The 72,089-nt window shown below is 32.2% G+C and overlaps 5 non-coding genes across 5 annotated transcripts; 3 read left to right on the top strand and 2 right to left on the bottom strand.

Moving 5' to 3' along the window:
- The first annotated feature begins 56,349 nt into the window (after positions 1 to 56,349).
- Positions 56,350 to 56,422, top strand: Trnaa-ugc (transfer RNA alanine (anticodon UGC)). Its single transcript has one exon. It is a non-coding gene; the product is annotated as a tRNA-Ala (tRNA).
- An 875-nt stretch (positions 56,423 to 57,297) lies between these two features.
- Positions 57,298 to 57,370, top strand: Trnaa-ugc (transfer RNA alanine (anticodon UGC)). Its single transcript has one exon. It is a non-coding gene; the product is annotated as a tRNA-Ala (tRNA).
- A 120-nt stretch (positions 57,371 to 57,490) lies between these two features.
- Positions 57,491 to 57,572, bottom strand: Trnal-uag (transfer RNA leucine (anticodon UAG)). The gene has a single exon. It is a non-coding gene; the product is annotated as a tRNA-Leu (tRNA).
- Positions 57,573 to 58,140: 568 nt separating this feature from the next.
- Positions 58,141 to 58,213, top strand: Trnaa-ugc (transfer RNA alanine (anticodon UGC)). Its single transcript has one exon. It is a non-coding gene; the product is annotated as a tRNA-Ala (tRNA).
- Positions 58,214 to 58,339: 126 nt separating this feature from the next.
- On the bottom strand, positions 58,340 to 58,421 carry Trnal-uag (transfer RNA leucine (anticodon UAG)). Its single transcript has one exon. It is a non-coding gene; the product is annotated as a tRNA-Leu (tRNA).
- Positions 58,422 to 72,089: the final 13,668 nt, after the last annotated feature.

The following is a 72,089-nucleotide window of genomic DNA, read 5'->3' as shown; positions in this document are numbered from 1 at the left end:
CTACGTCAAAGCTCTCCCCGCTTTTTTCGTTTATAAAGGACCCCACACCCACTAGAAGTACTTGTAGTACAGGGATGGCCAACCAGTGAGAGACCAAGACTGCATTTCGTAATTTAATACCACGAAGAGCCATATTATAAACCAGAACACACATGAACATCAGATATACCTTTATTCAGCTCTGCTAGAATGCTAGTTTATTGTAAATGTTACAAACCAACATGATTATGACAGAAATTTACAAGCCATTTATTATTATGCATGCTACTTAGTGGGACTTATGGTATGCCGTTGTGGCCAGTCGACGCAGTTCTTTCACATGGGTGTCAGTCAGAACAAACATTGACAATATCCTATGCGCAGCTCGTTTGACATTGACGTATTTTCCCATTGGCATGCTTTTCCATAACTCAACGGTGCCTTCCCTTAATTTAAAGCGCATTCCAGTTGGTCTTCCTACAGATCGATCATCTTTAACTAAGTTGCAGCCTGATTTGAGACTAGAGGGAATTTCAAACTATCCGTCTCAGAATTAAATGAGTCTTCGACGACGAAGGGCCAGTCTGTGACGTTTTATCTCCATTTCATTTACTTCACCCAAATGGTAATTTCTGGCAGAACTACGATTTCGACAGCCGTTTTAGTGCAATAAGTGCGTCTCACAGCAAAAAATTCAATTGTGACGTAATAATTACGATTGCATTGTAAAGTGAATGAAGTTGTATCTTCGACGTAAAAGAAGAATGCACGATGAATCAGAATATGTTTAATTGAAATTGATAAATCGTAGTTTGTAACTAATTTTTTCCCTAATTAAAATAACCAAGGCGAAAAGAGCGGTATGAAACGGGTTTAAGAGCCTCATGCAGCTCGCGAGCCGCGGGTTGGTAACTCGCTACTCGCTCGTTGTAGTACTACAATAGAATCACAGGTACGATAGCGTTATATAGTTCCAGCTTTGTCCAGGATATAGTTTTGGAGGAATTCTGGGTAAAATATTTAGTTTTTCGTGTCCATATATTTGAGCATTGATCCCTTGCATCACATGATTGTTCCAACCGCATGCAAATCATTTATTTCAATCTTTTAAATAAATAATTATTATACGATCCACCAACCAAAACCAACAAAAATTTTTACGCGTTCCATAAATTTATTAATTTTCCGAATACACTACCTCGATTTCAATTGATTGAAACTACAGTTCATAGCTTCCTATGCCTCGAGTCAATCAGCGAGTTAGGTCGCACTTGCGGTCAAGGCAAGTCTAAGTCTTTTAATTTAGTTGACCCGAGTCCTTTTAATAAATAAGCATTCGAGTTCATCTCCATACAGGTTTTCAGTGATTTTAGACGTTTTCTTTCTCGGTTTTGCCTGTCAAATACTCTATCCTCCTAATTACTGTTCGCTTTAACTCGATTCAGTTTATCTAAGTGATCCAACCTAAATTGATATTTATTTTCTCTCTCTCTTTCTCCTTCATCTCATGACTTTTCAACTAAATCTCTACTTCCACTATTACTCTTAGCCAGTAGAGATTTATTACAATCACCCTCCTTGTCTGTCTGTTTTCTAGTAATGTAACTCTATCTTATTTACTCAAATATATTGTCAGGCTATTATTTAATTCGTGAATTTAGTTCGGTCCCTCATTATGCAATTTGTTATTTAAATACTCCCTAATACACCCTAAAGAGTGTATTCTTCTTACGCATGGGCCTTAGATCAATCGACGATCATGAGGTTGTGGTGTTGTTTCTTATCGCACTTTATTTGCTCTAAAATATCATAGCATCGGGGTCACGCAGACTAACGTTTATTTTGCGTGACACAAAGGCATTTATGTAAGCATTTATATTGATTTTAATACCTGACTGAGCAAAACTTTTAAAATCTACGAGATATTGTAAATTCACGTACAGAAAGAACATTTATATCTCAATATATATAAATTTATATATATTTAAAAAAAAAAGTCTTTTACAATTTTCCGTTGAACTTCGTTATAAACATTCTTGTCTTTCATTCATCATTGGTTTATTTTCCGTATGTAAATTTGCTCAATTCCAAATGACAAATAAGAATGATATCCGAGTCTGGCGTTTGGTAAAAAGTAACTCGTGAAGATGTGATGTGTACAAGTGTCACGGTGTAGCCAATCGCGAGTTTAAAGAGAGTATATAAATATGTAACTGTCGTTCCATTTTCGTATTTTGGGCATGAGGAATTTACAAATGAGTTTTTTCATCTATAATACACTAGCGAAGGTTATCTCTCAGTCTCTTGAAACTGCTTACCAGCAAACTATTTTGTTAGCTAGATTTCAAATTCCATAATGATCAAACAATTCACGCACAAAAAAAATGAATTAATACACTGTGATCGCAAAAACCTATTCAGATAATGAAACTGCGGCCTGAACGGGGAATTCTATTTCAAAAGAAAAGTCTGCAAATGAAGTCGCTTTATGATCAATTATTATCCTTGTGTCGTGGCCCGCCTTAAACTGCTTCGTGCCCCCCTTAGGGAGCCACCGGCTGAGAACCACTGTTTCAAACTATTTATTTATAGTTAAATAGATTGTAAATAATCTCGGTGTTGAACTAAATCGAATTCAATATTGAAGAAAAAAAGCAAATATCTATTTCCGTCATTACTGCAGGCTTTTACTGTTTATATTTTCACAGCAATTTTTGAAACCAATTTTTACCAGTATCAGCATACGGCCAACACTTAATCCAGGGTTTAGTAAATTGAGTTTGAATTGAATTGGAAACGGGAAAATATTTAACAAATAAATACAGGTGAATGTAATAAAAATAATATTGCGCAATAACGTAGAACTATATCATACTTAGCATGTGTTGAAGAAGACAATTGTCTTTTTGCACCTTCGCACGCCACTCGAAGACGATTCAATGCTCTTTTTTTTCTGAAATAACTTCGCCGTATTTTTGTTTGAACTCGAAACGAAATGCCTCATGAGTTTATTATCGAAGTCTTTACCTGCACAGCGAGATGTGGGTTAAAATCAGTGCAAAATCTCAAAAACAGAGATTGGTCATAATAAAACATAATAAAGCGCTATATATTCATTATATATATGCTTAATAAGTTCAAAGTGTTTCAGGTAAAAATATACGCAAGGTTATACTATGAACGCATAAAATATATTTGTATCTTACCTCCCAAATGAGTGTCACCTCCCGTAGCCTTCACGTCAAATTTGCGACCTTTGTTTTTCACGATGTTTACGTCAAAAGTACCTCCTCCGAGATCAAATATGAGTACATTCCGCTATTTTTCGCTCTGTGTGATTAACTCTCAAAAATTACAGTGGACATACTGCATTGTTTGGAAGCAAGTTCATTTAAGCGTGAATGGAAGTTGTTCGTCTGGAACTATTGATTGCTTTAATTAAGAAAACAAAATGATATAGTTCCTGTTCATCTTACTTCCCTTTTTTCAATAAAAATTCGATGCTCTCGTGTTTTTACGTCAATTTTATAAGAGAGGAACATGACTGATTTGATATCTGTGTGTGTGTTTATTAATTCTATTGATCCCGGGATTAGCAGAAGTTGTATTACTTGAGGTCCACGAAAGTACGGATTCGAAATATTGAAAAGTTGATTTTTCTTAGTGAATCTTTGAAGGTTAGACACTTCTTTTTTGATCCGATGAATCTAACTTTTCGAATTATAGCTAGTGGCAAGTCTAAATTCATTTCTACAATTTCGTGCTGCCGAAATTGTGAATGACATGCATTCATAACTGCAAGTACATTTGTTGGTCTAACGTTCAATACTCCACCTTATATTTTGTCGATCTACTTTTGGGTGCTGATGCTGCTCTGATATCCTAGTTCTCTTTATAACTTTCACACCGATCTTAACAACAGTCGATTTACACTGAAATTTCTTAAAAAGTAGCGGAAGCACCAATGAATGGCATATGAAACCTGATTAGTTCGCTTACAATGTTCGTGCTTTCTGTAGATCAGTATGTCGTTTTCTCTTGAGGCCTGTGAAAACAGAAGCACCGTGTGAGCTACTTCTATTTGCAACTTGCTTATCTTCGCGGACAGCAAAGCCTTCGAAAAAAAAGATTGGAATTGTCTGCGAGCGGAAATAGATAATCGATGCGAGAGAATTCTTTGCGCGGAATCGAACTAACACATCAATTAAAAATGGTAAATGGTATCATGCCTTCGAGTTTGCATGCACATAATCGAGAATTCCATGATTATAAGTGGTATACATGGGTAGAAAGATTCCTAGGTGTCATTTTTCAATATATGAAAGTTTGAGGGTGTGTATGTAAATACGGTAATATCCGTAGATGGACGGGTGTGCAAAAGTGCAAATGTACGTGAGTGCAAAGGTAAGGTGTCGGAAATGTCCGCGGTTGCAAATGTCCGTGAGTGCAAATGTACATGTTGTGCAAATGTTCATAGGTGCTCGTGTACATGAATGAAATCTGTATGTGGGTTCTAAAATCAGCGGGTGCAATTGTCCTGAGTGCAATGTACGTGAGTGCAAAGATAATGGAATCGCTTTCAATTGTGTTCATCAATATCAAACAAATTTTACCGAACTTGTAATAGATTACAATTTCTCTTACAATTTATTTTTTTTGCTACCAACATTTAAGCTATTTATTAACAATTCTAATCCTATTGATTACACAGAACCTCAGAATACAATAAAAACAAACGAACGCTGCTTAAAAAATTACACCAACGGCAATTTTAGTGGTAAAGAAAACAATTACACTTCAAAGCGTGCTGATATGTAATGTAGAATACTTGCTACCAACATTTAAGCTCTTTGTTGAATCTTATTGACAATAAAAACAAACGAACTGCTTGAAAAATTTCACCAACGGCAATTTTTGTTAAAGCTGCATAACCGCCGAGCTTGAAGTATCTGTTTGCAGACAGACACTCGCTAATTTCTTTTACTTCACACTTTTGCATTTTCCTGACAGCCACTCTGGCTTCCCCACTCTTCCCTTTTTGCTGGCTATTTTTTTTTTTGTCAATTGAGTGTTTTCATGTCCCTGACACTTCTCACTTAACTTTTTCTCTCTACACTCTTTCATGTCCCAGTTTTTTCAAGCATATTCTTCTTTCCTTGGCGGATGACTGACTCTCTTTGCCATTTCTTATCCTGCTGGCTCTCCAGTTCTTTAACATCAACTTTTTTGCCATTTCTGGTTCTTCTTCCTCGCAGTCACTCGCTGCTGCCGGCTCCGTCTTTTTTGTTCCTTTCTTTTTACACTCTTCCATGTCCCAGTTCTTTCTTTCCTTGGCGGATGACTCTCTAACTTTGCCATTTCTTATCCTGCTGGCTCTCCAGTTCTGGTTCTTCTTCGCAGTCACTCGCTGCTGCCGGCTCCGTCTTTTTTGTTCCTTTCTTTTTACACTCTTCCATGTCCCAGTTTCTTCTTTCCTTGGCGGATGACTCTCTAACTTTGCCATTTCTTATCCTGCTGGCTCTCCAGTTCTTTAACATCAACTTTTTTTGCCATTTCCTTCCCCAATGGTTCTTCGCTGCTGCCGGCTCCGTCTTTTTTGTTCCTTTCTTTTTTCCCCCTCGCCCTTACTGATCCAGCACTACAACTCGGTTTGGTTCTACACTCTGCTGGCTCCCTAGGTCTTCTTCTTTCTTTCCCCCTTTTTTTCTTACCCTTTCTGATCCTGCACTACAACTTCTGATCCTGCCCTACAACTCGGTGGGATTCGAACCCCTAATACCTGGCCTAATGTTCGATCTGAAGTCTCCTCTTTTCCCCTGAGCCACGGCTACTGACGAGGATCGAGCGGATTAGAATCTTACTTAATTAAGAACGTCACGCATGGCAGCTCACGACAAGGCTAATTAACTTAATAAGATAATTTGAGAAGTGAATCGGCAAATCTAATTCTTTACGTTTAGTAAGCCTTTTCATACTCCACAAACAGATTCAAGTTAATATTTGAGAATTTTAATTCAACCGGCCAATATCGAGGTTCATGTCGTTTGACCGTTTCTAATCTGTGAACTGTTCTAAATATTGACAATTGAAAATCGTGTGTATAAATTTCTGTAGTACCCAGTTTCATTGGTGCCCTAAGCACCTGCTTACATTGCTCAATGCAGTGGTTCCCAACCTTTTACAGTGACCCGTCCCACTCGCCCCAGCCAGTACTGGACTATTCATAATTATATCTAAGTCATTGAGTATTATTTGACTGCTCTTAATTAAGTTCTTAAATTTGCAAATACACATTTGTCGCCTTTTGCTGCTTCATGATCACTGCTGGGGACATTGATTCTTGAACTTCTGTTCCGATCACGCTTGCACAATTGTGATGTCACAGAGCTGTGGGCCAATGATATCACAGAGAGAATTCAAATGATTTCATTGCAGGTTAACTAACCTGTAGCCAGAGAGGCACTGAGTTTTAGTTTTTAGCTGTTACATTTAGCCCTTGGCATACACTAACGGTAGGCCTATATTTTTACGTTATTAGTTTTGTAATATTATTTTCAAGATGTATCCTAAAATTAAAAATGATATAAGACGAATCATATGTAATGTTAGAGTTTATCGTGATAAACGCAGGTGGAAAAGAGTTGATTTTCACTAAACCGTACCGCGCATTTATTTTTTTGGTGTGATCTTTTAAGGTTTTATTATAGTGCCAAGGCCGCCAATCATTAAAAAAGGGGGTACGTCATAGAATTTTTTTGAAAAAGTTTGGGAATCACTGGTATAGGCAATAAAACAAACGTCGGTGAAAAAAGTCTTTCACGTTCATTATTATTCCGTTGATCACAAATAAAATCGCAAGCTGGTTCATATTTTTACGTGTTGCCATAAGTTTATAGAAACATGTTTATAGAGTACTTCCGTGGTATGTGATCCTGGTTAGGGTTGGGTCATAATTTCATTCAGATTTTCCTTATTTTAGTTCAATTACGAAATCGGGTACTGCCTGTGTTAGGCAAAGTAAATATATCCCTGACCGTAAGTTTCAGTCCTTTTATGTACAGAACTGCGTGACGAAACTAAGCATTGCCTCATATAAATCGTCAAATTATCAATTGCACAAGTTTACATGCAGAATGAGACATACTCATGGGGGCAGTGTGACTTGTCACCACACTATCTCTATTGTGAAATATAAATTTTACTGATTCTCCTCAAGTACGAAAACCAAATTCTCTCCTTTTGCGGTTGCTAACTACGTCATACTGCGTCATGTGGTCAGCAATTTCTTTTATGTACCTACGCTCACCGATGCATGATTTTACAAATTAAAACTGACTACAATGACCCTTGTGTGATGTTACAAAGTAGAACTCACTCTTGGTCGACTCACTACATTTATTTTGTTAGTATTTCGCGGCCCCTCATCAAGTGCGGAAACATTATATGATCGTTTATTATTATAATTGCCCAATTGTATCATTACTATATTTCATGCCCGACTAAATAAACATCTGGTTCTTGATGTATGAGGGCATAAAGGTTCAAGCGTCCAACCAATAAAAACCTCAACAGTTAAATATAACTGTCTAATACAGACAATTCTGCTGGTTAAAAGATAATATTCAATAGCCTGACTTGGGTTGTAATTCCGATACAGAATAGAACAATATATACTGTCAAATTCAAACGAAAGACTAATTTATTTTACAGATATATTTTTTATTCAATATATAAGTATGCAAAATACAACTAAAACATATTGCAAAGTAAACGAGGTATTTACCTATCAACACAATCAAAGTAGATTTATAAGTAATATATTTCATTGCATATAGTCACATTGAATATATAAACAATCAAAATAAAATAAATATTTATTTTCTAAATTGTTCAAAAGAACACCGAGCTTCCATGTGGACCCAAGTGGTGTCGGTTTACCCACTCGTTAGGACTTGGTGATGGGGTCCTATCGCGCTCCAGAAAATTCTGAAACGCCCTATGCCCATATTTGAGTGCCAAACGAAATAATTATTTTGTGCAATTTGGGGGGAAAGAGGACTATAGCAATGAGACCACAATGGACACTCGAAAAGGTTAAGCCAACAAACAGTGGCTTGTCAAACACACCCTACCAATTTTGTTATATTTAAATTTGTACACGAAAAAAGATATACAACTAGGAACAACAGAAAATTATTTATCAAATAAAAACTGGTCACGAATATTGGTCATTGAAGTACAAAGTGCAAAAAGTAAAGCAAAACCATTCTCAGAAATAAAATACATAAGGATGTAAAATTTTAAATATTTTGTTCAATATAAGTAAAAATATGAAACAATATGCATCATACGAACATATGTTTTAGGCATATTTAGATAGTAGAATAGGTATACTAGAATACGCCACAAACAAGTATTGCCCTATTATGATTGCGATGCTGTCGAGTGTATGAATTTGGTATTAGATTAAAAGAAGATTTATCTGCAGAACAGACAAAACCATGCCGGCCTGGTTTGCCTGTTCTGCAGTTGATTATACGAAGTATTAAATAAGTTTTGTTTATGTCAGCATCGACAATCATGAGACTTTACCTGGTTGGTACTGAATACAGGTCAAATAACTAATAACTTTTGTCAGAATGACAAATAGTATAAAAAATATACAGTAATGAGTTAAATCAATATTATATGTTGCCAAATCGTCAGGAAGTATGTCGATGGCGGTATTGGTATAAGTAAGTTTTATGACAAAATGGAATAGGGAATGGAATAAAATATTTTAAATCTAAATGAATATAGAACAATGATTTATCATTATAAATACAGAGCATTTATTCATTAGCATGAATATATCCACTAAAGAATTTGGTGTTATACTTGTATAAAAAACATTATTTCAAACGTTTAATAATAAAAAGCTAATTTATTAAGTTGCCTATTAGTCAAATTCTTTTTGAAGCTTTTGAAAACATATCATGTTACATTCATTCTCTTTTTATATTTAGTGCTTGATCTCATAAGTACGTTTTCAATGCATTTGTTTGTAAGCACACCCAAGCCATCTTCATTTTTGCATATATATTTTAGAGTGTTTGGTTTCATAAGTGCATCAATTCATTTGTTTGTGAGCACAATTCACAAATCATCTCCATAGTTGTAATAAGTGTGGAAAAGTCAAGTTCAGTAATTGAGAAAACCTGTAAATATAACAAAAATTAGTCATTGCTCCGACAAGGTGACATTCTCTTTTGCTTTCATACTATAGAATTACTTGTGATAAACAATTAATTAATGCCATTCGATCTAGTATTTGAGTTTCGAATGTTTGTATTAAACTAGGTTTTGAAGTTTGAAATTTTTTTGGAGCCAACTGAAAATATTCTTTTGCAGAGGCACAGCAAAAATAAGATTATACTTGAATATTCCGTTAATTCATTTTTTCCAAAAATATTTACAAATTTCAGTTACTTATTGTGTTTGCATATATCACAACAACAAAATAAGTTTAAAGTGGCTAACACCTATTTCAACAAATTCATTACATGGCTTCAAGCAATTATATATGTATACACACGTTAAACTTTGATTCTTTAAAATAATTTTAAAAACTCCATTTTAAAAACTTTTAAAGACTCCATATTTGTCAATCATATTTTACTTAAATGTGCGAGTCCGCAAACACAATCTTCTCTGTTCTTTCCCGATTTTATTTAAAAATATAAGCAACGTGGAAATAGAAATTGCAGTCTGCAATTGTGACATAATATATGTTTTAATATTTTTTTAGTGTTATATTTTAATTAAATCCGTGTTTCACCAAAATTACAAAATCCAGACATTGATGTATTATATTTTACCTTATCGTAGATGTAAACACGGATATTGTTCGGCTTCTTCTATCTCTCGGCAATTTTTCTAGTGAAAACAAATACTATTTAATAAAAATATTCAATACCACATTTTTTGCACTCAACTCATTAATAAAATTCTCTTAATTGAACTTCCTAACGATAAATATATCCAAGCCTAATAAAATTCGTTAAAATATTTACATGTAATGTAGATATTTTCCTCGATTCTGCTTTTTCTTCACTTCTTCAGTGCCTTCATAAGTCTGCGCCTGAGAAGCTACATTAACATTAAAAATATTTAGGCCTAATAAATTCGTAAGAATATTTAAATGTAATGTATATTTTCCTCGATTCTGTTTTTTCTTCACTTCTTCAGTATCTACATAATTCTATGCCTGAGAAGCTAGAATAACATTGAAAGTATCTAAGCCTAACAAAATTCGTAAAAATAGTTACATGTAATGTAAATTTTTCTTGATTGTGTCTTTTCTTCATTTCTCCGGTGTCTTCATAATTCTGCGCCTGGGAAGCTAGATTAACATTAAAAGTATTTAAGCCTGATAAAATTCGTTAAAATATTTACATGTAATGTAGCTTTTCCTTGATTGTGTCTTTTCTTCATTTTTCCATAATTCTGCGCCTGGGAAACTAGATTAACATTAAAAGTATCTATGCCTAATAAAATTTGTGAAAATATTTACGTGTAATGTTGATTTTCCTTGATTACGTCTTTTCCTCATTTCTTCCGTATCTTCATAGTTGTGCGCCTGAGAAGCTAGAATAACATTGAAGTCTCTAAGCCTAATAAAATTCGTAAAATATTTACATGTAACGTAGATTTTCCTTGATTGCGTCTTTTCTTCATTTCTACAGTGTCTTCATAATTCTGCGCCTGAGGAGCTAGAATATCAATAAAAGTATCTATGCCTAATGAAGATCGAGAAAATATTTACATGTAATGTAGCTTTTCCTTGATTGCGTCTTTTCTTCATTTCTTCAGTATCTTTATAATTCTGCGCCTGAGAAGCTAGAATAACATAAAAGTATCTAAGCCTGATAAAATTCGTTAAAATATTTACATGTAATGTAGCTTTTACTTGATTGCGTCTATTCTTCATTTTTTTCAGTATCTTCATAATTCTGTGCCTGAGAAGCTAGACTAACATTAAAGTATCTAAGCGTAATAAAATTCGTTAAAATATTTACATGTAAAGTGGATTTTCCTTGATTGTGTCTTTTCGTCAGTATCTTCATATATCTGCGCCTGAGAAGCTAGAATAACATTAAAAGTATCTAAGCCCAATTAAATCCCTATTATTCCTAATGGCGGGAATGGGTCTAAATTTATCTATAACAAACAAAACATTAAAAATAAAAAAGTCATGACAAGCCCTGTCTTTACTTTTCTTCTTTTGTTGCTCTCATGATATCCTATATCCTGTTGGAAATATATCAAAAACAAGAAGCCTTTGCCTTGTAAAAGTCGTAAATATATTTACATGAAATGTAGATTTTCCTTGACTGCGTCTTTCCTTCAGTATCTTCATAATTCTGCGCCTGAGAAGCTAGAATATATTAAAAGTATCTAAGCCTAATAAAATTCGTTAAAATATTTACATGTAATGTAGCTTTTCCTTGATTGTGTCTTTTCTTCAGTATCTTCATAATTCTGCACTTGAGAAGCTAGAATAACATTCAAGTATCTAAGCCTAATAAAGATTGTAAATATATTTACATGTAAAGTAGCTTTTCCTTGATTGTGTATTTTCTTCATTTCTTCAGCATCTTCATAATTCTGCGCCTGAGAAGCTATAATACCTTTGAAAGTATCTAAGCCTAATAAAATCCCTATTATTCCTAATGGCGGAATGGGTCTAAATTTATCTATAACAAACAAAACATTAAAAATAAAAAAAAGTCATGACAATCCTTGTTTTTACTTTTCTTCTTTTGTTGCTCTCACGATATCCTATATCCTGTTGAAAATATCTCAAAACATAGGAGGAAAAAATATTTATGACAAATGAAATCGCGAAATATAAAAACAGCATATTACAAAACATGGCTTTAAATATTCTATATCAGTAATAAATATTATTAAATATTCGTAAATATATTTACATGTAATGTTGATATTCCTTGATTGTGTCGTTTCTTCATTTCTTCGGGATCTTCACAATTCTGCGCCTGAGAAGCTAGAATAACATTAAAAGTATCTAAGCCTAATAGAATTAGTAAAAATATTTACATGAATGTAGATTTTTTTTCATTGCGTCTTCTCTTGTGTCTTCAGTATGTTATTAATTCTGCGCCTTTGCCTTGTAAAAGTCGTAAATATATTTACATGAAATGTAGATTTTCCTTGACTGCGTCTTTTCTTCAGTATCTTCATAATTCTGCGCCTGAGAAGCTAAAATACCATTAAAAGTATCTAAGACTAATAAAATTCGTTAAAATATTTACATGTAATGTAGCTTTTCCTTGATTGTGTCTTTTCTTCATTTCTTCAGCATCTTCATAAATCTGCGCCTGAAAAGCTAGAATAACATTAAAAGTGTCTAAGCCTTATAAAATCCCTATTATTCCTAATGGCGGAATGGGTCCAAATTTATCTATAGCAAACAAAACATTAAAAATAAAAGAAGTCATGACAAGCCCTGTTTTTACTTTTCTTCTTTTGTTGTTCTCACGATATCCTATATCTTGTTGAAGATATCTCAAAAAATAAGAGGAAAAATATTTATGACAAATAAGATCGCCAATGTAAAAACAACATATTACAAAACATGGCTTTAAATATTCTATATCAGTAATAGATATTAAATAAAATTCGTAAAAATATTTACATGTAATGTAGATTTTCCTTGATTGCGTCTTTTCTTCATTTCTTCAGTATGTTAATAATTCTGCGCCTATGCCTAATAAAATTTGTAATTATATTTACATGTAGATTTTCCTTAACTTCGTCTTTTCTTCAGTATCTTCATAATTCTGCGTCTGAGCAGCTAAAATAACATTAAAAGTATCTAAGCCTAAAAAAATTCGTAAAAATAATTACATGTAATGAAGATTTTCCTTGATTACGTCTTTTCTTCATTTCTTCCGTATCCTATCAATTCTGCGCCTGAAAAGCTAGAATAACATTAAAAGTATCTATGCCTAATAAAGTTCGTGAGAATATTTACATGTGGATTTTCTTTGACTGCGTCTTTTCCTCAGTATCTTCATAATTCTGCGCCTGAAAAGCTAGAATAACATTAAAGTATCCAAGCCTAATAAAATTCGCAAAATATTTACATGTAACGTAGATTTTCCTTGATTGTGTCTTTTATTTCTTCAGTATCTTCATAATTCTGCGCCTGAGATGCTAGAATGACATTAAAAGTATCTAAGCCTAATAAAATCCTTATCATAATGGCGGAATGGGTCTAAATTTATCTATAACAAACAAAACATTAAAAATAAAAAAGTCATGACAAGCCCTGCTTTTACTTTTCTTCTTTTGTTGTTCTCACGATATCCTATATCTTGTTGAAAACATCTCAAAAAATAAATAGAAAAAATATTTATGATAAATAAGATCTCCAAATATAAAAACAGCATATTACAAAACATGGCTTTAATTATTCTATATAGGTAATAAATATTAAATAAAATTCGTAAAAATATTTACATGTAATGTTGATATTCCTTGTTTGCGTCTTTTCTCCATTTCTTCAGTGTCCTCAGAATTCTGCACCTGAGAAGCTAGAATAACATTAAAAGTATCTAAGCCTGATAAAGATCGTAAATATATTTAAATGTAAAGTAGCTTTTTCTTGATTGTGTCTTTTTTTCATTTCTTCAGCATCTTCATAATTCTGGGCCTGAGAAGCTAGACTAACATTAAAAGTATCTAAGCCTAATAAAATCCCTGATATTCCTAATGGCGGGAATGGTTCTAAATTTATCTATAACAAACAAAGCATTAAAAAATAAAAAAAAGTCATGACAAGCCCTGTTTTTACTTTTCTTCTTTTGTTGCTCTCACGATATCCTATATCCTGTTAAAAATATTTCAAAAAATAGAAGAAAAATATATTTATGACAAATGAGATCGCCAAATATAAAAACAGCATATTACAAAAATGGCTTTAAATATTCTATATCAGTAATAAATATTATTAAATATTCGTAAATATATTTACATGTAATGTTGATATTCCTTGATTGCGTCTCTTCTTCAGTGTCAACATAATTCTGCCTCTGAGAAGCTAGAATAACATTAAAAGTATCTAAGCCTGATAAAGATCGTAAATATATTTACATGTAAAGTAGCTTTTCCTTGATTGTGTTTTTTCTTCAGCATCTTCATAATTCTGCGCCTGAGAAGCTAGACTAACATTATAAGTATCTAAGCCTAACAAAATCCCTATTATTCCTAATGGCGGGAATGGGTCTAAATTTATCTATAACAAACAAAAAATTGAAAATAAAAAAAGTCATGACAAGCCCTGTTTTTACTTTTCTTCTTTTGTTGCTCTCACGATATCCTATATCCTGTTGAAAATATCTCAAAAAATAGAAGGAAAAATTATTTATGACGAATGAGATCGCCAAATATAAAAACAGCATTTTACAAAAATGGCTTTAAATAATTTATATCAGTAATAAATATTAAATGAAATTTGTAAAAATATTTACCTGTAAAGTGGATTTTCTTTGAATGTGTCTTTTCTTCATTTCTTCAGTATCTCCATAGTTCTGCGCCTGAGAAGCTAGAATAACATTAAAAGTATCTAAGCCTAACAAAATCCCTGGTATTCCTAATGGCGGGAATGGGTCTAAATTTATCTATAACAAACAAAACATTAAAAAATAAAAAAAGTCATGACAAGCCCTGTTTTTACTTTTCTTCTTTTGTTGCTCACACGATATTCTATATCCTGTTGAAAACATCTCAAAAATAGAAGGAAAAAATATTTATGACAAATAAGATCGCCAAATATAAAAACAGCCTAACAGCATATTACAAAAATGGCTTCAATTATTCTATATCAGTAATAAATAATAATTAAAACTCGAAAAAATATTTACATGTAATGTTGATATTCCTTGACTGCGTCTTTTCTTCAGTATCTTCATAATTCTGCACATGAGAAGCTAGAATAACATTAAAAGTATCTAATCCTGATATAATCCCTATTATTCCTAATGGCGGGAATGGGTCTAAATTCATCTATAACAAACAAAACATTAAAAATAAAAAAGTCATGAAAAGCCGTGTTTTTACTATTCTCCTCTTGTTGTTCTCACGATATCCTATATCCTGTTGAAAATATCTCAAAAAATAGAAGGAAAAAATATTTATCAGAAATAAGATCACCAAATATAAAAACAGCATATTACAAATATGGCTTCAAATATTCTATATCAGTAATAAATATTAAATAAAATTCGTAAAAATATTTACAGTAATGGAGATTTTCCTTGATTGCGTCTTTTCTTCATTTTTTCCGTATCTTAATGATTCTGCGCCTGAGAAGCTAGAACAACATTAAAAGTATCTATGCCTAATATATTTTGTGAAATATTTACATGTGGATTTTCCTTGACTGCGTCTTTCCTTCAGTATCTTCATAATTCTTCGCCTGAGAAGCTAGCATAAATTAAAAGTATCTATGCCTAATAAAATTCGTTAAAATATTTACATGTAATGGAGATTTTCCTTGACTACATCTTTTCTTCATTTCTTCCGTATCTTATTAATTCTGCGCCTGAGAAGCTAGAATATCAATAAAAGTATCTATGCCTAATATATTTTGTGAAATATTTACATGTGGATTTTCCTTGACTGCGTCTTTCCTTCAGTATCTTCATAATTCTTCGCCTGAGAAGCTAGCATAAATTAAAAGTATCTATGCCTAATAAAATTCGTTAAAATATTTACATGTAATGTAGCTTTTCCTTGATTGTGTCTTTTCTTCATTTCTTCAGTATCTTCATAATTCTGCACCTGAGAAGCTAGAATAACATTAAAGTATCTAAGCCTAATAAAGATTGTAAATATGTTTACATGTAAAGTAGCTTTTCCTTGATTGTGTATTTTCTTCATTTCTTCAGTATCTTCATAGTTCTGCGCCTGAGAAGCTAGAATAACATTAAAAGTATCTAAGCCTAACAAAATCCCTGTTATTCCTAATGGCGGGAATGGGTCTAAATTTATCTATAACAAACAAAACATTAAAAAATAAAAAAAAGTCATGACAAGCCCTGTTTTTACTTTTCTTCTTTTGTTGCTCTCACGATATCCTATATCCTGTTGAAAATATCTCAAAACATAGGAGGAAAAAATATTTATGACAAATGAAATCGCGAAATATAAAAACAGCATATTACAAAAATGGCTTTAAATATCCTATATCAGTACTAAATATTATTAAATATTCGTAAATATATTTACATGTAATGTTGATATTCCTTGATTGTGTCGTTTCTTCATTTCTTCGGGATCTTCACAATTCTGCGCCTGAGAAGCTAGAATTACATTAAAATTATCTAAGCCTAATAGAATTAGTAAAAATATTTACATGAATGTAGATTTTTTTTCATTGCGTCTTTTCTTGTGTCTTCAGTATGTTATTAATTCTGCGCCTATGCCTTGTAAAAGTCGTAAATATATTTACATGAAATGTAGATTTTCCTTGACTGCGTCTTTTCTTCAGTATCTTCATAATTCTGCGCCTGAGAAGCTAAAATACCATTAGAGGTATCTAAGCCTAATAAAATTCGTTAAAATATTTACATGTAATGTAGCTTTTCCTTGATTGTGTCTTTTCTTCATTTCTTCAGCATCTTCATAAATCTGCGCCTGAGAAGCTAGAATAACATTAAAAGTATCTAATCCTAATAAAATTCCTATTATTCCTAATGGCGGAATGGGTCCAAATTTATCTATAGCAAACAAAACATTAAAAATAAAAAAAGTCATGACAAGCCCTGTTTTTAATTTTCTTCTTTTGTTGTTCTCACGATATCCTATATCTTGTTGAAGATATCTCAAAAAATAAGAGGAAAAAATATTTATGACAAATAAGATCGCCAAATATAAAAACAGCATATTAAAAAACATGGCTTTAAATATTCTATATCAGTAATAAATATTAAATAAAATTCGTAAAAATATTTACATGTAATGTAGATTTTCTTTGATTGCGTCTTTTCTTCATTTCTTCAGTATGTTAATAATTCTTTAAATATGCTATATCAGTAATAAATATTATTAAATATTCGTAAATATATTTACATGTAATGTTGATATTCCTTGATTGTGTCGTTTCTTCTTCAGGATCTTCGCAATTCTGCGCCTGACAAGCTAGAATAACATTAAAAGTATCTAAGCTTGATAGAATTAGTAAAAATATTTACATGAATGTAGATTTTTTTTCATTGCGTCTTTTCTTCGTGTCTTCAGTATGTTATTAATTCTGCGCCTATGCCTAGTAAAATTCGTAAATATATTTACATGTAATGTAGATTTTCCTTGACTGCGTCTTTTCTTCAGTATCTTCATAATTCTGCGCCTGAGAAGCTAAAATACCATTAAAAGTATCTAAGTTTAATAAAATTCGTTAAAATAGTTACATGTAATGTAGCTTTCCTTGATTGTGTCTTTTCTTCATTTCTTCAGCTACTTCATAAATCTGCGCCTGAGAAGCTAGAATAACATTAAAAGTATCTAAGTCTAATAAAATCCCCATTATTCCTAATGGCGGAATGGGTCTATATTTATCTATAGCAAACAGAACATTAAAAATAAAAAAAGTTATGACAAGCCCTGTTTTTACTTTTCTTCTTTTGTTGTTCTCACGATAACCTATATCTTGTTGAAAATATCTCAAAAAATAAGAGGAAAAAATATTTATGACAAAAAAGATCGCCAAATATAAAAACAGCATATTACAAAACATGGCTTTAAATATTCTATATCGGTAATAAATATTAAATAAAATTCGTAAAAATATTTACATGTAATGTTGATATTCCTTGATTGCGTCTTTACTTCATTTCTTCAGTGTCCTCATAATTCTGCACCTGAGAAGCTAGAATAACATTAAAAGTATCTAAGCCTAATAAAGATCGTAAATATATTTACATGTAAAGTAGCTTTTCCTTGATTGTGTCTTTTCTTCATTTCTTCAGCATCTTCATTATTCTGCGCCTGAGAAGCTAGAATAATATTAAAAGTAAATAAGCCTAATAAAATCCCTATTATTCCTAATGGCGGGAATGGGTCTAAATTTATCTAAAACAAACAAAACATTAAAAATAAAAAAAGTCACGACAAGCCCTGTTTTTACTTTTCTGTTTTTGTTGCTCTCACGATATCCTATATCCTGTTGAAAATATCTCAAAAAATAGAAGGAAAAAATATTTATGACAAATGAGATCGCCAAATATAAAAACAGCATATTACAAAAATGGCTTTAAATATCCTATATCAGTAATAAATATTATTAAATATTCGTAAATATATTTACATGTAATGTAGATTTTCCTTGATTGCGTGTTCTCTTCATTTCTTCAGTATATTAATAATTCTGCGATTATGCCTAAGAAAATTCGTAAATATATTTACATGTAGATTTTCCTTAACTTCGTCTTTTCTTCAGTATCTTCTTAATTCTGCGTCTGAGCAGCTAACATAACATTAAAATTATCTAAGCCTAATAAAATTCGTAAAAATATTTACATGTAATGAAGATTTTCCTTGATTACGTCTTTTCTTCATTTCTTCCGTATCCTATTAATTCTGCGCCTGAAAAGCTAGAATAACATTAAAGTATCCAAGCCTAATAAAATTCGCAAATTATTTACATGTAACGTAGATTTTCCTTGATTGTGTCTTTTATTTCTTCAGTAACTTCATAATTCTGCGCCTGAGATGCTAGAATGACATTGAAAGTATCTAAGCCTAATAAAATCCTTATCATAATGGCGGGAATGGGTCTAAATTTATCTATAACAAACAAAACATTAAAAATAAAAAAGTCATGACAAGCCCTGCTTTTACTTTTTTTCTTTTGTTGTTCTCACGATATCCTATATCTTGTTGAAAACATCTCAAAAAATGAGAGGGAAAAATATTTATGACAAATAAGATCGCCAAATATAAAAACAGCATATTACAAAACATGGCTTTAAATATTCTATATAGGTAATAAATATTAAATAAAATTCGTAAAAATATTTACATGTAATGTTGATATTCCTTGATTGCGTATTTTCTCCATTTCTTCAGTGTCCTCATAATTCTGCACCTGAGAAGCTAGAATAACATTAAAAGTATCTAAGCCTGATGAAGATCGTGAATATATTTACATGTAAAGTAGCATTTCCTTGATTGTGTCTTTTCTTCAGTTCTTCTGCATCTTCATAATTCTGCGCCTGAGAAGCTAGACTAACATTAAAAGTATCTAAGCCTAATAAAATCCCTATTATTCCTAATGGCGGGAATGGGTCTAAATTTATGTATAACAAACAAAGCAATAAAAATAAAAAAGTCATGACAAGCCCTGTTTTTACTTTTCTTCTTTTTGTTGCTCTCACGATATCCTATATCCTGTTAAAAATATCTCAAAAAATAGAAGAAAAAAATATTTATGACAAATGAGATCGCCAAATATAAAAACAGCATATTACAAAACATGGCTTTAAATATTCTATATAGGTAATAAATATTATTAAATATTCGTAAATATATTTACATGTAATGTAGATTTTCCTTGATTGCGTGTTCTCTTCATTTCTTCAGTATATTAATAATTCTGCGATTATGCCTAAGAAAATTCGTAAATATATTTACATGTAGATTTTCCTTAACTTCGTCTTTTCTTCAGTATCTTCTTAATTCTGCGTCTGAGCAGCTAACATAACATTAAAATTATCTAAGCCTAATAAAATTCGTAAAAATATTTACATGTAATGAAGATTTTCCTTGATTACGTCTTTTCTTCATTTCTTCCGTATCCTATTAATTCTGCGCCTGAAAAGCTAGAATAACATTAAAGTATCCAAGCCTAATAAAATTCGCAAATTATTTACATGTAACGTAGATTTTCCTTGATTGTGTCTTTTATTTCTTCAGTAACTTCATAATTCTGCGCCTGAGATGCTAGAATGACATTGAAAGTATCTAAGCCTAATAAAATCCTTATCATAATGGCGGGAATGGGTCTAAATTTATCTATAACAAACAAAACATTAAAAATAAAAAAGTCATGACAAGCCCTGCTTTTACTTTTTTTCTTTTGTTGTTCTCACGATATCCTATATCTTGTTGAAAACATCTCAAAAAATGAGAGGGAAAAATATTTATGACAAATAAGATCGCCAAATATAAAAACAGCATATTACAAAACATGGCTTTAAATATTCTATATAGGTAATAAATATTAAATAAAATTCGTAAAAATATTTACATGTAATGTTGATATTCCTTGATTGCGTATTTTCTCCATTTCTTCAGTGTCCTCATAATTCTGCACCTGAGAAGCTAGAATAACATTAAAAGTATCTAAGCCTGATGAAGATCGTGAATATATTTACATGTAAAGTAGCATTTCCTTGATTGTGTCTTTTCTTCAGTTCTTCTGCATCTTCATAATTCTGCGCCTGAGAAGCTAGACTAACATTAAAAGTATCTAAGCCTAATAAAATCCCTATTATTCCTAATGGCGGGAATGGGTCTAAATTTATGTATAACAAACAAAGCAATAAAAATAAAAAAGTCATGACAAGCCCTGTTTTTACTTTTCTTCTTTTTGTTGCTCTCACGATATCCTATATCCTGTTAAAAATATCTCAAAAAATAGAAGAAAAAAATATTTATGACAAATGAGATCGCCAAATATAAAAACAGCATATTACAAAACATGGCTTTAAATATTCTATATAGGTAATAAATATTAAATAAAATACGTAAAAATATTTACATGTAATGTTGATATTCCTTGATTGCGTATTTTCTTCATTTCGTCAGTGTTCTCATAATTTTGCCTCTGAGAAGCTAGAATAACAATAAAAGTATCTAAGTCTGATAAAGATCGTAAATATATTTACATGTAAAGTAGCTTTTCCTTGATTGTGTCTTTTCTTCAGCATCTTCATAATTCCGCGCCTGAGAAGCTAGACTAACATTGAAAGTATCTAAGCCTAATAAAATTCCTATTATTCCTAATGGCGGGAATGGGTCTAAATTTATCTATAACAAACAAAACATTAAAAATAAAAAAAGTCATGACAAGCCCTGTTTTTACTTTTCTTCTTATGTTGCTCTCACGGTATCCTATATCCTGTTGAAAATATCTCAAAAAATAGAAGGAAAAATTATTTATGACGAATGAGATCGCCAAATATAAAAACAGCATATTACAAAACATGGCTTTAAATATTCTATATCAATAATAAATAATAAATAAAATTAGTAAAAATATTTACATGTAATGTAGATTTTCCTTGATTGCGTCTTTTCTTCATTTCTTCAGTATGTTAATAATTCTGCGCCTATGCCTAATAAAATTCGTAAATATATTTATATGTAGATTTTCCTTAACTTTGTCTTTTCTTCAGTATCTTCATAATTCTGCGTCTGAGCAGCTAAAATAACATTAAAAGTATCTAAGCCTAATAAAATTCGTAAAAATATTTACATGTAATGAAGATTTTCCTTGATTACGTCTTTTTTTCATTTCTTCCGTATCCTATTAATTCTGCGCCTGAAAATCTAGAATAACATTGAAGGTATTTATGCCTAATAAAATTCGTGAAAATATTTACATGTGGATTTTCTTTGACTGCGTCTTTTCCTCAGTATCTTCATTATTCTGCGCCTGAAAAGCTAGAATAACATTAAAGTATCCAAGCCTAATAAAATTCGCATATTATTAACATGTAACGTAGATTTTCCTTGATTGTGTCTTTTATTTCTTCAGTAACTTCATAATTCTGCGCCTGAGATGCTAGAATGACATTGAGAGTATCTAAGCCTAATAAAATCCTTATCATAATGGCGGGAATGGGTCTAAATTTATCTATAACAAACAAAACATTAAAAATAAAAAAGTCATGACAAGCCCTGCTTTTACTTTTCTTCTTTTGTTGTTCTCACGATATCCTATATCTTGTTGAAAACATCTCAAAAAATAAGAGAAAAAAATATTTATGACAAATAAGATCGCCAAATATAAAAACAGCATATTACAAAACATGGCTTTAAATATTCTATATAGGTAATAAATATTAAATAAAATTCGTAAAAATATTTACATGTAATGTTGATATTCCTTGATTGCGTCTTTTCTCCATTTCTTCAGTGTTCTCATAATTCTGCACCTGAGAAGCTAGAATAACATTAAAAGTATCTAAGCCTGATAAAGATCGTAAATATATTTACATGTAAAGTAGCTTTTCCTTGATTGTGTCTTTTCTTCATTTCTTCAGCAACTTCATAATTCTGCGCCTGAGCAGCTAGACTAACATTAAAAGTATCTAAGCCTAATAAAATCCCTATTATTCCTAATGGCGGGAATGGGTCTAAATTTATCTATAACAAACAAAGCATTAAAAATAAAAAAAAAGTCATGACAAGCCCTGTTTTTACTTTTCTTCTTTCGTTGCTCTCACGATATCCTATATCCTGTTAAAAATATCTCAAAAAATAGAAGGAAAAAATATTTATGACAAATGAGATCGCCAAATATAAAAACAGCATATTACAAAAATGGCTTTAAATATCCTATATCAGTAATAAATATTATTAAATATTCGTAAATATATTTACATGTAATGTTGATATTCCTTGATTGTGTCGTTTCTTCATTTCTTCAGGATCTTCACAATTCTGCGCCTGAGAAGCTAGAATAACATTAAAAGTATCTAAGCCTAATAGAATTAGTAAAAATATTTACACGAATGTAGATTTTTTTTCATTGCGACTTTTTTTCGTGTCTTCAGTATGTTATTAATTCTGCGCCTATGCCTAGTAAAATTCGTAAATATATTCACATGTAATGTACATTTTCCTTGACTGCGTCTTTTCTTCAGTATCTTCATAATTCTGCGCCTGAGAAGCTAAAATACCATTAAAAGTATCTCAGCCTAATAAAATTCGTTAAAATATTTACAAGTTATGTAGCTTTTCCTTGACTGTGTCTTTTCTTCATTTCTTCAGCATCTTCATAAATCTGCGCCTGAGAAGCTAGAATAACATTAAAAGTATCTAAGCCTCAAAAATCCCTATTATTCCTAATGGTGGGAATGGGTCTAAATTTATCTATAACAAACAAAACATTAAAAATAAAAAAAAGTCATGACAAGCCCTGTTTTTACTTTTCTTCTTTTGTTGCTCTCACGATATCCTATATCCTGTTGAAAATATCTCAAAAAATAGAAGGAAAATTTATTTATGACAAATGAAATCGCCAATTATAAAAACAGCATATTACAAAAATGGCTTTAAATATTCTATATCAGTAATAAATATTAAATAAAATTAGTAAAATATTTACATGTAAAGTAGCTTTTCCTTGATTGTGTCTTTTCTTCATTTCTTCAGCATCTTCATTATTCTGCGCCTGAGAAGCTAGAATAATATTAAAAGTAAATAAGCCTAATAAAATCCCTATTATTCCTAATGGCGGGAATGGGTCTAAATTTATCTAAAACAAACAAAACATTAAAAATAAAAAAAGTCATGACAAGCCCTGTTTTTACTTTTCTGTTTTTGTTGCTCTCACGATATCCTATATCCTGTTGAAAATATCTCAAAAAATAGAAGGAAAAAATATTTATGACAAATGAGATCGCCAAATATAAAAACAGCATATTACAAAAATGGCTTTAAATATCCTATATCAGTAATAAATATTATTAAATATTCGTAAATATATTTACATGTAATGTAGATTTTCCTTGATTGCGTGTTCTCTTCATTTCTTCAGTATATTAATAATTCTGCGATTATGCCTAAGAAAATTCGTAAATATATTTACATGTAGATTTTCCTTAACTTCGTCTTTTCTTCAGTATCTTCTTAATTCTGCGTCTGAGCAGCTAACATAACATTAAAATTATCTAAGCCTAATAAAATTCGTAAAAATATTTACATGTAATGAAGATTTTCCTTGATTACGTCTTTTCTTCATTTCTTCCGTATCCTATTAATTCTGCGCCTGAAAAGCTAGAATAACATTAAAGTATCCAAGCCTAATAAAATTCGCAAATTATTTACATGTAACGTAGATTTTCCTTGATTGTGTCTTTTATTTCTTCAGTAACTTCATAATTCTGCGCCTGAGATGCTAGAATGACATTGAAAGTATCTAAGCCTAATAAAATCCTTATCATAATGGCGGGAATGGGTCTAAATTTATCTATAACAAACAAAACATTAAAAATAAAAAAGTCATGACAAGCCCTGCTTTTACTTTTTTTCTTTTGTTGTTCTCACGATATCCTATATCTTGTTGAAAACATCTCAAAAAATGAGAGGGAAAAATATTTATGACAAATAAGATCGCCAAATATAAAAACAGCATATTACAAAACATGGCTTTAAATATTCTATATAGGTAATAAATATTAAATAAAATTCGTAAAAATATTTACATGTAATGTTGATATTCCTTGATTGCGTATTTTCTCCATTTCTTCAGTGTCCTCATAATTCTGCACCTGAGAAGCTAGAATAACATTAAAAGTATCTAAGCCTGATGGAGATCGTGAATATATTTACATGTAAAGTAGCATTTCCTTGATTGTGTCTTTTCTTCAGTTCTTCTGCATCTTCATAATTCTGCGCCTGAGAAGCTAGACTAACATTAAAAGTATCTAAGCCTAATAAAATCCCTATTATTCCTAATGGCGGGAATGGGTCTAAATTTATGTATAACAAACAAAGCAATAAAAATAAAAAAGTCATGACAAGCCCTGTTTTTACTTTTCTTCTTTTTGTTGCTCTCACGATATCCTATATCCTGTTAAAAATATCTCAAAAAATAGAAGAAAAAAATATTTATGACAAATGAGATCGCCAAATATAAAAACAGCATATTACAAAACATGGCTTTAAATATTCTATATAGGTAATAAATATTAAATAAAATACGTAAAAATATTTACATGTAATGTTGATATTCCTTGATTGCGTATTTTCTTCATTTCGTCAGTGTTCTCATAATTCTGCCTCTGAGAAGCTAGAATAACATTAAAAGTATCTAAGTCTGATAAAGATCGTAAATATATTTACATGTAAAGCAGCTTTTCCTTGATTGTGTCTTTTCTTCAGCATCTTCATAATTCCGCGCCTGAGAAGCTAGACTAACATTGAAAGTATCTAAGCCTAATAAAATTCCTATTATTCCTAATGGCGGGAATGGGTCTAAATTTATCTATAACAAACAAAACATCAAAAATAAAAAAAGTCATGACAAGCCCTGTTTTTACTTTTCTTCTTATGTTGCTCTCACGGTATCCTATATCCTGTTGGAAATATCTCAAAAAATAGAAGGAAAAATTATTTATGACGAATGAGATCGCCAAATATAAAAACAGCATATTACAAAACATGGCTTTAAATATTCTATATCAATAATAAATAATAAATAAAATTAGTAAAAATATTTACATGTAATGTAGATTTTCCTTGATTGCGTCTTTTCTTCATTTCTTCAGTATGTTAATAATTCTGCGCCTATGCCTAATAAAATTCGTAAATATATTTATATGTAGATTTTCCTTAACTTTGTCTTTTCTTCAGTATCTTCATAATTCTGCGTCTGAGCAGCTAAAATAACATTAAAAGTATCTAAGCCTAATAAAATTCGTAAAAATATTTACATGTAATGAAGATTTTCCTTGATTACGTCTTTTTTTCATTTCTTCCGTATCCTATTAATTCTGCGCCTGAAAATCTAGAATAACATTGAAGGTATTTATGCCTAATAAAATTCGTGAAAATATTTACATGTGGATTTTCTTTGACTGCGTCTTTTCCTCAGTATCTTCATTATTCTGCGCCTGAAAAGCTAGAATAACATTAAAGTATCCAAGCCTAATAAAATTCGCATATTATTAACATGTAACGTAGATTTTCCTTGATTGTGTCTTTTATTTCTTCAGTAACTTCATAATTCTGCGCCTGAGATGCTAGAATGACATTGAAAGTATCTAAGCCTAATAAAATCCTTATCATAATGGCGGGAATGGGTCTAAATTTATCTATAACAAACAAAACATTAAAAATAAAAAAGTCATGACAAGCCCTGCTTTTACTTTTCTTCTTTTGTTGTTATCACGATATCTTATATCTTGTTGAAAACATCTCAATAAATAAGAGGAAAAAATATTTATGACAAATAAGATCGCCAAATATAAAAACAGCATATTACAAAACATGGCTTTAAATATTCTATATAGGTAATAAATATTAAATAAAATTCGTAAAAATATTTACATGTAATGTTGATATTCCTTGATTGCGTCTTTTCTCCATTTCTTCAGTGTTCTCATAATTCTGCACCTGAGAAGCTAGAATAACATTAAAAGTATCTAAGCCTGATGAAGATCGTAAATATATTTACATGTAAAGTAGCTTTTCCTTGATTGTGTCTTTTCTTCATTTCTTCAGCAACTTCATAATTCTGCGCCTGAGCAGCTAGACTAACATTAAAAGTATCTAAGCCTAATAAAATCCCTATTATTCCTAATGGCGGGAATGGGTCTAAATTTATCTATAACAAATAAAGCATTAAAAATAAAAAAAAAGTCATGACAAGCCCTGTTTTTACTTTTCTTCTTTCGTTGCTCTCACGATATCCTATATCCTGTTAAAAATATCTCAAAAAATAGAAGGAAAAAATATTTATGACAAATGAGATCGCCAAATATAAAAACAGCATATTACAAAAATGGCTTTAAATATCCTATATCAGTAATAAATATTATTAAATATTCGTAAATATATTTACATGTAATGTTGATATTCCTTGATTGTGTCGTTTCTTCATTTCTTCAGGATCTTCACAATTCTGCGCCTGAGAAGCTAGAATAACATTAAAAGTATCTAAGCCTAATAGAATTAGTAAAAATATTTACATAAATGTAGATTTTTTTTCATTGCGACTTTTTTTCGTGTCTTCAGTATGTTATTAATTCTGCGCCTATGCCTAGTAAAATTCGTAAATATATTCACATGTAATGTACATTTTCCTTGACTGCGTCTTTTCTTCAGTATCTTCATAATTCTGCGCCTGAGAAGCTAAAATACCATTAAAAGTATCTCAGCCTAATAAAATTCGTTAAAATATTTACATGTTATGTAGCTTTTCCTTGACTGTGTCTTTTCTTCATTTCTTCAGCATCTTCATAAATCTGCGCCTGAGAAGCTAGAATAACATTAAAAGTATCTAAGCCTCAAAAATCCCTATTATTCCTAATGGTGGGAATGGGTCTAAATTTATCTATAACAAACAAAACATTAAAAATAAAAAAAAGTCATGACAAGCCCTGTTTTTACTTTTCTTCTTTTGTTGCTCTCACGATATCCTATATCCTGTTGAAAATATCTCAAAAAATAGAAGGAAAATTTATTTATGACAAATGAAATCGCCAATTATAAAAACAGCATATTACAAAAATGGCTTTAAATATTCTATATCAGTAATAAATATTAAATAAAATTAGTAAAATATTTACATGTAATGTAGATTTTCCTTGATTGCGTCTTTTCTTCATTTCTTCAGTATGGTAATAATTCTGCGGCTATGCCTAATAAAATTCGTAAATATATTTACAAGTAGATTTTCCTTAACTTCGTCTTTTCTTCAGTATCTTCATAATTCTGCGTCTGCGAAGCTTAAATAACATTAAAAGTATCTAAGCCTAATAAAATCCCTATTATTCCTAATGGCGGGAATGGGTCTAAATTTATCTATAACAAACAAAACATTAAAAATAAAAAAAAGTCATGACAAGCCCTGTTTTTACTTTTCTTCTTTTGTTGCTCTCACGATATCCTATATCCTGTTGAAAATATCTCAAAACATAGAAGGAAAAAATATTTATGACAAATGAGATCGCGAAATATAAAAACAGCATATTACAAAAATGGCTTTAAATATTCTATATCAGTAATAAATATTAAATAAAATTAGTAAAAACATTTACATGTAATGTAGATTTTCCTCGATTGCGTATTTTCATCATTTCTTCAGCATGTTAAAAATTCTGCGCCTATGCCTAATAAAATTCGTAAATATATTTACATGTAGATTTTCCTTAGCTTTGTCTTTTCTTCAGTATCTTCATAATTCTGCGCCTGAGAAGATAAAATAACATTAAAAGTATCTAAGCCTAATAAAATTCCTAAAAATATTTACATGTTATGAAGATTTTCACTGATTACGTCTTTTCTCCATTTCTTCCGTATCCTATTATTTCTGCGCCTGAAAAGCTAGAATAACATCAAAAGTATTTATGCCTAAAAAAATTCGTGAAAATATTCACATGTGGATTTTCTTTGACTGCGTCTTTTCTTCAGTATCTTCATAATTCAGCGCCTGAGAAGCTAGAATAACATTACAGTATATAAGCCTAATAAAATTCGTAAAATATTTACATGTAACGTAGATTTTCCTTAAATGTTTCTTTTCTTCATTTCTTCAGTATGTTCATAATTCTGCGCCTGAGAAGCTAGAAAAACATTAAAAGTATATAAGCCTAATAAAATCCCTGTTATTCCTAATGGCGGAAATGGGTCTAAATTTTCCTATAAAAAACAAAACATTAAAAAATAAAAAAGTCATGACAAGCCCTGTTTTTACTTTTTTTCTTTTGTTGCTCTCATGATATTCTATTTCCTGTTGAAAATATCTCAAAAAATAGAAGGAAAAAATATTTATGACAAATCAGATCGCCAAATATAAAAACAGCATATTACAAAACATGGCTTTAAATATTCTATATAGGTAATAAATATTAAATAAAATACGTAAAAATATTTACATGTAATGTTGATATTCCTTGATTGCGTATTTTCTTCATTTCGTCAGTGTTCTCATAATTCTGCCTCTGAGAAGCTAGAATAACATTAAAAGTATCTAAGTCTGATAAAGATCGTAAATATATTTACATGTAAAGTAGCTTTTCCTTGATTGTGTCTTTTCTTCAGCATCTTCATAATTCTGCGCCTGAGAAGCTAGACTAACATTAAAAGTATCTAAGCCTAATAAAATCCTCATCATAATGGCGGGAATGGGTCTAAATTTATCTAAAACAAACAGGACATTAAAAATAAAAAAATCATGACAAGCCCTGCTTTTACTTTTCTTCTTTTGTTGTTCTCACGATATCCTATATCCTGTTGGAAATATCTCAAAAAATAGGAGGAAAAAATATTTATGACAAACAAGATCGTCGGATATAAAAAGAGCATATTACAAAACATGGCTTTAAATATTCTATATCAGTAATAAATATTAAATAAAATTCGTAAAAATATTTACATGTAATGTTGATATTCCTTAATTGCGCCTTTTTTTCATTTCTTCAGTGTCATCATAATGCTGCACCTGAGAAGCTAGAATAACATTAAAAGTATCTAAGCCTAATAAAGATCGTAAATATATTTACATGTAAAGTAGCTTTTCTTTGATTGTGTCTTTTCTTCATTTCTTCAGCATCCCCATAATTCTGCGCCTGAGAAGCTAGAATAACATTAAAAGTATATAAGCCTAATAAAATCCCTGTTATTCCTAATGGCGGAAATTGGTCTAAATTCTCCTATAAAAAACAAAACATTAAAAATTAAAAAATGCAATGACAAGCCCTGTTTTTACTTTTTTTCTTTTGTTGCTCTCATGATATTCTATTTCCTGTTGAAAATATCTCAAAAAATAGAAGGAAAAAATATTTATGAAAAATCAGATCGCCAAATATAAAAACAGCATATTACAAAAATGGCTTTAAATATTCTATATCAGTAATAAATATGAAATAAAATTCGTAAAAATATTTACATGTGGATTTTCCTTGACTGCGTCTTTTTTTCAGTATCTCCATAATTCTGCGTCTGAGAAGCTCGAATAACATTGAAGTATCTAAGCCTAATTAAATTCTTAAAATATTTACATGTAATGTAGCTTTTCCTTAATTGCGTCTTTTCTTCATTTCTTCAGTATCTTCATAATTCTGCGCCTGAGAAGCTAGAAAGTATCTAAGCCTGATAAAATTCGTAAAAATATTTACATGTAATGTAGATTTTCATTGTTTGTGTCTTTTCTTCAGTGTCTTCATAATTCTGCGCATGAGAAGCTAGAAAAACATTAAAAGTATCAAAGTTTAATAAAATTCGTAAAAATATTTACATGTAATGTTGATATTCCTTGATTGTGTCTTTTCTTCATTTCTTCAGTGTCCTCATAATTCTGCGTCTGAGAAGCTAGAATAACATTAAAAGTATTTAGGCCTAATGAAATTCGTAAGATATTTACATGTAACGTAGATTTTCCTTGATTGCGTATTCTCTTCATTTCTTCAGTATCTTCTTAGTTCTGCGCCTGAGAAGCTAGAATGAGATTGAAAGTACCTAAGCCTAATAAAATTCGTTAAAATATTTACATGTAACGTAGCTTTTCCTTAATTGCGTCTTTTGGTCATTTCTCATTATCTTCATAATTCTGCGCCGGAGAAGCTAGAATACCATTAAATTCACATGTAATGTAGATTTTCATTGATTGCGTCTTTTCTTCATTTCTTCAATATCTTCATAATTCTGCACCTGGGAAGCTAGAATAATATTGAAACTATCTAAGCCTAATGAAATTCGTAAAAATATTTACATGTAATGTAGATTTTCCTTGTGTGTTTTCTTCAGCGTCTTCACAATTCTTCGCCTGAGAAGCTAGAAAAACATTAAAAGTATCTAAGCTTAATAAAATTCGTAAAAATATTTACATGTAATGTTGATATTCCTTGATTGTGTCTTTTCTTCATTTCTTCAGTGTCCTCATAATTCTGCGTCTGAGAAGCTAGAATAACATTAAAAGTATTTAGGCCTAATGAAATTCGTAAAAATATTTTCTTGTAATGTTGATATTCCTTGATTGTGTCTTTTCTTCATTTCTTCAGTGTCCTCATAATTCTGCACCTGAGAAGCTAGAATAACATTAAAAGTATCTAAGCCTAATAAAGATCGTAAATATATTTACATGTAAAGTAGCTTTTCCTTGATTGTGTCTTTTCTTCATTTCTTCAGCATCTCCATAATTCTGCGTCTGAGAAGCTAGAATAACGTTAAAAGTATCTAAGCCTAATAAAATCCCTGTTATTCCTAATGGCGGGAATGGGTCTAAATTCTCCTATAAAAAACAAAACATTAAAAATTAAAAAATGCAATGACAAGCCCTGTTTTTACTTTTTTTCTTTTGTTGCTCTCATGATATTCTATTTCCTGTTGAAAATATCTCAAAAAATAGAAGGAAAAAATATTTATGAAAAATCAGATCGCCAAATATAAAAACAGCATATTACAAAAATGGCTTTAAATATTCTATATCAGTAATAAATATGAAATAAAATTCGTAAAAATATTTACATGTGGATTTTCCTTGACTGCGTCTTTTTTTCAGTATCTCCATAATTCTGCGTCTGAGAAGCTCGAATAACATTGAAGTATCTAAGCCTAATTAAATTCTTAAAATATTTACATGTAATGTAGCTTTTCCTTAATTGCGTCTTTTCTTCATTTCTTCAGTATCTTCATAATTCTGCGCCTGAGAAGCTAGAAAGTATCTAAGCCTGATAAAATTCGTAAAAATATTTACATGTAATGTAGATTTTCATTGTTTGTGTCTTTTCTTCAGTGTCTTCATAATTCTGCGCATGAGAAGCTAGAAAAACATTAAAAGTATCAAAGTTTAATAAAATTCGTAAAAATATTTACATGTAATGTTGATATTCCTTGATTGTGTCTTTTCTTCATTTCTTCAGTGTCCTCATAATTCTGCGTCTGAGAAGCTAGAATAACATTAAAAGTATTTAGGCCTAATGAAATTCGTAAGATATTTACATGTAACGTAGATTTTCCTTGATTGCGTATTCTCTTCATTTCTTCAGTATCTTCTTAGTTCTGCGCCTGAGAAGCTAGAATGAGATTGAAAGTACCTAAGCCTAATAAAATTCGTTAAAATATTTACATGTAACGTAGCTTTTCCTTAATTGCGTCTTTTGGTCATTTCTCATTATCTTCATAATTCTGCGCCGGAGAAGCTAGAATACCATTAAATTCACATGTAATGTAGATTTTCATTGATTGCGTCTTTTCTTCATTTCTTCAATATCTTCATAATTCTGCACCTGGGAAGCTAGAATAATATTGAAACTATCTAAGCCTAATGAAATTCGTAAAAATATTTACATGTAATGTAGATTTTCCTTGTGTGTTTTCTTCAGCGTCTTCACAATTCTTCGCCTGAGAAGCTAGAAAAACATTAAAAGTATCTAAGCTTAATAAAATTCGTAAAAATATTTACATGTAATGTTGATATTCCTTGATTGTGTCTTTTCTTCATTTCTTCAGTGTCCTCATAATTCTGCGTCTGAGAAGCTAGAATAACATTAAAAGTATTTAGGCCTAATGAAATTCGTAAAAATATTTTCTTGTAATGTTGATATTCCTTGATTGTGTCTTTTCTTCATTTCTTCAGTGTCCTCATAATTCTGCACCTGAGAAGCTAGAATAACATTAAAAGTATCTAAGCCTAATAAAGATCGTAAATATATTTACATGTAAAGTAGCTTTTCCTTGATTGTGTCTTTTCTTCATTTCTTCAGCATCTCCATAATTCTGCGTCTGAGAAGCTAGAATAACGTTAAAAGTATCTAAGCCTAATAAAATCCCTGTTATTCCTAATGGCGGGAATGGGTCTAAATTTTTCTATAAAAAACAAAACATTAAAAAATAAAAAAGTCATGACAAGCCCTGTTTTTACTTTTTTTCTTCTGTTGCTCTCACGATATTCTATATCCTGTAGAAAATATCTCAAAAAATAGAAGGAAAAAATATTTATGGCAAATAAGATCACCAAATATAAAAACAGCATATTACAAAAATGGCTTTAAATATTCTATATCAGTAATAAATATGAAATAAAATTCGTAAAAATATTTACATGTGGATTTTCCGTGACTGCGTATTCTCTTCAGTATCTCCATAATTCTGCGTCTGAGAAGCTCGAATAACATTGAAGTATCTAAGCCTAATAAAATTCGTAAAATATTTACATGTAATGTAGCTTTTCCTTAATTGCGTCTTTTCTTCATTTCTTCAGTATCTTCATAATTCTGCACCGGAGAAGCTAGAATACCATTAAATTCACATGTAATGTAGATTTTCATTGATTGCGTCTTTTTTTCATTTCTTTAATATCTCCATAATTCTGCATCTGAGAAGCTAGAATATTATTAAAAATATCTAAGCCTAATAAAATTCGTAAAAATATTTACATGTAATGTAGATTTTCCTTGATTGTGTCTTTTCTTTAGTGTCTTCATAATTCTGCGCCTGAGAAGCTAGAAAAACATTAAAAGTATCAAAGCTTAATAAAATTCGTAAAAATATTTACATGTAATGTTGATATTCCTTGATTGTGTCTTTTCTTCATTTCTTCAGTGTTCTCATAATTCTGCGCCTGAGAAGCTAGAATAACATTAAAAGTATCTAATCCTAATATAATCCCTATCATTCCTAATGGCGGGAATGGGTCTAAATTTATCTATAACAAACAAAACATTAAAAATAAAAAGTCATGACAAGCCCTGTTTTTACTTTTCTTCTTTTGTTGCTCTCACGATATCCTATATCCTGTTAAAAATATCTCAAAAAATAGAAGGAAAATTTCTTTATGACAAATAAGATCACCAAATATAAAAATATCATATTACAAAAATGGCTTTAATTATTCTATATCAGTAATAAATATGAAATAATATTCGTAAAAATATTTACATGGGGATTTTCCTTGTCTGCGTCTTTTATTCAGTATCTCCATAATTCTGCGTCTGAGAAGCTAGAATACCATTGAAGTATCTAAGCCTAATGAAATTTGTAAAATATTCACATGTAACGTAGATTTTCTTTGATTGCGTATTCTCTTCATTTCTTCAGTATCTTCTTAATTCTGCGCCTGAGAAGCTAGAATGAGATTGAAAGTATCTAAGCCTAATAAAATTCGTTAAAATATTTACAAGTAACGTAGCTTTTTCTTAATTGCGTCTTTTCTTCATTTCTCATTATCTTCATAATTCTGCGCCGGAGAAGCTAGAATTCCATTAGTTTCACATGTAATGTAGATTTTCATTGATTGCGTCTTTTCTTCATTTCTTCAATATCTTCATAATTCTGCACCTGAGAAGCTAGAATAATATTGAAAGTATCTAAGCCTAATGAAATTCGTAAAAATATTTACATGTAATGTAGATTTTCCTTGTGTGTTTTCTTCAGCGTCTTCATAATTCTGCGCCTGAGAAGCTAGAAAAACATTAAAAGTATCTAAGCTTAATGAAATTCGTAAAAATATTTATATGTAATGTTGATATTCCTTGATTGTGTCTTTTCTTCATTTCTTCAGTGTCCTCATAATTCTGCGCCTGAGAAGCTAGAATAACATTAAAAGTATATAAGCCTAATAAAATCCCTGTTATTCCTAATGGCGAGAATGGGTCTAAATTTTCCTATAAAAAACAAAACATTAAAAAATAAAAAAGTCATGACAAGCCCTGTTTTTACTTTTTTTTTTTGTTGCTCTCATGATATTCTATTTCCTGTTGAAAATATTTCAAAAAATAGAAGGAAAAAATATTTATGACAAATAAGATCGCCAAATATAAAAACAGCATATTACAAAACATGGCTTTAAATATTCTATATCAGTAATAAATATTAAATAAAATTCGTAAAAATATTTACATGTAATGTTGATATTCCTTGATTGCGCCTTTTTTCATTTCTTCAGTGTCCTCATAATTCTGCACCTGAGAAGCTAGAATAACATTAAAAGTATCTAAGCCCAATAAAGATCGTAAATATATTTACATGTAAAGTAGCTTTTCTTTGATTGTGTCTTTTCCTCATTTCTTCAGCATCCCCATAATTCTGCGCCTGAGAAGCTAGAATAACATTAAAAGTATAAAAGCCTAATAAAATCCCTGTTAATCCTAATGGCGGGAATGGGTCTAAATTTTCCTATAAAAAACAAAACATTAAAAAATAAAAAAGTCATGACAAGCCCTGTTTTTACTTTTTTTCTTTTGTTGCTCTTATGATATTCTATTTCCTGTTGAAAATATCTCAAAAAATAGAAGGAAAAAATATTTATGACAAATCAGATCGCCAAATATAGAAACAGCATATTACAAAAATGGCTTTAAATATTCTATATCAGTAATAAATATGAAATAAAATTCGTAAAAATATTTACATGTGGATTTTCCTTGACTGCGTCTTTTTTTCAGTATCTCCATAATTCTGCGTCTGAGAAGCTCGAATAACAATGAAGTATCTAAGCCTAATTAAATTCTTAAACTATTTACATGTAATGTAGCTTTTCCTTAATTGCGTCTTTTCTTCATTTCTTCAGTATCTTCATAATTCTGCGCCGGAGAAGCTAGAATACCATTAAATTCACATGTAATGTAGATTTTCATTGATTGCGTCTTTTTTTTCATTTCTTCAATATCTTCATAATTCTGCATCTGAGAAGCTAGAATAATATTAAAAGTATCTAAGCCTAATAAAATTCGTAAAAATATTTACATGTAATGTAGATTTTCATTGATTGTGTCTTTTCTTCAGTGTCTTCATAATTCTGCGCATGAGAAGCTAGAAAAACATTAAAAGTATCAAAGTTTAATAAAATTCGTAAAAATATTTACATGTAATGTTGATATTCCTTGATTGTGTCTTTTCTTCATTTCTTCAGTGTCCTCATAATTCTGCGTCTGAGAAGCTAGAATAACATTAAAATTATCTAATCCTAATATAATCCCTATCATTCCTAATGGCGGGAATGGGTTTAAATTTATCTATAACAAACAGAACATTAAAAATAAAAAGTCATGACAAGCCCTGTTTTTACTTTTCTTCTTTTGTTGCTCTCACGATATCCTATATCCTGTTAAAAATATCTCAAAAAATAGAAGGAAAATTTATTTATGACAAATAAGATCACCAAATATAAAAATATCATATTACAAAAATGGCTTTAATTATTCTATATCAGTAATAAATATGAAATAATATTCGTAAAAATATTTACATGGGGATTTTCCTTGTCTGCGTCTTTTATTCAGTATCTCCATAATTCTGCGTCTGAGGAGCTAGAATACCATTGAAGTATCTAAGCCCAATAAAATTTGTAAAATATTCACATGTAACGTAGATTTTCCCTGATTGCGTATTCTCTTCATTTCTTCAGTATCTTCTTAATTCTGCGCCTGAGAAGCTAGAATGAGATTGAAAGTATCTAAGCCTAATAAAATTCGTTAAAATATTTACAAGTAACGTAGCTTTTCCTCAATTGCGTCTTTTCTTCATTTCTCATTATCTTCATAATTCTGCGCCGGAGAAGCTAGAATACCATTAAATTCACATGTAATGTAGATTTTCATTGATTGCGTCTTTTCTTCATTTCTTCAATATCTTCATAATTCTGCACCTAAGAAGCTAGAATAATATTGAAAGTATCTAAGCTTAATGAAATTCGTAAAAATATTTACATGTAATGTTGATATTCCTTGATTGTGTCTTTTCTTCATTTCTTCAGTGTCCTCATAATTCTGCGTCTGAGAAGCTAGAATAACATTAAAAGTATTTAGGCCTAATGAAATTCGTAAAAATATTTACTTGTAATGTTGATTTTTCTTGATTGTGTCCTTTCTTCTTCTTTTCAGAGTCTTCATAATTCTGCACCTGAGAAGCTAGAATAATAGTAAAAGTATCTAAGCCTAATAAAATCCCTATCATTCCTAATGGCGGTAATGGGTCTAAATCTATGTATAACAAACAAAATATTAAAAATAAAAAAGTCATGACAAGCTCTGTTTTTACTCTTCATCTTTTGTTGCTCCCACGATATCCTATATCCTGTTGAAAATCTCTCAAAAAATAGAAGTAAAAAAAATTTATGACAAATAAAATTACCAACTATAAAAACAGCATCTTACAAAACTGGCTTTATTATAAAATGATCTATATCGGTAATAAACATAAAAATTCTTGTATTATTGCATCAGTATGAATATAATCAGAAAAATATTATATCGAACTGAAGTCAAAATAAACATTAGGTGGGGGGAGGAAGCTTGATAAAACATATGTAACATATTTACCGGTATCCTATATCGGTATTTGATTCCGCCTTTTCTTAATGTAGCTTTCCCTTGATTATGTCATTTCTTCAGGGCCTCCATAATTCTGCACCTGCGAAGCTAGAATAACTTCAAATATATCTAAAACTAATAAAATTCGTAAAAATATTTACATGTAATGTTGATATTAATTGTTGGCGTCTTTTCTTCATTTCTTCAGTATCTCCATAATTCTGAGCCTGAGAAGCTAGAATAACATTAAAAATATCTAAGCCTAATAAAGTTCGTAAACATATTTACATGTGATATTGTTTTTCCTCGTCTTGTGTGTTTTTTTTTTCATTTTCTCAGTATCTTCATAATCCTGCACCTGAGAAGCTAGAATAACATTGAAAATATCTAAGCCTAATAAAACGCGTAAACATATTGACATATAGTGTAGATTTTCGTGGATTCCGCCTTTTCCTAATTTCTTCAGTGTCTTCATAATTCTGTATCTGAAAAGCTAGAACAACATCAAAAATATCTAAGCCTTTTTCCAGTGCAATAAGAATAAGTCTTGTGTGTTTTTTTTTCATTTTCTCAGTATCTTCATAATCCTGCACCTGAGAAGCTAGAATAACATTGAAAATATCTAAGCCTAATAAAACGCGTAAACATATTGACATATAGTGTAGATTTTCGTGGATTCCGCCTATTCCTAATTTCTTCAGTGTCTTCTTAATTCTGTATCTGAAAAGCTAGAATAACATCAAAAATGTCTAAGCCTTTTTCCAGTGCAATAAGAATAAATATATTAAAAATATCCACGCCTAATAAAATCCTTATTATTCCTAATAGCGGGAATGGGTCTAAATCTATCTATAACAAATAAAATAATAAAAACAAAAAAGCCATTGTCACTTTTTTCAGTGCAATAAGAATAAAAACATTAAAAATATCTACGTCTAATAAAATCCTTATTATTCCTAATAGCGGGAATGGGTCTAAATCTATCTATAACAAATAAAATAATAAAAACAAAAAAGCCATGGCCAGCCCTGTGAATACTTTTCTTTTTTTTGTCGCTGCTACGATTTCTTGTTTCCTGTTGCAAATATTCCCAAAAATAGGAGAGAAAATAATGATTATGACAAATAAGATAGCCAAATATACATACAGCATATTACAAGCTTCATTAATAAATATACAGTAAATATCAGTAATAAACATACAATTTCGTGAATTATTGAATCAATATGATTATAATCAGATAAATATTATATCGAAATGGAAAAAATGGAGGATGGAATGAGAAATTTGAAATATAAATGATAATAAAACAAATAATACACTTGCTATAATAATTATATCCATTACAGAATTTGGTGATAGACATACCGGAAGAAACATTATTACAGGGCAAACACTAAATATAGGATTGTATTGTAGTGTAGCAGAAAATAAAAATAACGGTTTCTAAATTTAAAAATGGAACAGAGAGGATGAAATAAAAAATTTAAAATATAAATGAATATAGAACAATAATTGGTTGTTATAAATATGACTTCTACATAATTTTGTGATATACATATATATGAAAAAAGAATTAATTCAATTTGTTTACGGCAAAACATCAAATATAGAATTGTATTGTAGCCCAGTAAAAAATACAAATAACAGTTGGTAAATTAAAAAATGAAACAGAGAGGATTAAATGAAAAATTCAAAATGAAAATTAATATAGAACAATGATTTGTTATTATAAATATGACTACTACAGAATTTTGTGATATACGTATAAATCATAATTCAAATGTTCATTGCAAAACATCATATATAGCATTGTTGTAGCTTATTTATAAAATATAAATGAATATAAAACAATGGTTTGTTATTATAAATATATCTATTACAAAATATGGTGGTATGCATTCCTATAACGAAAGAAATATTCATCAAATAGAGGATTGCATTGTAGGGTGTTAAAATACAAATAACAATTGTATCTAGTTTTCTTAGCAATGGGTTCAATCAAGAATCCGTTTGTACCTACGAAAATCACATAAATAGTCAGTTCCTCATGTGTCGACATATGTTAAACTTTCGAATATAATTCTTGTACAGTACGTATGGCATTTGGGTATAGTCTTAAACAACAGTTTTTTATTATTATATAAAAGGTCTTTGTGTATTGGTGCACATACATAAAGCTACGTATTGCATCTGGGTATAGTTTTAAACAACAGTCTTCTATATATATATATATATATATATATAAGGGTTTTTGTGTCATCATTGCACATACATACAGCTACGTATGGCATTTAGATATAGTCTTAAACAACAGTCTTTTTATATATATATAAAGTTCTGTGTATCTTTGCACATACAGCTACGTATGGCATTTGGGTATAGTCTTAAACAAGTCTTTTCTATATATAAGGTCTTTGCGTATCCGTGCACATGCATACAGCTACGTATAACATTCGGGTATAGTCGTAAACAACAGTCTTTTTCATATATAAGGTGCTTGTGTATCCGTGGACATACGTACAGCTACGTATGGAATTTGGGTATAGTCTTCAATAACAGTCTTTTTTATATATAAGGTCTTTGTGTATCAGTGCACATTCATACAGCTACGTATGGAATTTGGGTATAATCTTAAACAACAGTCTTTTATATATATAAGTCTTTATGTATCTGTGCACACATATACAGCTATGTATGACATTTGGGTAGTCTTAAACAAGTCTATATTTAAGGGCTCCATGTATCCGTTTCCATACATACAGCTACGTATGGCATTTGGGTATAGTCTTAAACAATAGTCTTAAACAACAGTCTTTTATATATATAAGGTCTTTGTGTATCTGTGCACATATATACAGCTATGTATGACATTTGGGTAGTCCTAAACAAGTCTATATTTAAGGGCTCCATGTATCCGTTCACATATATACACAGCTACGTATGGAATTTGTATATAATCTTAGACAATAGTCTTATATATATATATATATACAAGGTCTTTGTGTATCCGTGCACATACATACATGTACGTATGGCATTTGGGTATAGTCCTAAACAATAGTCTTAAACAACAGTCTTTTATATATATAAGGTCTTTGTGTATCTGTGCACATATATACAGCTAAGTATGACATTTGGGTAGTATTAAACAAGTCTATATTTAAGGGCTCCATGTATCCGTACACATATATATACAGCTACGTATGGAATTTGGGTATAATCTTAGACAATAGTCTTATATATATATATATATATATATATATATACAAGGTCTTTGTGTATCCGTGCACATACATACATGTACGTATGGCATTTGGATATAGTCCTAAACAATAGTCTTAAACAACAGTCTTTTATATATATAAGGTCTTTGTGTATCTGTGCACATATATACAGCTATGTATGACATTTGGGTAGTCCTAAACAACAGTCTTAAACAACAGTCTTTTATATATATAAGGTCTTTGTGTATCTGTGCACATATATACAGCTATGTATGACATTTGGATATAGTCCTAAACAATAGTCTTAAACAACAGTCTTTTATATATATAAGGTCTTTGTGTATCTGTGCACATATATACAGCTATGTATGACATTTGGGTTGTCCTAAACAAGTCTATATTTAAGGGCTCCATGTATCCGTTCACATACATACAGCTACGTATGGAATTTGGGTATAATCTTAGACAACAGTCTTTATTTATATATAAGGTCTTTGTGTATCAGTGCACTTACATACAGCTACGTATGGAATTTGGGTATAATTTCAAACAACAGCCTTTTTAAAATATAAAGTCTTTGTGTATCTATGCACATATATACAGCTACATATTGCATTCAGGTATAGTCGTAAACAACAGTCTTTTTTATATATGAGGTCCTTGTGTATCCGTGCACATACATACATCACCTATGGCATTTGGGTATAGTCTTAAACAACAGTCTTTTATATATATAAGGTCTTTGTGTATCTGTGCACATATATACAGCTATGTATGACATTTGGGTAGTCCTAAACAAGTCTATCTTTAAGGGCTCCATGTATCCGTGCACATACATACAGCTACGTATGGAATTCGGGTATAATCTTAGACAACAGTCTTTTATATATATATAAGGTCTTTGTGTATCCGTGCACATACATACAGCTACGTATGGAATTTGGGTATAATTTCAAACAACAGCCTTTTATTACATATAAGGTCTTTGTATTTATTTGAGAGCACATCTTAGTAATCCGTGCGTACAGAATTAAAATACGGATGACATTGGGTATAGTCCAAAGCAGTCTTTTCTTATATAATAAGGTCTTTGCGTGTGAATTTGTTTGCAACCACATCTTAGTCATCCGTGCACATGCATACATGATTGAAGTACGTATGGCATTTGGGTATAGTCATAAACAACAGTCTATTTTTATATACAAGGTCTTCGTGTGTACTCAATGCATTTGTCTGTGATTACATCTTAATTATGTTCGATAAAACTCTCCTTTGTATTTGAAGAAACAAGTTTATTTACCACGTTTTATTTTCTCTTGGTAAACACAGTGTGGTCAAGACTCCACGTTTCATAATCGAGAAAACCTATATATATATATACAATTAGTCATGATTCCAATGATATGGAATTCTTCCTAACCTTGTTATAATAGGAATATGAATTTGTATGTATAATATTTTACATGCATAACATAGCTTATTGATAAATGTCATTTGGTGTTTGCAGTGAAACTATAAAATTTTATTAAAGTGTAAAATATGATACAATACCACAAATTAAAAAGGGTTAGCAAATACAAATCACAATTCATTTGATTTTTTTAAAAATTTGAAATTATTAATAAATACATACCAACTTTTCCAGTCCTCGCGAAGCAACAACATGAAACGAAATAATCTGGCAGACCAGCAACTGATTGTTGAAATATTAAACAAATTTTCCTATTAACATTTTGAAACTAACGTAAAGCGTGGAAGTGGAATAAGATGATATTGTATATGGTCTCATTGCCTTTCAGTGTTCACTTTAAAAAATTTATGAATGCAAAGGTGCCTAGCAGTGAAAAACAAAAGTGCGAAAGTGCCCTGGCAGATTTTACGAGTTTGTTGTCTTAGCTTTTATTTCAACCTAAATGCCATGGCTACTCTAAAATTAATTTTTAACAGTTTTCCGTTAAAAAATATTTGGTGAGCATAAACTCAAGTAGAATCCGCATTCGCCCAAAGACATCTGATTTTTTACAATTAGAGCCAACAAGTCCGAATTATGCAACGAGCGTCTTTTTTATCATTCCAGCGCACAGAAATTTATTGATGTGCAAGAGTGTTAGAGAAAAGCATTATTGCTTTGTCAGCTAAATTATTATTAAACAAACGCCAAATCATTTTCTTTCTAAACACAGCTTAAAACACACACACATTCTGTCTCATTTATAATCTTTTTTCGCGTTTTTGTGTTATGAATTAGTTTCAATTTGTGTATATTTTTCACTGCACGCAGAAGCTTAATCAATACTCCGCACTGGTCGCAGGGGCATAATATAGCATATTTGGGTTAGTTTAAATTCCCTTCGTTAACCGTTGTGCCTGTTTTTAATTCGATTTGGACATTGAAATTAGAACCAAGCTAAAGTAATAAAAATGTGACAATTTGGCGACCTTCGGGTTACAATAACAATGCAGCGCCAAGCCTCCAGGATATCGAAACAAGTTTATTAATGATCATTGAATAAACAAAAGACTATTTAATACAACTCGACATGTGTGCAGTGTAACTTCGATGTCACCCCGCTTGAACTGTTCACTTTGCGTTCGAAAATATACAGTTTCAATACATATATTCGGTACTATGAATATTCAGTGTCCGCGTCAGATACACAACAGTGGAGCCAATAACAGATCTAGCAAATAATCACAAGAAATCATGTTTAATTTGTTACATCGGAGACCCGCCAGATGAACTGCGTCTTCCGAGCGGGAGTCCAGAACATCAATCGTTAGAAAGGTGACCCCCAGAATATCAAGTGCACAAAACAAGCATAAACAGATTGAGTAATCAAACACAACAATTGGGTATCAATAAAAAATCGATTTTGGTAAATATCCACAATCGATTTGTTTATTGATACTTTACTCTGGCATTAATATATTTTAAAAATATTATTTCAAAACAATCGCATTACAAACAAAAGAGCTATGCTAAAATATATGGACACGTAAGACAAAACGAAATATTTTATCATCAAGTCACAGAAAATCATTAGGTATCTTAAACGAAGCTGGACGGTGTAACAGTTAGATGGCCACAATGCGGTGACTCACTCAGCTGGGCACAGAATTTATTTTTACTGGCACAGAGTTTATTTTTACTATTGTATCATACAGGAGTTTTAACAAAAAAAACGCAATTTTCGACGCATGGCGTGCCAGACGCTCCTCGTTTGTGAGAAAGGGTCCTGTGACGATTCCGTTTCGAAAAGCGATTTTATAATGATGAAGAAGAAGAACAACAGCATAATATTGAACCAATCGATAGGTCCGTTACGTGTCCAATAAGCGCTTTGGGATTTATTAACATAAACGCGAAAAGAATCCATGTTTTTTTTAACGTCAAAAGAGAGATGATTTTTTCACAATAACCCTCAATCAGTCTCAATACCGCAACGAGCGTCTGTTTTTATCATTTGAGCGCATCAAAATTCAGTAATGTGAAACAAAGTGAATAAGAACAAATAATTATATAATTATAAAAACAAACCATTATAGCAATCTGTCACAGACACGCATTTTGTGCCATAATCATAATTTCATCTCTTCTTCACGTTATGAATTAGTTTTATTTTGTGTATATTTTTCACTACACAAACAACAATTGAATAATAATAATTCTAGGCACTCCGAAAGTGTGTGCACCGAGGTGGCGCTTAACCTGTACTCTAACTTTGTACACATACTATGTTCAGGTTGTGCGCCATCTTGATGCACATACTTCGGAAGCTTCCTGCATCTCAGAATGGAATATTTATTCCGAGCCCAGACATAAGTCGGTGTGGCCCGGTCTGAGTCTGCGTTTATGTGAACTGAGTATATGATGTCATGTCATATATCGGCGATGTTGCTGAGATCGCTTTGTACTTTAAATAATCGTTGCAATAAACTGACTGTTCATATGGATACACAAACCGACCAGCCTATTCTGCCTATGATGCTTATTCTTTATGCATGGTTTAATTTCGAGAGAAACGAGTTTCGTTTATGTTGCGTGTCTAGGGACGCGAACCCTGTTTTTACCAGGTGTACTGACCTTATGTAGTTTGTGTGAATTTGATAATTTTTAAAAGATAGATTGTTTTAAAAGGAAATTTATTTGCATTTCATTATCAATCTACGCCATTTCTGACTTCAGAACTTTTTCAGGAGCTCCAATGAATGCACTAGAAAGACCTTGAAAATTTATTGCTTCAATCCATAAATTTACAGTCATAAATTTGCACCAGAAAATCGCGCTCGTTGGTAAGGCGCCCTGGTCGGGACGGTCGAGTGTTTTTGCAGGAAAGTAGAATCGGAGTGCTTGTATAATTAAAATATGATGTCATGAACAAGAATTTTGCAGTTATTCCGATATCTTAGATGGATTTATCTCCAAGTTTGCACTACATAGCTAATGATTTTGTAAAATATCATTATGTAATGCAAAAATTTTCTCTTCAAAAATAAATGACAATTTTGCAGTTCTCAAAACGAAAAAAAAGCATTGTTCTTGATTGCAATAAATTGAGACTGATAATAAAATGAGACAGTAGGACAACAAATCAAATTAATTTTATTACTTTAAATTTGCCTTACGAATAAAATGTTAGGACTCTATGCGGAACAAAAGCCCTCACTAAAATCACGAGCGCATTCCTGACAGTAAATCATTTAAGATTGGCTCGTAAATGAATTTTAGGGCCTTACTTGTTCTCACAAATAAATCAAACATTCTGAAAGGAAATTTGTGTAAACATAGGCACATCAAATATCAACGTAATCAACGAAAGGCAAACAAAGATATAGCGTTACGGCAAAAAGAAATTTCTTATTTGAACTATTTCAAAATTCACAGGGCACACGTTGCATGCTTTCACATCTACCTATTTATTACGCTTTTCCGGGGCATTAGAAGTGATCATTTCATTTATTTCCTAAATTTGTGGAATCTCTCGGCTCTTTTTGGTTGACACGTTATATTTCACGTTTCCAATTTTCAGGTTCACATTTTTACTTTCTCTAGCCATGCCCTCTTTACTGTTTCATGCAAAATCAAAACAATGTTGCTGACAATTTTACTTTGTATTTGAGTATGGACAACGCTTATGCGACAATGAATTAAATTAAAAAAATTAATAAACCAATTGTTTTTTTGTATTTAGATAAGAATTCGAATTAACTCGCTATCAAACACAAATTTGGGTCGGGCGTTCGAGTTACTTAATGCGACAAATTAACTTTCGATTTACATTTAGCGCTAGCATTAATTTTGGGAAAAGAGACGTTTTTAGCTGTTGTTCTGAATACTTGATTTACAGGGCAGATGAAAAATGTACAATGATCTCACAGCATAAGATTTGATGCAATAACACAAATTAGTGGTGGCTAGCAAATACAAATCCAATTTGTGTTTAAACTCCCATTCATTAGGATTATGAAATGAAATATAAAACCAATACCTATTTTAACAAATCCATGCAACATTTCTACCCTCGCGGATTGGCAGCAACAAATTCCCCATTAACATTATTGGAAACTAACGTAAATCATGAGGTAAAAGAGAAAGATAATAAACATGGTCCCATCTTACTAAGTACTACTTATTTCAGTCAAATTTGTTGTTACTTTTGACTGCGTGGACTTCGAAATTTTGCCGGATCATTAAAAGTATCAATTTATTTATTTATTAAATTCGTGAAAGCTCTTGGCGCTTTTTGGTTGACACGTTTCCTTTTATTTCCCCACTATATAAATTAACATTCTTACTTCCCCTAGTAATGCCCTCTTTACTCAAAATAAAAACAATGCAGAGTCATCTAGCCTTTTTCTTTGTATTTGGGTATGAAAAAGACTCCCATAAGAAAATGAACTAAATTTAAATGAAGTAACTATCATTTTTCGTTTGTATTTGAATGAAAATTTGAATTAACTTGCTATCAAACACAAATTTGGGTCGGGCATCCATGTTAACTAATTTGGCAAATTTAAATTCAATTCATGGGTAGCACTGATTTCGGAAACGAAACGGATATTTTACACAAATCTCCCGGCCTTAAAACGCTTCCGAATGCAAATTCCAACTTCTAAAACCATTCCAAACCCTAAACCAAGCCGGATAATTACTGTTTCGTTATTTATACGCGTTGGCGGTATTTTTCTCAAATTTCACAAGATACTTCAGTACTTGCATTGGGTTACAGATTTTTGTTTTTTAATCCAAATTTTCAATTTGTTATGCATATAGAAATAATATACTAATAAGCAAAATAATCTTGGTTTTCTCAGTAACTATGTGATTTCAAAAAACAACAACCAAAATAGCAGATTTTCTTGCGGACGGCCTAAAAACTGCGCACATGCACGTGGACTAGCCGTTAGGAACCCCTGGATTACATTGCCTTTACAAAATTATATATATATATATAGACGGTGTCGAAAATTTTTCCCAGATTCTAGAGTAATATCAATTAAAAAAAATTTGCCCGATTTCATAATAATTACAATTTAAAATAAACTTCATTGTATGATAAATGAGAATAATCACAACTCTTCCTGTTTCGCAGAGTTTAACTTGATCAATTTTACCTCATTGTATTATTATTTGAATTTAAAAGATTGCATACTTGCTTTTTAGTCTCGATAGGCCTCCATCTCACTTATTGATGCATACCAGGCATTTTACAATGCCGCTTCCCATTTGATGCAATAATTGACTGCCATTTCAACTTCAAGAAGTGGGAAGTGTTTTAAATAACTGCAAAATAAATGTATGTGTCATGATTTTGTGTAGACCAATTTTATCTGACTTTGATTTGTACTAGATATAGTTGTTCGAACTATGTCATCGTCAAGCTTTCGGGTTGTATTTCCCAGAAAATGCTCTTTGACACAGGCACAGAGAGGCTAAGCTTTTACTGAATAGACTTATTTTTTTTTTAGTTCATTTTTAAATTATTGATCGCTCCAGTTAATGGCTTGTTCAGAATGATTGCCGCAACGTGTTTGACACAAAAGTACAGTTTTGTTGAGCAGAGTAGTCAATTACATGGTTAACATTCGAACCATTTCTTTGTTTTCACCATCCGGTGTTTAATGGGAGAACCCCTATTATTCCAAAAATTGACCTCAAATTATACGCAGAATCGACTTACCGGTAATAACCAGAAAATATGATAGTTGTGCGAAAATCATGTCATTATGAAGTTTGGGGTTATGATTTATAGAAAAGCTCACTTGACAAAGTAATCTCACAATAATCAATATAATAAAATGAAATACCCTGCCGCAGATTTCCCAAAAATTAAAAATTACTTTATTATAGACATGCAAGTAATTTACACAATTGGCAAAGACAAAGCATTTAACAAAATAAATAGTATCGACATGACACCTTTAACAAATACAGGCATAAGGTAATTATTGTGATAATCAATATCCGTATCAGGATCCATAAGTTTTTGGCTTCTTGGAAGCGTTTGTACCCAAGTCTTAAAAGTTGAGATGGAATATTTGAATTATTTCATGCGACAATCAATTTTGAAAAAATTGCTAAAATTATACAATGTTCCTGGCGCTCCAGAAGTATGTGTACCAATATGGAGGTAACCAATTTTGTTCGCTTACTTTGCATCAAGTTGTGTAAAGGGACTGAAACCTATGGGCAGGTGTTATATTCATTTGGCTAACACAGACAGTCCCCAAAATCTTAATAAAACTAAAATAGGAAAAAAACAAAATAAAATTATGGCCTGACACTAACCTGGTACACACACTACGAGAGTACCTTATATTGTACCTAGTTATGTAAATTTTAATTGAAAGATTCAAAGAATTCTGATTACATACCTGCTGGTTACACTCGATAGGCTTCCATCAAACTCAGTGGCGTAGAGGACAAATTTCAATGTGACTTTATTTTTGATGCACTGTCTTGTCATCTTTAAAGCAGTGTTTGAGAAAGCTGAAAATAAATGTAGGTGTCCTGATTGTGTGTGGACCAATTGAATCCAACTTTGTTTTGTACTAGATATAGTATTTCAAAGTATGTCATCATCAAGTTTTGGGTTAACATTTTACTAAAAATGCATTTCGGCTATGCCTTTACTAAAGATGCAAGATGTAAATGCAAAAAATACCTAACTGACTAATCTTGATTTTTCATTTTATTTTCAAATTATTCACAGATTTCCCCAAAATTACAAATATTATAGGGCGGTAACATGAAAAAAAAAATTTAATTATTAAAAAGTGTCTTATTCAGCTATTAGCCATAAAAAAAAAACAATAATTGTGCGTATCATGTCATAAAGAAATTTCGAGGTTATATTTCATACCAACAAAACAAAACATTTGACGGAGGGTTTCCAAAGCTGAGCTTATGCTCATTACATTAAAATAAATAATTTATCGCAGACTTTCCAAATAAATTATTGTTTTCAATATATTAATAAATATTATTTATTATATACATGTAAGAAATTCACACGATTGGAAAACAAAAAGCAATTTTGAATTCAACAAAATAAATATTATTGACATGACACCTTATTAATAAATACAGACTTAGATATTTATCGCTATGATCAATATACTTAATACGTTTTTGGCCTTTTGAAGCGTTATCATAAAATATTAAAAGTTAAAATAAAATATTTGAATTAATTGATTCGACAAGAAATTTTGAAAAAATTGCTAAAATTATACAATGTTTGCGGCGCTCCAGAAGAATGTGTACCAATATGGAGGCAACTAATTTTGTTTGCGTGCTTTACACCAAGTTGTGTGAAGAGACTGGAATCTGTGGGCAGGTGGTATATTTATTTGGCCAACACAGACAATTCCCAATATTTCAATAGAACTAACATATGGAAAAGCGGAATAAGTTTACGGCCTAAACCTAAACTGTTACGACACATAACACTATGAGAGTACCTTATATTGTACCTCGATAAGTAAATGTTAGTTGAAAGATTCTAGTAATTTTAATAACATACTTGCTGGTTAGACTCGATGGGCTTCCATCTCACTTAGTGCCGCATAGAGGACAATGTTCAATATCACTTTCTTTTTAATGCAATGATAAATTGTCTTGTCAAGTTTCAAGCAGTGTTTTAAAAGCTGAAAATAAATGTATGTGTCATAATTTTGTGTAAGCTAATCTAACTTCGGTTTGATCTAGTCATACTAATTCGAACTATGTCATTATAAAGTTTTAGGTTTATATTTACAGAAAAGGCTATTTGACATAGGCACAGGGAAGCTGAGTTTAAACTAACGATACAATAAACAGAAAATATTAATTTTTAATTTATTCTCAATTTATTTGCAGATTTCCCTCAAAGTTTCAAATAATATTATTTAGTAGGGGTCCTCAAACGATGAGGCGAGCTACAAAGGCTTCATAGACAATATTTTGAGGAGGAGGCGTGAAGATGATTAAAAATTAAAGAAAAATGTTAGATTTTATCTTGCCCTTTTTGTTTTCGATATTTATGTTCCTTTCACTTATTTTAAACGTGCTTTTTAGATAAAACATATTTCGCCTTTCTGTTTTTTGTAGTTTCTTATTAGCTATTAGTTTTTAAGGTGTTGCGCGAGACCAAAATTCTAAAACGCGAGGATCTTCTAGTGTTTACAACATTGACTAGGGTTAATGAAAAAACAAACAAAGCACCAAAATTATAAGAACAATGAAAATACGAAGATACAGCAAAGTCAAATGTTTTTACCACTCATAGATACTTCATTGTGAAGTATGGCACTGCTTTTATCCAACAAGTTTTCAAGATTCAATGCGATGGACGACGTAGGAATGCGAAGCGAATTTTTCATATGACTTTCAGAAATTAGTGATCTTACGGGAAATTTGGCATGGTTCACAAGTGAAAAAAAATATGCTATTATACAAATATAAGTACATGCCATCAAATGTTGAGGTCATGAAAACTGCCTCTTCTAGCTTCACAAAAAAAAGGCAGAAAACAGATTGAAATACAAGGCAGACAATACAAATGAGTTTAAATATCTCTCTCCAGAGATAACGCCCTCAAAGAGACTTTGAAAAGCTTTTGATAGCTCGGTTGTGCTTCCCGCGCGTTTAAACAACGAGTAATAATTATGTTTTATGAGGTTACAATGGTTGCTCAGAATTGTGAAAGACATTTGACTTCAAATTATCCAACGCGGGCCACACGTGGCCCGCGGGCCTGGGGTTGGACGACCCTGACCTAGATGGTGATACACTGGAAATAGGAAATTCATGGTTATTTCGATACAATTAGTCGGGTCTCATTTAAACGGTAAAATTGTTGGAAATTTATATTTAGCACGGATGGCGTGCGTATGTGGTCCCAAGAGTTGTATGATTTACGGTTATATTAACAAACCTAGTCGGGTTCACTTTCACATGCTCTAGTTCAGAACCCTTTAGAAATGAATGACATGGATAACTGATCACCAATAGGGATGATTAATAGTTTATAGAGGTATACAGTTACGTCGGTATGACTTGCCGGATTCACTTATATAATTGAGAAACTTTGCATTGTAGATGCAATGCATTGTAGAAAAATGCAATGAAAAATTAAATGTAGAAGAGCGAGGACTATGCCATCAATTAAAAAGGAAACATAAAGGTATAACACAGAAATATAAATAAACATGTTAGTATCAGTAGATATGATGGAGGAATTTTCGAGCCAAAAGATCCTCTTCGAAAAGATTTTAGTTGATTAAGTACTTCCTATCGCAATGAGGCAACCCTCAATTTTTTATCAATAATTTAAAAAGGAAACGGCAATTACGAAATAGGTATTTATGGTGACCTTTTTTCACCAATCATGCAAAAAAACGAAGGCAGACTACACAACACAGCAGTTCACTGGTTAATTGCTCCAGTTATTGGGTAGTTCAGAATAATTGCTGATATCTTTTTAACGCTAAATTACAGTCTTGTTGGGTAGAATGGGTTAATTCGAAAGGCTTTCATTTTACTAAACGAACATGGGTTTGGTTGTAACAGATTTTGTCATATAGAATCATGAACGCGCATTGGTGCTCTAAGTAGCAAAGTTTAGAACAAAGTAATGCAGTTTTTGTCCAGAATATTAGTTGGTAAAATAATAAACAAAAAGACTTTTTATTGCTAACAGTGGTCCCGTCTTGATTGGCTATTAGCCAGAAAAAAAGATAGTTGTGCGAATCATGTCATCACAAATTTTGGGCTTATACTCAATATATTAAAAAAAATAATTTATCGCAAATTTTCCAAAAAAATTATTGTTTTTAATAAGTTAATAAATATTATTTATTATATACATGTAAGAAATTTACACGTTTGGAAAACACAAAGCAATTTTGAATTGAATTTAACAAAATGAATAATATTGACATGACACCTTGTTAATAAATACAGACTTAAGATATTTATCGCGATGATCAATATACATATTACGTTTTTGGCTTCTTGAAGCGTTGTCACAAAATATTGAAAGTTGAGATAAAATATTTGAATTATTTGATGCGACAATAAATTTTGAGAAAAATGCTAAAATTATACATCGTTCGCGTAGAGGGAGTATATTCACTTGGCTAACTTGGACATTCCCCGAACTCGTTATACAACTAAAATAAAGAAAAACGAAATAAAATTATGGCCTTTTCTAATCTGGTATATACACGACGAGAGTACTTTATATTGCACCTTGTTATGCAAATTTTAATTGAAAGATTCGAATAATTTTGTTTACATACTTGCTAGTTAGACTGGATAGGCTTCCATCCCACTCAGTGGCCCATAGAGGATATTTCAATGTCACTTTCTTTTAGATGCAATGGTAAACTGTCTTGTCAACTTTCAAGCAGTGTTTTAGAAGCTGAAAATAAAAGTATGTGTCATAATTTTGTGTAAGTTAATTTAACGCTTGAACTAGACCAGTGCCTTTTCTTTTTCGTGGCCCATTTTCGTTGCCCAAAAATTCTTGTGGCCCATTACTTTTTTATTGCAAGGGAAAAACTACAGGGAAAATCAATATCATTCTGCGAAAATGGACACATTTCGTTTAATAATTATAATAAAAATCATCATTTAGTAGCAGAAAACAGGCTCATCAATCATTGGTACTACAACTAAAATTAAGGATAGAGATACATATAAAACTAGCAATTTTTTTATAGTCTTGTGGCCCACCTTAAAATCTTTGTGTCCCATGGCCCACTGGTTGAGAACCGGTGAACTAGACGTACTAGTTCGAACTAAGTCATTATAAAGTTTTGAGGTTACATTTCACAGAAAAGGCTATTTGACATAGTCACAGAGAAGCTGAGCTTAAACATACGATACAATAAATATAAAATATTTATTTTTAATTATAGTAAATTATAATAAATAGAAAATATTTATTTTTAATTTATTCTCAAATAATGTGTCGATTACCTCCAAAATTACAAATAATAGTATTTCTTAGTGCAGTGGTTCTCAAATGATCAGGCAAGCCACAGGGGGTCATAGACAGTTTTTTGAGCAGGAGGCGTGAAGCTAATAAAAATTAAAAAAAAATTGTTAGATTTCATCTTTCCCTTCTTATTTTCGATATTTACACTTTTCGAAATTTATGTTCCTTTCACATATTTTAAACGTGATAGATACTAGATATACAATACTTTTGCCTTACTGCTTTCTGTAGCTTTGTATTAGCTATTGGTTTTTAAGATGTTGCGCGAGACTTGCCAAATTCTTAAAACGCGGGCAGGAGAGGGAGTGCTTAAAAAGTTTGAGATCCACTGTCTACTCAGTGTTATATTTCACCTTAATATCCAAGTCTTTTCTTCTCAGCGTCTTCTAAGAATAAATGTGTCTATGAATAACTTTAGCCAAAGAGTTCGAAAGCATTTAGTTATTTATATATATAGATATAAACATCTAAAAAATGAGTTATTGGTAGCCGGACTCGTTAGGGATATAGCAATGTATTCCCAGATTTGAAAACTTATGGTCATGAATGGCATGTTTACTAGGACTAGAATGATAGTCATGTCATTTAGAAATTTTGAGGATATAATACATAGAAAAAATTAAAAAAAAACGGAGGCTCGCCAAAGCTGAGCTTATACTCAATTCCGAACAAATTATTGTTTTCAATATATTGATAAACATTATTTATTATATACATACGAGTAATGTACAGGATTAGAAAAGAAAATAAGTCTTCAACTGCATGTAACAACATAAATAACGTTGACATATATGACACCAATTAAAAAATATATACATAAGATAATTACCCCGATAATCAATATACATAATGAGTTTTTGGCTTCTTGGAAGAATAGCCACAAAATCTTGAAAGCGGAGCTGGAGTAAAATTTAATTTTTTTGATACGACAGCCAATTTTAAAAGAGATGCTAAAATTATACAATACTCGGTAGTCTCGTAGTATGTGTACCAGGTTAAGTTTATTTAGGCTATAATTTTATACCGATTGTTTCTGTTTTAGTTCTATTGCGAGTTCGAGGACTGTTTGTGTTATCAAAGTGAATAAAATAAACCCCTGTCCATAGACTTCCGTGAAATAGTGAATAAAATTAGTTACCTCTATATTAGTTCACATACCTCTTGGGCGCCCAATATTCTGTGTAAACCTCATCTATTGAACGTGTACAGCCCGACTGCATACATTTAATGTTCTGTCTTTGTCTATTAGTGCATCAGGTAGAAGTTATTTGAAAGATTTTGATTACATACTTGCTGGTTAGACTTGATAAGCTTCCATCTCACTCAGTGATAAATAGCCGGACGCGTTTCTTTTGATATGTCGGTAAACTGTTCTGCCAGCTTTCAAGCAGTGTTGAGAAAGCTGAAAATAAATTTATATGAGGTGGTAAAATATTGGTCACCTTTATTTAACTTTGATTTGAATTAGATATAGTTGTGCGAACCATGTCATTATCACAGGCAAAGCTAGGCTTGAATATACTAAAGATACAAGAAAAATACTACGAAATGAACATGATTTGTTTCTAACAAACTTTGCCATATAAAATTGAGAGCGCGAATTGGTGCCAAAATTGACGAAGAACGGATTAATATAATGCTTTCTTGTGGTGTCTCGACTATTAGCGGGAACGGAAAACCCCGATGTTTATTTCTAAAACATGGCCCCCGCCCTATTCAATTGGTCGATCAGCCAGAAGAAAAAAAATAGTTGTGCGGATCATATCATTATAATATTTCAAGGTTATAACTCAATACAGAATCCCATTTACAGAAGCAAACCAAAGCTTAGCTCATACCTAACATCATAAATATATTAATTTGTCGCAGATTTCTCGAAAAAAAAATACAAATATTACTAAAGACATGCAAGTAATTTACACAATTGGGAAAGAGAAATAATTTTAATTTACATTTAACAAAATAAATAACATTGAAATATATGACACCTTGTTAATGAATATAGACACAACGAAATTATTGGGATAATCATGCAGTATCCGTAAAAGGTTTTGGGCTATATGGAAGCATTAATAAAAAAAAATCATAAAAACTAAGCTAGAGGGAATTATTTATTAGAATTATTTGAAGCACAGCAAATTTCAAAAAGTTGCTAAAATAATATAATGTTCTGCATAAAACTCGGCTAATTAAATGTACAACAATACTTCAAACACTCTCACAAAAAGTTCTTTCTTGGTCTATTAGTGCATTATATTGTACTTCAATAAGTAATTTGGAAGATTTAAAATATTTTAATAACATACTTGCTTTCCAGACTTGATACGCTTCCATATCACTCAGTGATGAAAACCAGATAATGGACGCATTTTTTTTATGCAATGATAAATTGTCCTGCCGACGTTCAAGTAGTGTTTTAGAAAGCACCAACAAGACGGCGCACCACCTGAACTCAGGTTGTGTACCAGGTTATGGTTCAGGTTATGCGACATCTTAGTGCGCATACTTCAGGAGCATCGACCGTTTAATATCGCGTCGCCGTCTCATTGTTCTTAGCGTTAGGAATACGATGTTTATGTGCGAGAGGATTGCTGGACTTCTTGTCGTTGTAGGGTGGTTCAAGTAACTTATGGTCGGTTACGGCTTCCTCCATCTTTTATCTTCCTATCCATCTTTTCTTTGCAATTAGGCGTCAAAATTTTTCAAAATAAGAATATGCACTTGAATAGTCATTTAATCCATAACCGTGGAGTGGCGTATATAAAATTTATTTAAAACAATCTCGTATATTTAAGGTATATTTCTAAGACAGACAACTGTAAAATACAACAATCGGGACGTAGCTCATATGGTAGAGCGCGCGCTTAGCATGCGCGAGGTACCGGCATCTCCAGTATTTTATGTTTAAAAATTATCACACTGAGGAATTGTATGTTTTGGCAGCAGTGGGATTCGAACCCACGCCATCGAGATGGCTGTTGCCTAAACCAGCGCCTTAGACCGCTCGGCCACGCCACCTACGGAACAATCACAGATCTTATCTTTGCAATGAGGCGTCAAAAATTTTCAAAATAATAATATGCACTTAAATAGTTATACAATCCATAATCGTGAAGTCTTCCTCCAACCAGAAGTTGTTTCTGAATGTATATAAATTTTATTTGTAACATTTGTTCCATCCATTATTATTATTTATTCATTTATATTCAATCCAAAATCGTGTAGTCTTCCTCCAACCAGAGGTTGTTTTTGAGAGGTTCTACCTGATGATATTCTTTACAAATATTCAAACAAAGAGACATATACGAGTTCATCTGAGTTAAAAATATCCTCTTTTGATCGATTTGATTTTTCATTTGCAAAACCAAAAAAGATTTTATGGGGGGGAATAGCATCGGGGACGTAGCTCATATGGTAGAGCGCGCGCTTTGCATGCGCGAGGTACCGGGATCGATGCCCGGCGTCTCCAAATTCTTGTTTTGGTATTTAATAAAATATAGAAAAGATTAAATGTTCTAAAGTTTTTTTTAAAACACAACACTTTTGCTCAAAGAAATAAAAACATATTTTACTGGTGAATCCTGAAATTTTGGCAGCGGTGGGATTTGAACCCACGCCATCGAGATTACTGTTGCCTAAACCAGCGCCTTAGACCGCTCGGCCACGCTACCTACGGAATTGTCACAGATCTTATCTTTGCAATGAGGCGTCAACAATTTTCAAAATAATAATATGCACTTGAATAGTTATACAATCCATAATCGCGAAGTCTTCCTCCAACCAGAAGTTGTTTCTGAATGTATATAAATTTTATTTGTAACATTGTTTCATCCATTATTATTATTTATTCATTTATATTCAATCCAAAATTGTGTAGTCTTCCTCCGACCAGGGGTTTCTGAATGTATATAAAACTTTATTTATAACATTCTCACCAGTTATATTTCTAAGATAGACAACTGCAGAGTAGAACAATGGGTATGTATCTTATATGGTAGAGCGCGCGCTTAGCATGCGCGAGGTACCGGGATCGATGCCCGGCATCTCCAGTATTCTTTTTTTTTAAATTATCACATTGAGGAATTTTACCACTTCTTGTTCAAAGATTTTTTTCTTGATTTGAAGCAATATATTTACAAACTCAGAAAGTTTGATTCTGCCAAATTTTTCCATGCCAAAAAATACTTTTGGCAGCGGTGAGAAAATTTTTTTTGTGAATATGCTTTACAAATTTTCAAACAAAGAGACATATACGAGTTCACCTGAGTTTAAAATATCCTCTTTTGATCGATTCGATTTTTCATTTGCAAAAACAAAAAAGATTTAGCATCGGGGAATAGCATCGGGGACGTAGCTCATATGGTAGAGCGCGCGCTTTGCATGCGCGAGGTACCGGGATCGATGCCCGGCGTCTCCAAATCTTTCTTTTGGTATTTAATAAAATATAGAAAAGATTAAATGTTCTAAAGTTTTTTTAAAACACAACACTTTTGCTCAAAGAAATAAAAACATGTTTTACTGGGGAATCTTGAAATTTTGGCAGCGGTGGGATTTGAACCCACGCCATCGAAATGACTGGTGCCTAAAACCAGCGCCTTAGACCGCTCGGCCACGCTACCTACGGAATAATTTCAGATCTTATCTTTGCAATGAGGCGTCAAAATTTTTCAAAATAATAATATGCACTTGAATAGTTATTCAATTCATAATCGTGGAGTCTTCCTCCAACCAGAAGTTGTTTCTGAATGTATATAAAACTTCATTTATAACATTCTCACCAGTTATATTTCTAAGATAGACAACTGCGGTGTAGAACAATGGGGATGTATCTTATATGGTAGAGCGCGCGCTTAGCATGCGCGAGGTACCGGGATCGATGCCCGGCATCTCCAGTATTCTTTTTAAAAAATTATCACATTGAGGAATTTTACCACTTCTTGTTTAAAGATTTTTTTCTTGATTTGAAGCAATATATTTACAAACTCAGATAGTTTGATTCTGCCAAATTTTTCCATGCCAAAAAATACTTTTGGCAGCGGTGAGAAAATTTTTTTTTGTGAATATGCTTTACAAATATTCAAACAAAGAGACATAGACGAGTTCACCTGAGTTAAAAATATCCTCTTTTGATCGATTCGATTTTTTATTTGCAAAAACAAAAAAGATTTTATGGGGCGGAATAGCATCGGGGACGTAGCTCATATGGTAGAGCGCGCGCTTTGCATGCGCGAGGTACCGGGATCGATGCCCGGCGTCTCCAAATCTTTCTTTTGGTATTAAATAAAATATAGAAAAGATTAAATGTTCTAAAGTTTTTTTAAAACACAACACTTTTGCTCAAAGAAATAAAAATAAAAACATACTTTACTTGGGAATCCTGAAATTTTGGCAGCGGTGGGATTTGAACCCACGCCATCGAAATGACTGGTGCCTAAAACCAGCGCCTTAGACCGCTCGGCCACGCTACCTAGGGAATAATTTCAGATCTTATCTTTGCAATAAGGCGTCAAAATTTTTCAAAATAATAATATGCACTTGAATAGTTATTCAATTCATAATCGTGGAGTCTTCCTCCAACCAGAAGTTGTTTCTGAATGTATATAAAATTTTATTTATAACATTCTCATCGGTTTTATTTCTAAGACAGACAACTGTAGGATAGAACAATGGGGATGTAGCTTATATGGTAGGGCGCGCTTAGCGTGCGCGAGGTACTGGGATCGATGCCCGGCATCTCCAGTATTTTATGTTTGAAATTATCACATTGAGAAATTTTACCATTATTTGTTTGCAGATTTTCTCTTGATTTAAGGCAATATATTTACAATCTCAGAATGTTCGATCCTTCCAAATTTTTTCATGTCAAAAAGAATTTTGGCAGCGGTGGGATTCGAACCCATGCCATCAAAATGACTGGTGCCTTAAACCAGCGCCTACCCTCGAATTAATCGATGTATTGGTATATTGTTATTTCTTCAACTATTGCAAATTAATATTTGTGTTGTATTGTGGGTATTTTAGCCTATGGGTCAAAACTAATGACGAATGAATTTATTTTTTTCATTTAAAGCAGTATATTTATTGAGTTAAAAAACAATTTCAATAATCGATGAAGATGGTTAAATCCAGTAGGTAACTGTTACTATCAAGCAGTCTCTCCGGCACTGCACTTACATAAGGTACAAATCATAGCTCCAGTCACTAATGGGACAAAAGATATATTTATCCAAATTGTAATTTACTCTTATTTATTTAGCCTCCCATCATTATTTTTCTGTTGTTTCAAATCAAAATTGAACAGATCTCAAATTAGAAGTTTCTCAGACCGGGAATGGATCCCAGTCCTCCCGGGTGAAAGCCGGAAATTCGTTTCCCAAACTTTGTTCCGCGGAACATTAGTCCTCCGCGAGCGTCCTCCGAGTGTTCCGTGGAAAATGAATCAAAAATATGTCTAAATTGGTCACCACGTCGATCTTGGGATCGTGAAGTTGTCGCCCCACTGACCGTTTAATTTCTCGTCACCGTCGGCCTAAAGCGGACTAACCAAGATAGGACTGTTTTTGACTGTTAGGTTCATTATAAAGTTAACAACAATCCTTTTGCTTTGCTATAGACAAAAAAGTAGGTCTAACTGAAGAATAAAGACAAAACGTTAACTATTCTTCCTCAATCTCTGCCTTGTTTGACTTGGAAATGCTGAAAAAATCACTCATGTTCGCTAAACTCGATTCAGCAGATAAATAAACTGTAGGTCTGCAGCTCGCGAAATTGCAGCTAGTGCTTCTATCCCCATTAGACGTAGCATTAGAGGCCAACACTACAAAATGGAAACTAAAAGATATAGAAAGGTAAAATAAATTTATTGATTCATATACAAAGTATTTAAATTAAAAGAAATAAATAAAACATTTATAGTAAATGCAATAGGTAAAATATTTAATCATATTTTAGGTATGTTTAACACAATTCTGTTAGTTTTTGCGCGCATTTGGCAACTCGCCACTGCGAATCCATTTGGAACCGCTACATTACACCTTTTTCTTTGTCAATTTTACCCTTTCATTTTTTGGTGTACCGCGAGGCGAGATAAAAGGTGTAAGTGTTCCGTGGCCGAAAAAGCTTGGGAAACGCTGGACTAGACCATCTGGAATATCGATACCACGGGCTAAAATAATATTTATAAATGGATTAGAGTACTAAATTCTGTCAGCGACATTTGTTTTTGTTGTAACTGTTCGACTCTGGGAATAAGGAATCACAGTTAGACTTGCTATTCCTAAACATTAAATGAATTTTGTCAAAGGGAACATATGAAGAGAGGGGTTTTTATTCATTCATTTTGTAAATAATACATAGCGTCCCTAAGTGGCTTGAGCCACCAACCTTTTGGTAACCGTAAGTTTAAGAGGTAACAGCCGAACGCACTGACCTATTGCGCCACAGAGCCAGCAAAGGCTACGGTTTGTTAATTTGCTGTATAATATTTAATATGTCCTGTATTTCTTGTTAATCTGCATTTTAATTTACTTCGGGTTTAAATGTTTTTCTCAACACAACAAAACACATAAGCTGTACAATGAAGGCAGAAATACATGAATTATTTTAAATACTGACGTCGAAAACTGCATGGATATTTGCTCAGTAGAGCGAGTATACCCGTTGTACTGATATCCCAGATGATCTAGTCTAACCATCTTCGTCGATTTTTGAAATCGATTTGGTAATTTATTCCGGAGATAACCTTTTTACCAAAACCAACAGGAATAATAGCAAGCAACTAGACACGATTTCTATAAACATACACTGTTTAATTAATACCTGAGATGGTGTTTCGTTGAAGCAACAGATTTTGTGTCGTAACTAAAACGTATATTTTCGTTTTGACCGTTGAATACCCTGCAATATAATCATCAAGATATTATAAGATAATGAATAGTTGAAGATTCAGTCATTTAGACACAAAAATAGATAGATATTCGATCTATATCCGCGTAAATCGGAAGTCTCATTGGTTGATATTGTGTATTTTGAGTCTTATATGTGCACAAATCAAATATAAAAATTAGAAACACTGTGAAGAGAATGAATAAAAGATCTGCTGATATTGAATGAACAAGTATCAACTATTCACATCACTGGAGTGAATTTGCTTCTTATATTCTATTGTTAACGACATTTGAATCAAACCATTTTGCGCAATTTAGTCCGTCTGGATACGCGTTCCTTTATTACAGCGTTTTAAACAATATTTTGAACCAAAAACGTAAAAAAGATTAGAAATATTAGTTTTCTGGGAGCACTGTATTAGGTGATGTTTAATGATGCGCAGCATCGGCGGAAATGAACAATCATTTCAGAATTTAGTATTGGTGAAAGATATAGTCAGCAGAAGGTCTTAATCACCTGACAAATCTAGCTTTCTTAAAGACTGTGTTATCTTCTTTCCAATTGCGTGTGATGAAATTTCTTCACAAATATACCATTGATGCATATGATCATATCATATATGGATGATATATTGCACCGATTCACCGTATGAGAATCTGGACATCCGAACGTCCGGCTCTTTACATTGTATAATTTATGTTTTTGAGTATGATACAAGTGAAGAGCTCGTTGTTTTAATAATACGACCGCGTGCTCTGATATCTTTGGTAAACGCCTAAATGGCCCCGTAGTCTAAGTCTATGAGGCAAGTGAATTCCAACTAAATTCTATGAATTTCCAATGCGGTAGCAGAAACATATTACAGATGTTGAAAAATAATTACCTATAGCGCATTTCGCATCAAAATGATTAAATTTTCTATTCTCAGTTCATATCTCAATCATATCTTGATGGTTATACTTTAGGAGTCGGTCGAGCTAATTGCACAAAAATATACGTTGATCATATAAATAATTCTGGCTGTGAATAAAAACCTTGATCAATTTTTTTTTGTATGTTGAAAATTATATTGTTTAATCAAACCGCTAACATTGTAATTAAACACGAACTACAGACGCACCTTGTGTTAAATTGTGTCGCTTAGATATTCAATATGAGGCTTCATAGGCGCTACACAAACATTTTACATCAGCTACAAAACTGGCTATAACTGATTTACTGATGAGGTGAAGAAAATAATATATATACAGATTGTAATTTACGTTACGAAACTGATGAAAAAGATTGGTATATTTTTCCATTCACAGAAACAGAATAACTAAGTTAGGAAATATGATGACTTAAAAAAAACAAGAAATATGAAGACGTATAAAATTGATCTACAGAGTTGGATTATACAAATGTTATATATACAGAATCTTTTGTGAAGTGAGCTGATTTCCAAAAGCTAACAGAAGATATTTTATTTACGAGTTCATTGAATTGTCATTGTAAGAATTTAGTACAGTATGTGTCACGTTGATGAGATAACTTCTGTTTTTTCTTTGCAGACCACTCTCTCGTGGCCAAAACGCCTGATTAAAAAAAAGTCAGCGATAGAGAAGCCCGACCCGACACGAACGTAATGATTGACATTTCAGGCCCCAATTTCGGGATAGAACTTAGCTCTACTGTTTACATGGCGAGAGGGCGTGGTACTCAGGTTTCATTACGCCGTCATTTCGGCTTTTATCACTCCCACTCCGGAATAAATATGTAAATCCTATCCTACAAAATTTTAGTAATAATATAGAATGAGCATATATATTTTGATGTTGAAAGGTTTTACACACTTGGTCAGATGTATTCCAACAGCATCATGTAGGCTACAGCACGAACGGACGCAGCATGTTAATTACCGACATAGCCTCGACAAAAATCAGCTAATTAGGTAATAATTTGAAGCCGGTGAAATCGTCGGTAACCGTAGCGCAGGGGTAGCGATTAGGTGCGGTTGAGCGCAAGACTATGGGTTCGAAGCCAGGTAGGAGATAGCGTGAGAGGAACAGAGTCGGTGACCGAAGCAGGTGGGGAGGAAGTCCGTACGCAAGCGAAGTGAGAAGGACGGGGTCAGCAGCAGAAAGCTGCCAGGAAGGAAGTCCGTAAGCAAACAGAGTAGGTAGGACGTGGTCAGTAGAAGAAAGAAAGCAGCCAAGAAGAGTGGAACGGGGTCAGTAGCAGAAAGGAATTTCCAAACTAAGCCGAGAACGGGGGTCAGTAGCAGAAAGGAATTTCCAAACCAAGCGGAGAGTTGTTGGGTATGACGGGATCAGCAGCAGAAAGAAGAAGGGTTAGGACGGGAGTGTCGGACAGTCATGCTCACCGATCTCAAACAATTTTATGTGTAAATTACCGTGGCCTAAAAAATCCACTGATTAATCCCCCAAGCTGCGGGTCGCGAACCCACTAATAACAAATTTGAGTCACAAGTCACAAAGGATACTCCAATTTTACACAAAGTGCAATATCTAGCGAGGAGTTGGCATACAAATACCAACTTTGATCCTTAAGTCGCTTTTTCTTTCGCATATTTCAAACCGTTACAGGACAAATTGCAAACAATAATTAAGTTATATATTTATCAAGAGAACAATGCCGAAAATATGGAAACACAAATATGAATCGTGATTCGTTATGACGAAGTATTTAGGACTTCCAAGTATAGTCTTCGTGACTTCATGTTTATAAGTTACCTTTTTCAACTTGATTGTATGGACTAACGCATCTTCAAAATAAATTCTTTTTTTTTATATATCATTCAATTTTCCCTCAACAGAGTGCGCCATTTTAATAGACCGCATATTTATTCTTATTTACCAACTGTTTCTGCTCTGACGCACTATAATTAGCATAGCATATACATACCCTTTCGTTCCGACAAACTGCCACGCGTGAGTTTGTAATACCCAAGTCAATTCCTATCGTCGGCATAATTTTGTTTGAGCAAAGTTTAGGTACCTGTACAATCTAGGAATTGAATATAAGTTGCATTTGAAACAGTTAGTCCATTTTACTAGTTAATTAACCACTTTGTAATTCTGTATTCTGTAACAGGCAGCCAATACCTAATCCGTTGCATTTCATACTTAATTATTGTAAAAAGTAACTAGTACAAATACTAATTTCACACAGTTGTAACAACAATTTTTTCAACTCTACAACTATCTTTGTTATAGTAGGTTAGGCGTACGCAATTTTTTTAACGCAAAAGCAGAGGCGCAGGAAGTAAAAATATAATAAACAAAAATAACAATTTTATGTCTATAACACTAACAATAGCGTGGTAGTATTTCGTATATGTTAAACCTTATATTATATTTAAACGTTTTATCAGGAGCTATGCCTTTGACACTAGATATTTCACAGCCAAATCGAAATATAGTCGTTCGCATAGAACCCGAGAAGACACAAATTAGTTTTCTTGCGACCGAGGCTCATTGTATCCACAGCAAATGTTTGTGGAACACTTATATCCGGGGTCGGCAACCTTTTGTCACTCGCGGGCCAAAATTAATGGTTGCAAGTCATTGGAGAGCCGCACTTATTTTCAGAATGTTAAAAATCGAATGGATGATCGATGAATCACATTTATCTCACAGATCAGAAGTTAAATTCTAAACAGCGCGCGAAGACGCAACGCGCGAATATTTTTTGCGCCACTAAACCAATTGCACTTAGCATAAACTTTTCTGCGTTTTGTTGTCATTTGTCTAAATTATAATCAAATTATAGGCTCATTAAACGAGTGATTGTGAATTATATACTTGTTACGTTATAATATAATTTAGTCTACACGTAAATTCTTTTGCGTAAAAAATGTAATCGACAAAACAGCAATAATTGTTACTATAATTCAATGAAGTGTCGCGGGCCGGATGCGGCCCTCGGGCCGTAGGTTGCCGGCCCCTGACTTATATCAACAAACATTTATTTAACAAACATAGATAAGACGCTGTTCTAAGCTGCATTGCTGCGCTGGGATTGACGCCGAATCCAGTAATATTAAAGTTTTATTGGGCACAAAGTGGACCTGTGGATGATGTAAATAAGGCGCTTTTGAAATTAACTACTGGACTAATTCCTTTAAAATTTCCAGTAGTTGGATATCGTTTACTTATTTCTAAATTTTCCATTAATCTTATGAGATCTGATATTTGCATTCAACTGTTTTATTTTTATCGAAGGGTTTTTATTTTGCTAAGCATGACGGTTACGTCACAGCTGTCCTCGTTTTTTTATCGTTTAGAAATTCGTGCCACGCGAAAGTCAAGGTTTTTGAGGAGAATGCGGTGATTAAACAGCGGTCTAGTATAACTCTAATAGACGCGGCCTAGCAATTTTTGCGTATGTAATTCCTGGTCCCCACCATCTACGCCATCCAAAAATTGTTACATCACACCCACTAGAAGTGCTTGTAGTATTTCACTAGATTCACAGGTACGATAGCGTTAAATAGTTCTAGCTTCGTCTAGGTCCTCTCTAGAATATAGTTCTGGAAACTCGTGGGTAAAATATTTCGTTTTGGCCATCGTGTCTATATATTTGAGCATTGTTGAGCGAAAATAAGTTTCATAAACCTATTAATTTTTCGAATACACTACCTCGATTTCCTCCTCCTTTGATGGTGTTGTTGGTAGGTGTTGTTACTCAGCGCAATATCAATATCTTATTATCTCTGGAAAAGATCTTAGCATCGGATCACACAGACTAATGTTTATCTTGCGTGACACAAAGGCATTTATGTAAGAATCTCTATTGACTCTAATGTACGACTGAGCAAAACTTTCACAATCTACAATAAATTGCAAATTCCTATTCCTACATTTACGCCTCAAAAACATATATATTTGATACCAAAATTGTTTTACAATTTTCCGCTGAACTTCATCAAAATTGTTCATTGTTGGTTTATTTTCCGTATCTAAACTGGTTCTATTCTGGAATATAGGAATACTAGCCGAGTCTTCCGGTTGTTAGTTTAGATATGTGATGTGTACAAGCGTCAAGGTGTAGCCAATTGAGGTTTTAAAAATATACATATAATACTACTGTTATGATAGATGTTATATTATGCGTGGCAAGCGGTTGAAAAGTACTAAGCTACTCACAAAAACAACTTCTGGAATAGTTTGATTTGAATCTTGGACTCCCACATTTTGAACAATTTTTTTCGCTGATATTGAATTGTGGTTAGATCATTATCAAAAAGTGTGACATATTTTGCCCCATTTTTTGATGACTTCGTGTTTTTATATGTTTGTACATGGCTCTCTTGTGTCCTCTGAACTATAAACGAAGAAAAATATATATGATGCATATTTTTGACCCACAAGAGTTTAAAATAATGAAGCTTAATATTATTCGACTCTCAGCCGTTATCTGTCTGTCAGTCTATATGCCTGTAATCGGATGATTGATGTTTCATTTTCATGGGCACAACGAATATGCGCGCCGATCGTCGGGAATTTTTCTTTTTTTCACAATTTGCCGCCATTTTCTCTTCAACTAAATCAAATAATAAAATTCCGAATACGCTAACCTTCGCAGAAGAAAATAGCCTGCTCTTTCGAAGCCAGTTCTCATCTCGATAATCCATGAACTGGGAAAGCCTTGGAAATTTTAATGAACATTATGTTTAATTATTATCGGCAGTACAACCTCACGCAAAGGATGTCGACGAGGCACGCAGCGCTTAAAACGAACAGGCAGTTCTGATAACCTGTTCTATGCGGTGTGCTGCTGGTACAGAAATATCCCCCTATTGCCCGATAGCAACTACGAATTGTTGCGGGCCTCGAGTAATAGCGGAGATCTTAACCACCACCTCCTCATTTGATCTTATTTGAGATAACCATGTCGTATTGTAGCCCCGCAGAATTTTCAGATTTATTGGAAAATTTACGTTTCGAGCGAAGCGTCGCGTCAAATCAGTTTCGTAAAATTGATTTTAAACTTGAATCAACTGTCGACTCAAACCCTGTACCTGACTTCCAATCTTTACATCAACATCGCGTACATTAATCCGTCACTTACACACCTCTTTCATTCAGTCAACGTCAAAGTGACTAAAACATTTATTATAGTCACTTTAACCTCTACCAGTATACCTAGTTCGGGTTTTAGTAGGCTGTCAAAAAAACAACGTCGAGACTAGTAATTTGTCTCAGCCATGAGCATTGCGAGTCAGTTGGCAGCAGGAGAAGCTTGCGCACTCATATTCAACCATATCCCGTGAAATTTCTCACATTGTTACAATACGTTTCATGTGACGAATTTTTTATTATTTACAATGTTAAAGTGAATTGAAATAATATTGAAATTTCAAATTTGGTAGAAAATTAATAACACAAGAGAAAACGTCTGCTATCTCAACTTGGTCAAGATAATTCAGCTGGAAATCCTATTGCTGGCGTAATAACTCGTGATCAGGAAATTGTGTAAATCGAAGGATTTTAGCCGGTGAAAATTAATTAAATAAAAAGCAATAGCCCCGCAGACAACAGGGCTATTTCAATAAATTGAAACTTTTAACTTCAAGCTTATTCCTTGCCTCGCTTCGCTGTTTTAGCTCTTCGTCCCTTTTTCCAAACTTTTCTGCTTCTTGTACCTTCATAGAGAGTGAGCGATAAGAGAGTCAGATTTACTTGCTTGTGCTAGCGTGAAACTCATGTTTCTGTAATGTTCGGTTTCATTCCGGCTGCAATTTTGACAGAACATTTTTAAAACCATTTCATTTCATATATGTTCCTTTCACACTGTTGAAAATAATATCGTAAAATGTTAAGATATTTGCAGTTTGTTCCCTGTTTTCCTATTTGAAAATTTAAGCTCATTAATGCGCAATTATGCTGCAGGCCGTCTCGTATTTGTTTATATATTTAGCAATCTAGTAAGCGTTCAATAAATTTAATAGATTACCATTCGTTTCATCTCGCTCTCTTTCAATCGTCCTTTGTCTCCTGCAATCATTATCTCACTTGAATTTCTAGTGATTTCTTCAATAGCTTTGACATGGAGAATTCCACATGCATTGACTTCAAGGAACACTTTAATTTCTCTTTCTTTCCTTGGTGCAGGTGAAATTCCCGATATTGTAAGTTTCCCGAGGAAATGATTATCTTCAGCCAAAGTACGCTCGCCTTCATATATCTGTGCAATATTAATATCATATTTATTAATAACTATATTAATTGTATAGTTCGACGAATATACCCAATATATTTTGTGACATTTTATGTATATTCACCTTCAATGTCATTATTTCATGGTTATCTACTATGGTTTTTGAGGCTTTCGACACCTTGGCTGGAATCTTCGTGTTTCGCGGAATAACAAGACCTATTGTTCCGTCATGCTTTTCGATGCCAATAGTAAGTGGAATAACATCTTCGAGAGCGAATTCCTTCAACTGAGATAATTGAAATAATATTTGACTGTTAACAACCGCAATATGAAGCCCGGATAAAAGATTAAACAGTTCTGTGCGTGAGCATCACTGTAATGAATTAAAAACTTGGATGAGGCATCATCTTGACGGTGTTTATTAATTCATAGCTTTTATTGTAATTTTTGCGTTGAAAGACTTTAGACTGACTTAACAATATTTGGTGGTAACTGATTATTTTCACTCTTGGACATCCAACACGTTTTATTGTGAAGTAGTCAATTTTTTTTACCTTGAAAGTCTCAAAACATATCGGTTATTTTGGTGATACAGTAATTTAAATAATTTACTCTAATAGTAATTATTTCTTGTTGAATATTCGATTACATTTTTTTGTCTGCCCGTTCCCGCCAATTTGCTCGTCTGGTCATTGCATGATTTATCGCGATAATGCAAATATTTCATGTTTATCCTCCAAATTAAGTTTAGTTGGGCATCATTATCAGAACTCGCCCTGGGCAGCAAAAAAGTTTAGCACGCCCCAAGTTGTAGCATACACAAATGCTTCTGTATCACTAATCGGAAATTTTATTTCACTCGGGCTTTTTACAAATATAATGAGCGTAATTGGAAAACCAGTAAAACAGGCGATGATCGCTGTTCGATTGGCCCATGCTTGAAAACAAATGGTCCAATATCCCAGCGCATTATCACAACGGTATTTAAATAATAAATTTGAAAATGGGTTCATATTCACAAAGTAAATAAGCAGGACCCATTCCCTACTGCTATAAAATTCAATATAGCTTAGATGAGCAAGTAGGTTTTCAGATTTAGTAGATACGATTGTCTATATATAAATGCCACAGTGTTTGAATGGTCTGTATATAAAATTGTTAAAACGTATGTTTGAACATTACTGGACATTGGAACCCAGATAGAAGTGGTCGTAATGATTCTCCACAGGGTTAGAGTAGTAGGTATTAGACGGCGAGCTGAGTCTCGTATCGTTTGAAACAGTTGCATCCACTCCATATTGAGTCTTTTAGTAGAAGATCATGCCCAGGAGGAAGAGGGTGCTAAGAAATTAAAACTATCTCAAACGAAAGCTGATATATTATATGATGTTTATCGTTTAAATCAGTGCTCTTCAACCTTTTTGTTATTGTGGAACCCCTGAAAATTTTTCGTTTTTATGAAACACAATTAACAAAATTATAATAAACACGTAATAATTGTAATTCAAATATTTCTACTTCAGCAACGAAATAGAAAAAAGGTAATAAGCGTGAAATTCAATGACTAGGTTGTTCTTGCATTTCCTTTGCAATCTTCTTGAATCGTGGATCCACAGCGCTCAATGCAATTCTCCTATTCGTGTCTACACTCTTTGAACAAATTCTTTTTTGTTTTTAATAGTTGTTAAAGCAGAAAATGCTGATTCACACAAATAGGTAGTGAGAAATTGACACAAAAGTTTTATTGCTTCTTTTACAATTGCTGTACCCTCTTTGTGAAAAGAAATCCAAGAATTTTCCTTTCCATGTTTTCGAATGTTTCCTCCAAATTAATATCATTACGGATATCTAGGTGTCCTTCTTTTTGTTGCGAAGTGAAAATAAAAGGAATAACAACCCAATCCAGCGATCTGAAAATATCGGATTCTTCTTCAGGAAAATACCGAGTGAAATTTTTCTCCAATAGCTTCAAATGATCCAACACTAATTTCTTTATTTCAGCTGTATCCCCAACTTCGGAGTACTCACTTAGAAATTGATCCAAAAACCGAAAAGTAAAATAATCATTTTTTGCAACTTTACTGACCCAACAGTCAATTTGTTCTTTAAAGGCATCAATTTTTACAATTAAAGAAAATACGTCCGATCTTCTCCCGTGAAGTCTGGTGTTAAGCGTGGACAGCACATCGAATATTTAAGCCAGATATGCCAGTTCGGAAACCCATTCTTTATTCAGAAAATTCCTTGGATATCTATGATTTTTTTCTGTGAGGTAAAACTGATATTTTCCGCCTTAATTTGAACACACGAGCCAAAACTTTACCACGAGACACCCAACGAACTTTTGTATGTAACAGAAGAGTCACATTATCAGCATCCATTTATTCACACAGTTTTTCAAAAACTCTGGCGGATTTTTTTACCACCACATTTTATATAATTCACAGTTTTTACAACTACCTCCAAAACGCTTTGTAGTTCCGTTTTTACTTGCCTATCAGAACCTAACGGTTTTACAGCCAGAGCTTCGCGATGACTTGACACGAACACCACCAAATCCCGAAAAGCGTCCAGTCATTACAGCTGCACCGTCTGTAGTTAGAGAACAACACTTTTCCCATGGTATTTGTTTTTCTGTCATGAATTCGTTAAGTTTACAAAAAAATTGTCCAGCAGATGTATTCACATCCAGGTCTAGACAACACAAATATTCATCAACAGTATCTTATGAATCAATAACAGGAATTCTTATATACACAAGCAATTGTGCCCTATTCCCAACATTGGTTGATTCATCCAGTTGCAGTCCATAACATGGAACTTTTCCGATTTTATTTACAAGTTGTTCCAACAAATCTTCGGCCATACAAAATCATCTTCTGCTTACAGTGGTATCGGAGAGAGGTATGCTTTGTAACTTGCGTTCAGTTTTCTTGTCAAGGAATTCTTCTGCTACTATTTGCAACGCAGGTTTAATAATTACCTCAGCCAAAGTAAACGGATTCTTTGTTTTGAGAATATGATGCGAAATTCGATATGAAGTTAGTAGTTTGTAGGGATGCGACAAGATTCGGACTCGTGCTCGGATTCGTGGCCGAATCGCTGGTAATTTGATACTCGGATTCGGCCCGAGTCTTTGATGATTTTACCCGAGTCCGGGATATCATACGTCACGCGATAGTCAAGCGCAGACTGGTGGCGGATTAGACGAGAAATTCAACTTTTTCGTTCTGTTTTGCCTCGAGACTGTCCAGCCTATTTTCTCTACGGTGAAATTAAAACTAGGCGCCAAAACTACAAATTCACGACGTCGTAAGAACTAAAAAACGTCAGCGAGAGTCAGCTGAATAAATTCCAGTGTTGCGTGTAGCTTGCCTTTCATTGCCAGACGTCGTTTAGTAAATGCTTACCACGTCCTATTTCAAGCATATACTTGCTAATCCTCGAACAGTGATTAATCCGTAATCAGGGGTAACCATGTCGCACTGTTCGCCTTTTATCGTTCCACAAATGATCTTGCCATTTCCGGAGAGAAACAAATGTGAGAAATGTTAGAAATGAAACGATAAAATAGTGAAAATTACGGATTGTTTGAGAGAAAAGTACAACTCGCAGATGTCAGTGGCGTTACAATCGTATATATGTACAAAAACAATCTCGCAAGTCACATCGATTAAATGTGCATAAATTTGGAAACTATTACTCGTGGTAATTGAATGTTAATCGGGCCGACTTTTTATTTTTATTCAATAAGTATTTAAATACACCGCGATTAGTGACGGGCAAAATCGAATTTTTCCTGATCGAATAATTCGACTATTTCTTTTTATTTACCGATAGTAGAAAATTACTAGAAGACTGGAGCCTCGATAAAAAAGCGGCGCCTTTACTTCTTATCCGTAATTTTATCACAATCGCGAATTGTTTTTTTTGTCACCGCGATTGTTTCGGCGACCGACATCCTGATTATTGTTAGTAAACTATATTTTCAAAGCACCTTTTTTCACTATCAGCTCTCACGCAACGCCGGACATCGAAGTTTCGTTTTTATATTTCAGGCAGAAGTGTGAGTACAAATCGGCAAAGAT

This window comes from Styela clava, chromosome 3, assembly GCF_964204865.1.
Source record: "Styela clava chromosome 3, kaStyClav1.hap1.2, whole genome shotgun sequence".
NCBI classification, from domain to species: Eukaryota; Metazoa; Chordata; class Ascidiacea; order Stolidobranchia; family Styelidae; genus Styela; species Styela clava.
The sequence above is the reverse complement of the archived record's forward strand: the minus strand, read 5'-3'. Positions and strand labels throughout refer to the sequence as shown.